The 71439-nt window shown below is 47.9% G+C and overlaps 1 protein-coding gene across 1 annotated transcript; it reads right to left on the reverse strand.

The window, feature by feature from the left end:
- Positions 1 to 20483: 20483 nt before the first annotated feature.
- Positions 20484 to 38024, reverse strand: LOC142025829 (poly(A) polymerase gamma-like). Its single transcript, XM_075018509.1, has 21 exons — positions 37988 to 38024; positions 37255 to 37486; positions 37112 to 37178; positions 36358 to 36439; positions 36158 to 36267; positions 34870 to 34923; positions 33688 to 33799; positions 32910 to 32999; positions 32140 to 32278; positions 31911 to 31983; positions 31705 to 31825; positions 31303 to 31387; positions 30841 to 30894; positions 28322 to 28441; positions 27873 to 27982; positions 25429 to 25550; positions 25167 to 25336; positions 24148 to 24254; positions 23833 to 24071; positions 22876 to 22947; positions 20484 to 20682 (listed from the first exon to the last, which is right to left on the reverse strand). The coding sequence occupies exons 1-21, from the start codon at positions 38022 to 38024 to the stop codon at positions 20644 to 20646; spliced, it is 2235 nt and encodes a 744-aa protein (XP_074874610.1). The 3' UTR covers positions 20484 to 20643.
- Positions 38025 to 71439: the final 33415 nt, after the last annotated feature.

Raw genomic sequence — 71439 nt, forward strand, 5'->3', positions numbered from 1 at the left:
GACCAACGCCTCCTCCAGCAGGCCAAGTGCCAGCAGCAGCAGCAGCTGGGAAAGAGAAGGCAGCCAGGCAATGAGAGCAGCTCCGAAAAGTCCACTCTCAAAGGAAGGCCGGTGAGTAGGAGCCGGGTGGATGCTGGGGGCTGCCTCTGCTGTGCGGCAGCACGTTGGTACCTGGGACTCGGGAGAGGACGCTGCCACACACGCACACAGCTGCTCAGGGCTTGCGAAGGGTGCTTGGTCGCTGAGGAGGTGGTGCCTGGCCGGTGTGCGACGTGTCCTTGTTTGAGGGTGGCTGTCAGAGACCAAGAAGCGGTTGCTTGCCTTCCTGTGTCTCTGAGACACGAGGCACTAGCCCTTTCTGACACAGAAGTGTGCCTGGGCACTCTCAGTGGCCACTTCTGAGCAGGGACTCGCACATTTAGCACGAACCTGCTGCACTAAGTGGCCGCACGGTCCATGGTGCTGGTTTCGCGCCTGGTTGAAAAACTCTTGGTTTCATCCAAAGACTTCTGCATCCGAAGATGCAGTGTCCCTGAACCTGACAGTGCCGGTGCTTGGCCATTCGTGGGTTGGTTTTCTCTTCCAGGAGGTCTTTGATTAGCTTAGCAGAGAGCCTGCTGTTGCCCGGTTCTCGTTAGCGGGGGTCCCGTTAAACGTTGCCCGGCTCCATCCCTTGCAACAGCCTCTTGGGAAGCATTTCTGGATAGCGTGGGGTGCTGTCTACGCCGGGGTGAAGGGTTAAGCTCCTTCTGCCGTGGCACTCAGGCTGTCAAGCTGCAAAAGAGCAAATGTCAGTTTCCGGCTGCTGCCTGGCTCTGTGCTTGACTTGCAGTTTCTTCCCCACTTTGCACGAGGCCGGCAGCCCGCGGTGGACCTTCAGGCTGCCTCCTGTCCCGAGGGCGTTTCCTTGGGCTGGCAGACAACAGCCAGGTGCCTCAAGAAGAAGGATCGTTTTCTTTTCTGCTCTCAGAACAGCCATTCCTGGCATTCGGCCCTGAAAAGGGGCAAACAGGGCACCCTGATAGAGGGCAGCAGTGCCCCAAGAGCAGCTGGGACCTGCGGCAGAAGGGCCTGGTCCAGTACCTTCGACAGCTTTCCCTCCGCTATTGGTTCACCGTGCTGAGGTCCAGGGGGGCTACAGTGCCCTTTGCTCTAAGCAAAATGGCACCTGCTTGATTCTGAGAGGTGCCCATAACACTTGGCTCCTGGCCGCAGGAGACCAGAAACCTCCGTGTGCCAGGTGGCCTACAGAGAAACCAGAGTTTTTCCAGCTTGACTGCTAGGGGCTCGTCTGGGCAGGGGTCCCGTGAGGAGGAAGAGAAAAGCAAAGGGAGGTGAAGGAACCCATTCACTCATTAACTGCTCCTCCTTTTAGTCTGCAGCGTGTGCCGGAGAAGAAGCGCCTAACAGCATACAGCCTACGGTGCTGCGGGCTACGCTGGCAGAAGACCAGGAGCTTAAAGAGGTGGCTGAGACCGTGGTCCAGGCGGTGCTGGAGCGGGTGAAGGCGCTGGGTCAGTCTGTCCGCGTCTTAAGGAGGGCTCCCCATGAGGTCCGTGGAAGGTTGTTTGCCAGCGCCAGAAGGCCAGAGCCTTTGGACACTTCTGCGGATCGCTGGGACAAGATCAGACTGGTGGCTCAAGAGATTGTGGCGAGCGTGTTGGAGAGCTTTGGGGAGCACTTGGTACCCAGCCCGTCTGATGCAGCCGAGCCTGGGCCAGCAGGCAGGCAGAAGCTCTCAGAGCTTTTTGTGGGAAGCACCAGCAGAGCAGGCAAATCCGGAGAAGAGAGATGGAGGGAGGCGGAACTAGCAGCTTCCGACAGAGCATCTTCACAGTCTTCTGTCGACAAAAGGACCAAAGAGGCTGTTGAACGTGTTAGCTCCACCTTGTCATCCTTTGTAGCGTCTCAGTTTGAACAGGACTTCCGCTGTCAGTTTTCCGAGATCCTGAAGATTCAAGGCGTGACAGAAGGACAAGGACCAGCCGGAGCATCGGAACGGCAGATGCCAGAAGCAAGCAAGAGAGCAAAGGTGCCCGTGTTGCAACCACTGCGAAACGCTGCTGATGTCTCACGAGTGAGCCGTGAGATTGCCAAGGAGAGCATCCAAAACGCCATCTCCAGAGTTCAGCAGCTGGATGCTGAATTGATCGGGTATGCCAAAACCATTGTCCTTGAAATTCTGGAAATGGTGAGGAAGAAGTTAGAGGAGGAAAGGAAGTCCAAGCAAAAATCAGAGAAGCTTCAACCAAGGGAAGTCTTGCCACCTCTCAGCCTCCCTGCAATAGTCACGCCTTCAGAGGAAGCGGGACAACTCAAAGAGGAGAGCTCACGTACTCTCCTCCCATCTCTCCGCCGAGGCGCCGCGCAAGGTGCTCGCCAGCCAACAGAAGGCCTTCAGGAGTCCAGGGATTCCACCTCCGGAGCCACAGCAAGGTCTTCAGTGCCCGCACGGGAAACTCTGCGTATACTCCGGCCAGGGAGCACCGCAGACACCCTTCCCTCCACGGGCCCCCAGTTTCCAAGAGAGCCCATGCCTCCAGCGGGTCCCAAGCCCCCTACCCAGGCAGGAGCCCGGCACAGACCAGTGCGTTTAAAGCTTCTCCTGGAGGAGCCCGTGCAGCCCGAGTCGTTGAAGAGGGCGGTAGCTGGGAGCCTTGTGGAGGGTGTCCTGAGGAGGTGTGCGGCTCCAGGGCCACAGAGCCCCCGGGCAGCTCCCCCAGGCAGAGAATAAAGAGTTTGCTCCCAAGGGCTTGCTTGTGCCTACCTTTATTGATGCCAGGCCATACTGTGTCTGGGCGTTTTCCCTGCAAAGTTTTCCCTCGTCTTCCTCCCTCCCACAGCCTCGGTCAGGCCAAGACCCGGTTCTACAGGGAATCTTAAGTAGGGACGAGAAAAGTAGTCAGTGTTTTTGCCTTGTTTAGAAAGCTTTGTGGCTGGGCTATTGGAGGGGCTGGTCCAGCTCTGTAAAGCTGTACTCCTGCCTTCTGTGAGTCCCATAGGTGGGCGCTGTTGAAGGCTGCGCCTTGTTCTGTGCGTTTATTCTCTCGTCCCCTCACGACCTCCTGATGGGCCTTTGGGTTCCCACCCAGGGCCGTTGGTGGTCCTGTCTGTGTCGCAGCAAGGGACTGGCCTTCAAAATGAGGCTTTGGACCATAAAAAGGAGGCTTTCAATGCTAGAATCAAAGCTCTGGACTCTAAAAATGAGGCTTTGGGCCCTAAAAGAGGGGTTCGGAGCATAAAAATGAGGGATTGGAAACTCAGGATGCGGCTTGGACCCTGAAAACGACTGGCCGGATCCTAAAAATGAGGCTTTGGAGTCTGAAAATGCGAGTTCGGCAACTTAAAACGTGGCTTGGGGCTCTGAAGAGGAGACTTTGCCAACTGCAACGGAGCCTGTGGACCCTCAAAATGAGGGTTTGGAGCCTCAAATGGGGCTCTGGAAGCCAAAACTAAGACTTTGGGAAGGGAAAGCGAGGCTTTCTGCCCTATAAGTGTAAATTTGGACCCTAAAAGAGTGGCTTTCTGCCTTAAAGCTGAGGGTTTAAACCCTCCAGATGAAACTGTGGGCCCTCAAAAAAGGGCATGGGTCATAAAAGGCCAGAAGGTTTGGACCAGAACAATGAGGACTTTGGCCCTCCAAATGAGGCTTTGGGCACTAAAAATGGTGGGGGAGATGCTACGCGTGACCCTTAGGGCTCTGCAAAGGAGGGGAACCTCTTGGTCTCGATAGGGCCCCAAGACATGAGGCTTTGGCCCCAAAGAGAGGGCTTGGGTCACTCCGGGGGAGGCCCTCAGCTGTAAAAGAGGCCTTTGGACCCTCCTGTGGAGGGTTTGGGCCCTAAGAATGGGGCTTTGGAAATGAAACTGAGGCTTTGAACCCTGCATTAGGTTTTGTGCCTTCAAGGGATGCTTCGGTACCAAAACCGAAGGCTTTGCGCCCTAGAAATGGGTCTTTGGAGGCTCCAAATGAGGGGTTGTACGTTAAAGAAGAGACGCCTTGCACCCTAAACGAGGAGCTTGGCCTCCAAAATGAGGCTTTGGGCCCTCCAATTGAGTATTTGGACCCTCAAAATGAGGCCTTGGGCTCTCCTAGTTGCAGACCGGATCCTAAAAATGAGCCTATGGTCCCTGAAAAGGAGGCTTTGGCAGGTAAAGAATGAGGCTTGGGGCTCTAACGGTGGGGTGTGTGCTGTAAAAGGAAGGTTTGGACCTTAAAGATGGGTGTTTGGGCCCTTGCAGTGAGGCTTCAGGACCCTAAAAATGAAGGGCTGGATTGTGGAAACGATTCTTTGGACCCTGAAAATGAGGCATTGGGCCCTAAAAATGAGGTTCGGAGCCTCAAAATTTGAGTTTAGAAACAAGGTTGTGGAGCCTGAAGTGAGGCTCTGGAGTTTATAAATGAAGCTTTGGACCGTCAAGATGAGGATTTGTTCAGAAAAATAAGGGTTGGGACGCTCTAAGGAGTATTTGGACAGTCAAAAGGAGGCTTCGGGAGAGAAAGATGTGTACTTGGGCCTTATAAAGGAAGCTGCGTACTCTAAAAAGTGGCTTTCTGTCCTAGAAATGAAGGTTTGAAAGGTAAAAATGAGGCATGTTAGCCTAAAAGAGCGATTAAAACCCTCAAAATGCGTCCCCGGGCCCAAAAAGCGAGGGTTTGGACCCCCAAAAGGAGGCTTTCAACCCTAGAATCCCAGGTTTGGAGGGTAAAAAATGAGGCTTTGGGCCCTAGAAGAGGGGTTTGGAGCATGAAAATGAGGGTTTGCAAACTCAGGATGCAGCGTGGGCCCTCAAACCAACTGGCCGGATCCTTTGGAGCTTGACAAGGTGGCTTTGGGCTCCAAAAAGGAGCCTTTGCCAACTGCAACGGAGCCTGCGGCCCATCCGACTGGGGCTCTGGAAGCCAAAACTAAGACTTTGGGACGGGAAAAGGAGGCTTTGGACCCTGAGAAGAGGCTTTCTGCCCTAAAACTGAGGGCTTAAACCCCCCAAGCGAAACTGTGGGCCCTAAAGAAATTGTTAGGGGTTTGTGTGGGGCGGTTTTTCTGGGGCCGCAGGGGTGGCTCCTGAGAGAAGCTGCTGGAAGGTTCCCGGGCTCCCAGTTGGACCCGCCCCTTGGAAGGCCGAGCCAATCAGCGCCGGCGGTAGCGCCTCTGGCAGAACATCCTGAAGAGGGGGAGCCTGCAGTGAGGAGGGGGATGGGAATGGGAGAGGAGCAGCTCTGCAGATCCCGAGGTCGGTGAGGAAGAAGAAGGAGGCGGAGGAGGTGGTGAGGCGGCAGGCTGTCCCCCTGCAGCCCATGGAGGTGAGCGGGGGAGCGGAGGCCCCCCCAAATGGCCGTGACTGCGTGGGAAAGCCCGCGCTGGAGCAGTGTGTGACTGAAGACCGGCCCGTGGAAAGGCCTCACGCCAGGGAAGTTCGTGAGGAACTGCAGCCCGCAGAAAGGACTCCCGTGGGAGCAGTTGGTGAAGGACTGTCTCCCGTGGGAGGGACCCCACGGTGGAGCAGGGGACGAGTGAGGAGTCCTCCCCCCCTGAGGAGGACGGAGCGGCAGAGACGAGGTGTGGTGAGCTGACCCCAACCCCCGTCGCCTGTTCCCCTGCGCCGCCGGGGGGAGGAGGTAGAGAGAGCCGGGAGTGGAGTTGAGGCGGGAAGGAGGGAGGGCTGGGGGGAAGGTGTTCGGAGGGGGGCTTTTACTTCTCCTTAGCCTTGTTTTGATTGGATCGGCAGTAAATCAAATGGCTTTTGTTTCTTCCCCAAGTTGAGCCTGTCTTTTGCCCGTGGCCGTAAGTGGGGCAGTCCTTGTCTCGACCCACGAGCCTTTCTTTGTATTTTCTCCTCCTCCCAGCGTGGCCACGGGGAGGGAGGAGTGAGCGTGCGGCTGCGTGGTGCTTTGCTGCCGGCTGGGCTGAAACCACGACGTGAGGCCGAAGGAGGAGGAAGAGGAGAAGGAGGAGGAGAGAGGAGGCAGCAGGAGGCAAGAGCAGAAGCGTGAAGCAAGTTGAGGAGGAGGCAGCAATAAAAGGCAAGAGGAGGCCCGGGAAGGACAAAGACGCCTTTTCCTTTTGCCTCCTTTTTGCCTCCTCCCTCATCACGTTGCTTCCTATTTCTCCTGTTGCCTCCACCGATTCCTACATCCTCCTCATCCTCCTCCATTACCTGTTTTATCCTGCTTCCTCTTCATGCATCTTATGGCATGCTGTTGCCTCCTCCTCTTTTGCTCCCTTTTGCCTCCTCCTAGGTTACCCCTGGTGTCCTCCCGCGTTCCCTGGTGCCTCATCTTTTTCTTACTCCTCTTGCCTCCTGTTGTTTCCGGTGGCACCCTGATGCCTCCTCCTCCTTCTCCTATTGATTCTTGTTGCTTCTTCCTTTACCTCCTGCATGCTGCTGTGTCCTCCTCTTGCCTCCACTATTTCTCCTCCCGCTGTGTCTTCCTGTTGCCTCCTCCTTCTCTCTTTGTTAGTGTTGCCTTCTGTTGCATCCTGTTGTCTCCTCCTTTCTCTCTTTGTCTTGCCTCCCGTTGCGTCCTCCTTCTTTTGTCTCTTGTGTCCTGCTACGTCCTCCTCTTGCCTCCTTTTTTTCCTTCTCCTGCGGCTGTCTGTTGCCTCGTCCTCCGCTTGCCTCCTGTTGCCTCATCTGGCATCCCGTGGTCTCCTCCTTTTTCGCTTTCTGTTGCCTCCTCCTCCTCCTTTTCCTGCTACCGCCTTTTGCCTCCTCCTGCTTTACCTCCTGTGTCCTGCTGTGTCCTCGTGTTGCCTCCTCGTCCTCCTCTTGCCGAGACAAAGGTGACCTTTGTCTCGTGGTACCTCTTCCTCCTAAGCCCCTCTTGCCTTCTCTTGTCTGGAACCTTCCTTGTGGGAGAACTAGCTGGCTGTTTCCAGTTCTGGAAGTAGGTTTTGCAGAGAACGAGAATAACGAGATGTTCAGTTCACCGAGCAAGCGCAGATCCCCAGTGCTGCGGAGCTTGTGAATAGGCTGCAAAGGGACAGTGAGGGCCAGGAACAGCTTTCAGTCCTGGCACCTTCCTTGTGGGCGAACCAGCTGGACGTTTTCTATATTGGAAGCGGGCTGTACAGGGAATGAGAGCGATGAGCTGTTTAGATCGCTAAGGAAGCGCAGATCCCCAGTGGTGTTAGGCCTCCGACCAGGCTGCAGAGAGAAGTTGAGGGCCAGCAACAGCGTTCTGTGCTGGCACCTTCCTTGTGGGAGAACTAGCTGGACGTTTTCAATTTTGGAAATAGGCTGTGCAGAGAATGAGAATAACGAGATGTTTGGGTGCTGGGGAGAGTGCTGCGGCTGAGCCTGCCCCGAGGGAGAAGGTGAGCGGGGGCCGGGCGATGGACCGATGGACCGGCAGGTCCCGGAGAAAGCCCCGAGGAGGGCGATGGCGCCTGCGGGGGGGCGGCGGTGTCCGTGTCGGAGGCACGGAGCGGTGGTGTGGGGGGGCCGCGCCGTGTCGGAGCCGACGGGGGCAGGCGGCAGCAGTTGCTCAGGGAAAGACTGAGAAACGAAGCGTGTGTGGGGTGAGCCGCCTTCTGGTTTTGGACTTTGTGTGTCTGGGAGTCATTGCTACGGAATTCTTGAAGCAGCTGTTGTTTTTCTAAGAGTAGAGTACATTGATAGATAGCAATGAGCGGTGTTGGAGATGTTTCTTGTTGGTAAGAGTTGTCTCTGTACTTCAGGTTTTTTCATGAAAAGGTAGTGGGATACTAGTTAAAGAAAAAATTGTCTGTAGGGGAGTGTGCGTATACATACACATATACACACACACAGACGTGGGTGCGTACTCACCCCCCACTACAAGCATGTTTTCCTTTCCTGTCCGTATCTGTGTGTATGTGTATACACGTCCCTACAATTTCTATTCTTTCAAAAATATCCTACTACCTAGTCTGTGCTTGTGTGCGTATATGTGTATATATACGTACGTGTGTATATATATATGTGTATATATATGTTTAAAATAGGGGTTGTTTTGAAACGACTTGGAACTCCCTTGGCTATTGAAACCCTTCTTGGTCTTAGTGCGGTGCTTCCCTTTGTTTTGTTTGTAGGGCCCTGGTCTAGGTTTGATTTTTCTAGTATGAGACAGAATATTCCTGTCTTTCCAGTAGGTGTTGCCACGAGAGGATCTCCAAACAGAAAGAGTTACAGGGAAGGATTCCACACAAGAAGACTGATTTCAAGAGGGTTATCAGTTAATAACTTTGGAATACAGCCGAGCAATGTTGGTTTCCTGAAATCCTGTTGAAAGACTCATTAATGAAAACTCAGTTTGTTTTGTCCAGCTCTCAGTACGGCTGTGGGTGTATGTAAATGTGAGTGTGTGTCTATGCATCTGCCAATATACTATGGCAGTTTCTGCAGAAGGCTGTAATAGAAGAGGCGAGGTACTGACTGTTTAGTAACTAGTTGGATAATCAGTGTAACTTTCTAAAGTATTGCTTACTTAGATAAAGGCAGCAGTACTAATATGCTGTTGCATTCGTTTAGTAGTTGACTGTCTTTCTGTGCTGACAGGGTTTAGTATTCTGTACAAGGAGGAGGTGTCAGAGTGCGGGTGACAGAAAATCGTAACAGTCTCATGTAAAAATCGAATATCTGAATTGTTAGCTCAGTAAGATTTTGTGGTTTGTTTTTTTAAAACCCGAAAAGCTAATCCTGGAATTTGATTTTGAATTTAATGTGACAGTTGATCCTTGTGAAAGTTATTTTTGGTTATTTACTCTTATATTAGTTCTTTGAGTAGCTGGCACCTTTGTGCTGTCTTGCGTTCTATCAAGGTCAGTATAAAATGAATCTTGACCTTGATAAGCACGTAGAGGATTAGGGATGAGTTCAATGCAGAGTATGCAGCCTGCCTAGTAGAGAGTGTGAGTTTGTAAGGACACCTCTGCTATAGAAACTAAGTCTCTTACTCTTTTATTTAATAGGAGCGGTGAGCTGTGTCCCTAGATGGGTATTTTCATCTTTGGAAAGCAGAGCAGCTGCTTCTGCAGAAGGTGCAGAAGCTGCTGCTTGATGCAGAAAAGCATCAAAGGTGCTTCTCTGTTTGTAGGTGTTAAATTTCAAAGATTGCCTAGCAGTTAAGGCTGTTTGCTATTCTTCGTCTGCTTCAAATGCTTGAAGAAAGAGCAGCAGTGTTTGTAAAACACTTCAAAGCTTTTATGCCAGATGAAATGTGCTGAAACTTAGAGCTTGAGGGAACTCCCCACTCCCCTCATTTTGGAGGGTGGGAAGTGCTCTGAACTTTCTGCCAGTTCTGGGTTAGCTGAGGTGAACCGTTGCGTAGAGAAGGAGGGCTACTTGATGAGCAGAATCCGTAAAGGAAGTTGCCCTTCCTGAGGTGTAATTGCAGGTCAAACCCAGACGTATCTGTGCTAGTGCATGAGGTAAGCTTTTATAGGTGAGAGCTGCTGTCTGTGTACAGCTGCTGAAGAAGTACCAGCAGCTTAGGAAGATGTAAAACAATTGACCACAACGTGCATTGTTCTTTGCGTAATACTTGGCTTCAGCCTTTCTCATCTCAGCTTGGTTCAGAGAAGGCATCCCATCTCCTTCAGTTTTTTTTCTCTGGGTGAGGTCGTTGCTTTTCTCTTCAAGGTCTGTTTTTGTGGTGAAGTTACTTTTTAGCTGAGTCCTTGTTTTTTTCACTGCAGCTTCCTTGACCCCAGCTTACAGAAGTGTTCTATGACAGTGTTCCTTGAGCAACCAAGAAACCAAACGCGAAAGCAAGTCTGAAATCTAACGTAGACCTCGTAGACCTCAGCGGCACAGACAGCTGCTGTGGCCAAGGGGAGAAAGACTCAAGCAGACGCAGGCAGGATGAAAGCTCTTTAGAAGGACCGGCTGGGAAGGCAAGGAGGGGCAGTGGTCCTTTATCGGGCAGGTCAGCAGGAATGCATGGAGCTCTGCCTTGGGATGGGTGATGAGCCAGCGAGGAGCTTCTGGGTCAGGATTAGCAGGCAGGCCAGCACTGTTGATGTTGTAGAGGGTGCCTGCTGCAGAGCACCTGGTCAGGAAGCACCAGGTGAGCCCTTCTTCAGGCAACAGGCAGAAACCTGGTGTTCACAGGCCCTGGTCCTCGTGAGGACACGAACCACCCGGATATCTGCTGGAAGGACAACACAGCAGGATACATGCGATCCAGGCGGTTTCTGGAGAGCATCACTGATAACTTTCCGAGAACGCAGAGAATGGGCTTGGAAAGCCAAAGCCCACCTGAAGTTCCATCCAAGAGTACTGAGGGAACTGGCGGAGGTGCTTGCCAAGCCACTCTCCATCATCCTTCAGCAATCCTGGTCAACAGGGGAGGACCCAGAGGACTGGAGGCTTGCCAGTCTGACGCCCATTTACAAGAAGGGTCGGAGGGAGGATCCGGGGAACTACAGGCCTGTCAGCCTGACCTCGCTACCGGGGAAGATTATGGAACGGTTTGTCTTGAGAGCACTCACATGGCAAGTCCAGGACAAGCAGGGGATCAGGCCCAGCCTGATCCAGCCTGATGGGTTTACGAAAGGCAGGTCCTGCTTGACCAACCCGATCTCCTTCCATGAGCAGGTGACCCACCTAGTGCATGAGGGAAAGGCTGTGGGTGTTATCTACCTCGACTTCAGCAAGGCCTTTGACACTGTCTCTCATGGCATACTCCTTGAGAAGCTGGCGTCTCATGGCTTGGACGAGTGTACTCTTTGCTGGGTGGAAAACTGGCTGGACGGACGAGCCCAGAGGGCTGTGGTGAACGGCGTGAAATCCAGTTGGCGGCGGGTCACAAGCGGTGTTCCCCAGGGCTCGGTGTTGGGCCCTGTTCTGTTTAATATCTTTACCAATGATCTGGACGAGGGGATCGAGTGCACCCTCAGCAAGTTTGCAGATGACACCAAGTTGGGAGGCAGGGTCGATCTGCCCGAGGGTAGGAAGGCTCTACAGAGGGATGTGGGCAGGCTGGATCGATGGGCTGAGCCCAATTGTATGAAGTTCAACAAGGCCAAGTGCCAGGTCCTGCACTTCGCTCACAGCAATCCCATGCAGCGCTACAGGCTTGGGGAAGAGTGGCTGGAAAACTGCGCGGCAGAGAAAGACCTGGGCGTGCTGGTCGACAGCCGGCTGAATATGAGCCAGCAGTGTGCCCAGGTGGCCAAGAAGGCCAACGGCATCCTGGCCTGTATCAGCAATAGTGTGGCCAGCAGGAGCAGGGAGGTGATGGTTCCCCTGTATTCGGCACTGGTGAGGCTGCACCTCGAGTCCCGTGTTCAGTTTTGGGCCCCTCACTACAGGAAAGACACTGAGTTGCTGGAGCGTGTCCAGAGAAGGGCAACGGAGCTGGTGAGGGGCCTGGAGCACAAGTCTTATGAGGAGCAGCTGAGGGAACTGGGGCTGTTTAGTCTGGAGAAAAGGAGGCTGAGGGGAGACCGTATCGCTCTCTACAGCTACCTGGAGGGGGGTTGTAGTGAGGTGGGTGCTGGTCTCTTCTGTCAGGTGGCTGGGGATAGGACGAGAGGAAATGGCCTCAAGCTGTGGCAAGGGAGATTTAGGCTGGCTATTAGGAAAAACTTCTTTACTGAGAGGGTTGTCAGACATTGGAATAGGCTGCCCTGGGAAGTGGTTGAGTCGCCATCACCGGAGGTATTCAAAAAGTGCGGAGACAAGGTACTCCAGAACATGGTTTAGTGGGCATGGATGATGGTTGGACTCAATGACCTTGAAGGTCTTTTCCAACCTAAACGATTCTATGCTTCTATGGTTCTAAGCTCTGCCCTGAGCAGCAGTGGTTGGCCATGTGTGTGGTTGGCCGTGTGTAGGGTTGGGAGAGAGTGTCAAGGGATTTCAGTGAGAAACAAAGGGAAGGTGGATGGCTTTAGCAAATCCTTAAACCATATCTGAGGCCAGAAATGGAAAGGAGTGGTTGTCTATGGGTTGAGGAGGAGAAGCAGGAGGTTTGTCCTGGGAAGACGGCAGGAAGGAAGACCCTTCTTGTGCAAGTCAGGGACGAAAGAGACATTTCCATGTTGTGTGCACGCCTCGGTAGGTGGTGAACGCCCGCTGCTGAGGGTGGCTGTGCTCAGTCATGCCCCATGAGCTGATCTTGCTCTCTTTTCCTCCTTCCGTGAGCACAGAGAGTCATCAGTAAAGCCTGGGACATCATGGGGTCAGAGTGTGGTCGGAAGGAGGGGTGGTGGTTAAAATCTTCAGGGAAAACAGGCACAGGCATAGGACAGTGTAGGACAGCCTGTGGTCAGGATGGCCAAGGGCTTTGGTGGGGCTGGGACCCCCAGCAGAACTGAGGTCCATGTCCTCTGAGCAACGGCAGCTGTCTCTTCCACTGAGGCCCATGAGGGGACACCAGTTCCTTAAAGCCCCGGCCTTTTGTTGCCTCCTCACCCTTGGTAGAGCCTGGGAGGTGTCCTACCACTGACCCGCACTCGGCATCGCAAACCCTCACATCTCACTGCCCGCAGGAAGAGCCCTGAGACACCCATGATGAAAGGCCCCTATTCCTAGGGGATGGGGGTCAGGCCTTGGCTGTCCTGCTTGATAAAACACACCAAGGGCTTTCACAGCCACTGCCACCTTCATTTTTCTACCTGGATCCAGTGCTTCTGAGCTCTCCTTCACCCGCCCACAGGGATGGTCACCTCGTCTGCTCATCCCCTCCACGGTCTCTCCACTGGTGGTCCTCAATGGGGCTCGCAAACACCCTCGGAAACTTGGAGGCTTGCTGCTGACTTTGGGGTTTCAGCAGCCTTGTTCCATCTTCTGCCGAGAGCTGCAGTTCGGGAACTCGGCACCAGAGGGCTCATTGACATGCAAAACTCCCTCACGAGCCACGTCTCTCTGCGTAATTTTCCTTCATTCCGCAATTCTTATGTGGTTCATCAGAGAGATTTCAGGAGTGTAGTCAAAGCAAAAAGGTTTCTACAGTAAGTAACAGTAAGAAAGGATTTCTTCTTTTTCCACTTTTCCTTATTTTTCTGCTTCCAGATTCAGTGATACCAGCAATCTGTGATTGCTATTGATCCTGAGCATCTACTAGTTGAGTATGAACATAGAGGGAAGTCAAGACCCTTTACAGAGGCCACTCTATGGGCAAGCTTTGTCCTACCCCCCCCCCCAACCCCCCCACTTCTCTCATCAGCCACCTGGGATTTACAGCAGCCTTGCATGGGGACAGAATTTTTAGGAGGGCCTCTTGGCGATAGGACGAGGGGGAATGGTTTTAAACTAGAAGAGGGTAGATTTAGAGTGGATATATAAGAAATTTTTTATGACGAGGGTGATGAAACACCAAAACAGGTTGCCCAGAGAGGTGGTCGATGCCCCATGCTTGGAAACATTCAAGGTCAGGTTGGATGGGGCTCTGAGCAACCTGATGTAGTTGAAGGTGTCCCTGCTCATTGCAGGGGGGTTGGACTCGATGACCTTGAAAGGTCCCTTCCGACCCAAACCATTCAAGGATTCTATGAAATCAGAGCTTTTTCCACTCACATCCACAGCTGCATGTCTTAACCCCTTGGCACCAATTCCCACCTGCTTTTCTTGGAGAAGGAGCTGCACCCAGACACAGGAGGATGCTTCTTAATTGCCAACAAGCAAAACCAAATGGGAATAGTTCAACAAAAAACAAAATACATGCCTCAGGTGTATATTAAGTCCATGTTACCTCCACTGAAGTCCACTTCCCACAGTGGATGACCATGCACCAGTGGAATACACGTTACTGGGTCAAGCACAGATGCCAAGACCCACCCAGACACCTCCTTGCTTGGACTCTCTTTGTCCACATTCACTCTTTATACACACAAAAAGTCACACGCTGAAGCAGCGAACTCCCTCAGTTCACAGAGAGAAGCAAAAGTGAATGAAATGCTCTCTTTTGGATAGCCCAAACTGCACTAAATCCCAGCCAACAGTGATTACAGGAGCACCTTCAAGCAGACTCTGCATCACCTAGACCCACTGTGGTGGGTTGACCCTGGCAGGTGCCCACCAAAGCCGCTCTATCACTCCACAACTCAGCTGGACAGGGGAGGGAAAATACAATGAAAGGCTCGTGGGTCGAGATAAGGACAGGGAGAGATCACTCACATAGTTACCATCACGGGCAAAACAGACTCGACTTGGGGAAATTTGATTTCTTACCAATCAAATCAGAGTAGGATAATGAGAAATAAGAACAAATCTTGAATCACCTTCGCCCCACCCTCCCTTCTTCCCGGGCACAGCTTCACTCCCAAATTCTCTAACTACACCCCTACAGCAGCGCAGGGGGATGGGGAATGGGGGTTGGTGTCAGTTCACCACACGTTGTCTCTGCCGTTCCGTCCTCCTCAGGGGCAGGACTTCTCACACTCTTCCCCTGCTCCAGCGCGGGGTCTCTCCCACAGGAGACAGTTCTCCATGAACTTCCTTGTCCTGGTTTCAGCTGGGATAGCGTTGTATTGGGTTTGTGTGGCAAGGTTTTGGTAGCAGGAGGGTTACAGGGGTGGCTTCTGGAGAAGCTGCTGGAAGCTTCCCCTGTGTCCGACACAGCCAATACCAGCCGGCTCTAAGAGGGACCCGCCGTTGGCCAAGGCCGAACCCATCAGCGATAGTGGTAGCACCTCGAGGATAACATATTTAAGAAGGAAAAAGAGTTGCAGGGCAGACAGAAATGGCAGCTGGAGAGCAGAGTGAGACCATGTAAGAGAAACAACCCTGCAGACCCCCAAGGTCAGTGCAGAAGGAGGGGGAGGAGATGCTCCAGGTGCCGGAGCAGAGATTCCCCTGCAGCCCGCGGGGAAGACCGTGGTGAGGCAGGCTGTCCCCCTGCAGCCCATGGAGGTCTACGGTGGAGCGGATCTCCACCTGCGGCCCATGGAGGACCCCATGCCGGAACAGGTGGATGCCCGAAGGAGGCTGTGACCCCGTGGGAAGCCCGCACTGGAGCAGGTTCCTGGCAGGACCTGTGGATCCGTGGAGACCGGAGCCCACGGAGCAGGTTTTCTGGCAGGACTTGTGACCCCGCGGGGGACCCACGCTGGAGCACTGCGCTCCTGAAGGACTGCACGCTGTGGAAGGGACCCATGCTGGAGGAGTTCGTGGAGGACTGCAGCCTGTGGGAAGGACCTGTTTTGGAGAAGTTAATGGAGAACTGTCTCCTGTGGGAGGGACACCACGCTGGAGCAGAAGAGTGTGATGAGTGCTGCCCCTGAAGAGGATGAAGCGGCAGAGATAACGTGTGATCAACTGACCGTAAACCCCATTCCCCATCCCCCTGCACCGCTGGGTGAGGTAGGTAGAGAATCTGGGAGTGAAGTTGTGCCCGGGAAGAAGGGAGGTGTGGAGGGAAGGTGTTTTGACATTTGGTTTTATTTCTCATTACCCTACTCTGGTTGATTGGTAATAAATTGAGTTAATTTTCCCCAAGTTGAGTCTGTTTTGCCCGTGACGGTGATTAGTGAACGATCTCTCCTGTCCTTATCTCAACCCAGGAGCCCTTTGTTATAATTTTCTCTCCCCTGTCCAGCTGAGGAGGGGGAGTGATAGAACGGCTTTGGTGGGCACCTGGCATCCAGCCAGGGTCAACCCACCAAAAGAGTTAATTGTCTTCCTAGTAGCTGGTACAGTGCTATGTTTTTGAGCTAGGTGTGAGAAGAATGTTGATAACACTGATGTTTTCAGTTGTTGCTAAGTAATATTTAGTCTCAAGTCAAGGATTTTTCAGCTTCTGATGCCCAGCCAGCGAGAAGGCTGGAGGGGCACAAGAAGTTGAGAGGGGACACAGCCAGGGCAGCTGACCCAAAGTGGTCAATGGGGTATTCCATAGCAGGTGACGTCACATCTAGTATAGAAGCTGGGGCAGTGGGGCTGGGGGGAATCACCGCTCGGGGACTAACTCGGCCTCGATCGGCAGGGAGTGAGCAATTGCACTGTGCATCATTTGTATATTCCAATCCTTTTATTATTACTGTTGTCATTTCATTAGTGTTATGATTATTTGTTCCTTCTTTTCTGTTCCATTAAAGCATTCTTATCTTATCTCAACCCACGAGTTTTACTTCTTTTCCCGATTTTCTCCCCCATCCCACTAGGTGGGGGGGGAAGTGAGGGAGCGGCTGCGTGGTGCTTAGTTGCTGGCTGGGGTTAAACCACAACAGTAGGATATTAAAGGGAAAAAACACCTGTAGGGCTGTACGTATATACACACACACTTATATATCTCTATATCTGTCTGTGCATGTGTAGATATATATGCACACCCCTACAGACAATTTTTTCACTAATACCCTACTACCTTTTAATGAAAAACCCTGAAGTACAGAAACAACTCTTACTAACAAGAAGCATCTACAACACCATTCCTTTCTATTGATCACTTTGCTCTATTTTTAGAAAAAAAGAACTCCTCTGTCAGTTAATATTGCAAACCTGAAGACACCAAGGGAGCTGCCCCTGTGGTAGCAGCTGCTAGAGACACGCTGCTAACGCTGAGGCCAGGGCTGATTGCAGTGCTCATACTACTTGCCATGCTGACAAGCAAAGAGGTGGTGCGGGGGCTGAGGTTGACGTAACTGAAAACGTTCTTGAGGGCTGGAGCAAAGTTGTGTTCTCAACACTGGTGTGCTAGAAAGGAGACTAAAAGAATGGGGATCACAGAGCAAAGAAATCACCGTGGAAGATGCTGGGGGAAAGAAAAAAAACCCCAAACCAACAAATGTTTACTAGTGCCCCTCGAAGAAGAATGGAAAAATAAAACTAAATATTTAGCTGAACGGAACCACAGAATAAATTATACTTAGCAGGGCAATTACAGTTTCTCCCAGACTATATGTATTACTATGAACAACCTATATTTGTGTGGTCAACAACCCTGCCTCATAAACATCCCTGTAACTAATTTGAAAGAACAAAACCCAGGGCTAAATAAATGTAGTGTTATTTTTGCTCCCTTGAACAGAGTGTTTGGCTCCTTAGCTATATACAGAGAGTTGACTCACCACACCTGATGAAGCAGGAATCTCCAGCTAGGGATGAAGATACTGGCTGTCTTCCAACCCAGAGCTTTCTAATGCAGTGTGCACAGCAGTGCTTTATGAACACAAGTTTGGGATCTTCATAAATTCCTCTTCGGGCTCAGTAAGACGGAGGGGAGCCAGAATTCTCTGTGGCTCCCTTTACAAGAGGGTCTCCATCTTTGCTCACAATACGCTCAAGCAGCAGAGACTGATCAACAGCTTTATTCCAGAAATCGAGGAAGATTCGCACTCCTAAAGCTGGAGAGAAGGGGTATGACACCTTCCCTCAACTGAGTGTTTTGTCCACTTGTATTTGAGGGGCTTTAAGCAACTCATTAAGCAATAGCTCATTCTTAGGCCCTGGAAGCACGCTCATTGTGCTTGTTCACTGCACTGAACAAGCTCTGATTACAAGAATACCTTTATGAAATTTGGGGACATGCAATAATACATTCATAGCAACACAGTTAAGAGTCAAAAACCCAACCACACACCTCTCTTACAGGCAAAGCTTCCACTTGGTTTATTTTATTTTTTAGTACATTATAAATGTATTGAACAAAACCTACGCTGGGTTGCTTTACAGACTGCACCAACAGCTGTTATCCTACAGAGCGGAAAAGGTACAGTCGTGGTAAAGACCTGCAAAAACACTCAAAATGAGTGGGGAAAATTAACCTATGCTATACCATCTAGACAAAACCAGAAGTGAATGTAATGACCACTTACAACTCTTGCCAGAAATACTCAGACTTTTGGTTTCGTATCTACTAACCCGAAGCAGGACCAACTTTCCGTTTCCTGACAGTCTAATGCGTGCCTCATTTGGGAGAGCAGAAAATACGTAACTTAAAATAGCTGTTACTTCTTTAGCTTAGTAATCAGAAATCTCTGTTGCATTGCTCACAATGACAGGTTTACGCCCTTCTGCTCAAGTAGTAGCAAAGACTGTGCATAATAAGATGCACATTCAATATCAAAGCAAGACAGGAAAGACAGCCTGACAAAAATCGGAACAAAGACACTAAAGCAGTGCTGAAAGCATACAGCCAAGCACTGCTACGTCAAGTGATTCACAAAACCTCAGCTTTTCTTCCTTGTGTGCATGCACTTGGCTACGGCGTTTATGACCACGTTCTGTTCTTGCCAAGGGAGCGCACAGGAAAAATGGAGCAGAACTACAACTGCCGGGACAAAATAAATTACAGCATTTTCTAGCTTTAGTTAATGCTGTAGCAAGTAGGTACTTTGTAGGTTATGGCTAGTCAACACGTCCTATTTTAAGGCCACATGTTCAGTTACTCCAAGTTTGCCAGAAACTTTTCTTTGGTGTAAGATTACATATAGTGGGCCTCCAGCTGATTTTCAGGAAAAACACAACAGAAACGACTCAGTCCTTGGTGAGCATGATCATGAGGAACACAGGCTGCTTCAATTAGATTCAAAGAATCTTCAAAACTTTCGTTTAGAAAGTCTTAACTTCTCCATATTTCAGAAACAGGGACATTAAATTTAGCACAGAGGCTATGCTGGTGTCACTCTTGGACTTCCTGCTCGTCCTTTGGAAACATGCACGTATCTGGGCACGTCTTGAACCTTGGAAAAGACTGAACTTACCCATGCTTGCCAGACTTGCTTAGTAGCCAAATTTTGCAGCTTTCTCTCCATTGCACGTACTGCAGAGAGTGAGCTGGATGGTCCCCGCAGCAGGTGGCTGATTGCCAGGCTGCCACACACTAAAACCAAAGCAGGGTAGGTTAGCTCTCCTCTGGTTTCAGGATTCCTGGGATTTTCACTCCATCAGCACAGAATAAAGTAGCACCCGGTTCAAATGCAGAGGAAGCAAAGACGGACTGGGGTGAGAAAGGAAGACGGGCAAGAGTCTGAGGTCAGCCGAACCGAGGAGAGATGAGGTGTGAGTAAGAAACAAGGTTGGGTGAAGACAGCAGGTCATTCAGACAGGGTCTTCCCAGCAAAGAGGAACTGCCCAAGGACAAGCAGTCCCAGTCTGATTTTCTTGATTTCTAGCCCTTTCCTGAAGGTCAGACAGCCGAGAGCTCAACAGGCTGCATCTTCTGCAACAAGGTAAGCATCAGCCCCCAGGCTACCGTTTTGCCAAGAGCCCCCCCAGAAACTACACAAGGTCCAGCAGCCTGGAGCCCCGAGCCCGCGGGCCACGCTCGGAGCTGGGCACCCCAGGGGTAGATGGTGGCTGAAGAAACCCTTAGGCGCAGGGAAGGGGAGGGAGTCCATGCTGACCAGCATGCTAGGAGGCAGCAGGCAGTGCTCAACAGCCCACCCCTCGCCTCCTTCTCGGAAAACACCCCACTGGACTCTGCTTAGTCCAACCTGGCCCCGCAGCACTCGACGAAAGGCAGAGCAACAGCAGAGCCGGCCAGGAAGCAGGGGGCTGTGGCTGGTCCCCCCAACCCCTCTATCACTTGCTCTCTCTAGTTTCTACAGGGACATCCATTGCAACAGCAGAAGTGGAGGCGCCTTCACACGAACCACTTCTTTGCTTAGACCTAACAAGTAAAACCACAGGAGATGAGAATTCCTGCAATGGAACGTCTTGCTCAAAGTTACTAACCGTACACCATTTCAATGCAGAGCTGCTCCTCTTTAAGGAGATTGATCATGCATCCCTCACCCCCTCCAGCTGGACCTCCAAGCCACACACACAGAGCACCCAGCTAAGAAAGCAGACAGAAAACAGCAAAGTTTGCAGGAAGTCTGGTATCAAGGAGCCTCCCTCACCTTCAAGTCCAAGATATTTTCTGGCTCTGGTCATCTTGTGTTCAGCACGATCACAATTAAATACATTCAGTATTGGGTTTAGGGTCTTAGGGGGATGTATTGTGGTAGAAGCAAGAGAAAACAATGCGTTTGTTACTGGGTTTTGTTTTAGCTTAGGCATTTACTTACTTGGGGTTTGTCGATAACCCTGAGGATCTTGCAAAGCTAGCACTGATTGCTTTGCTTTTCAGTAAAAACAAAAATGAGGAAGAAGGCCACATACAGCTTTTCTCTCCTTCAGGTATTCCAGAAAGAACTTGCCCTACTACCAGCTCCATCTGGCAAATGACTAAAAACCTCTGTCCCCAGATGATCAGTGATAAGACACTATGCCAGGAAGTGATGTGATGATGCAATTGGTAACAGCTAAGAAGTGCTTCTTCTAGCACTGACTCTTGCTGACCTACGCTGGACCAGATTCAGACAGGACTGCTAGAGTCAACAGCAGCTGCAAAGTTATAACCGCCTATGTTTCCCAGAGCATATAAAAGCCTGCTGGAAGGATTCACCCTAAAGGACAGGAACCACGCTTGGCAATATTGTCTCTAGCTTGGGTTGTTTCCTTCTGTGCATTGTAGGGAGAGGAGTCTTTATGCACGAGGAACTTGCCTTTCAATCACTTTGACAGAAGACTTGCTCCATAAACAAAGGAGAACATTTCAGTTGAATTGGTGCAGTGTGAACTTTATTTAAAACAGCTGTAATCTAATCTGCATAGTGCTGGGGCAGCATCCAACCTCTGCACTAGCCAGGGAAACTCCAGAACAGCAACATCACTCTGCACGGGGCCAAGCGTTGAGTCAGGGTAGATTAAAGCGTGTCATCTGACCTATGCTGGATCAAGTCCAGGAAACTAGTAACCTGACTTCTTCCTAAACTTCTTCTTAACAGCCTAAGAGTGAGGGGGGATAAAAACAACAACAACAACAACAAAGCACAATTAGAAGATAATTCTGCAAAGCAAGAGTTAAAAAAAAAAATCCATGTAAAGGCATATACTTTGATATCAATTAGCTAGGTTAGTTTGAGACCAGTTGCAGAAATGCATGTGCTGACTAGAGGTTAAGGGCACAACGGCCTTTAACAGTCTTGGAATATTCAAGTGGAAGAATTTGTTTAAAAGCATGGTAATATTACAGGCTTGTAGACCATTACAAAACACTTTTCATAGTTGCTTTGCTGTTTATCTTATCACCTACTCCAGCTTTAATTCCCTCAAATTCAGGATGGAGTTTTATTTACACAGGTGCTGACGTTGTATACCTACTGTAACTAGTACACAGACTTGACAGTATTGAAAGACCATGGTTTTAACACAGGTCACAAAACCAAGGTAACCATTTTATAAACTCAAGGTGTAGCTCTGCTAAAAGCCACTTAAGTAGCATGGGTTCTCTTTCTTCATTTCAACCTGTGAGTAAACCTAAGCCTTGCACTCTTAAGTTTTGGTTTTTTTCGAGGGGAGAAGGAGGAATAAGACCTCTCAAACCCACTAAGGCACATTTTCTAAGAGATGAATTGCACTTGAAGCAAGCTGGAAACCAGAGGTAATAAGGAAAAAAGGTAAGTATACGGTCATGGTCATGCTTCCTCCACAAGTTTGGAACACCAGCAGTAGGGGGAATGCTGGAGAATGAAGACCGTGCAAGATAGCTACATGCCCCTTCGGTCTTGTCACTAGGGTTTGAGGTGGATGCTTAAGATGATCAGAGCTCAGAATTGCTCTTTAAGCCAAGCAACTAATTTTAAAAGAAGTCAGGGGTATCTGTTGTCCGCACAGCAAACTGGGACTTCAGCTGTCAACGCAGTTTGCAAGCTGCACTATTCAGAGGGTGTGAATTCAAAACCTGGAAATACTAGAAGCAGGAAAGCAGTGTTCCTAGTCTCCTCAAATTTACTCTACCATGACATCATCATTTTGTAGAACATACTTGTTGTGGCACTGCCCTGCCCGCCTTACATTTGGTTTACTTGTTTGGGGTTTTTAAGCAGATCCCACGTGCATTAAAAAAAAAAAAAAAGAAAAAATTATTTTTGGAAGACAGTATTTTACAGTACATATGAAAATACTCTGGAAAAACATACAACTTCATTTACAAAAACACCAAGTTATAAAGAAATTACAATAAAGAGATAGCACAAGAGATTTCTTTCATAGGATCAGAATTTCTCCCCACCCCTCAAAAAACCCTCCTGCACTTAACTGGGTAAGCAGTGTTACCGGTTTACAGAACTGGAACTTCAGACTACTACAAGTTGTCATGTAACCACGCAGAACAGCTTTCAGGGATTATCTGAAAACACTCTCTGCATGCCAATTCCTTTCAAGACTCTACCTTGCAGGTGGGTAGCAGTGTCACAACAGCCTTGGCTATTGCAATGTTTAAGTACATCTTCAGCTGTGTGTTCTGAGTTTAGCTTTCCTACCCAGCGACAACAAAAAAGCCCTCAAGTCTCATGCTGGAGCAGTCTCAAGACAAAAATCAGATACAACGGCATGGGACACGTCTATCGTCTCCATACCTTGGTAGCATCCTCTGCTGCATTGTCTTCAATACTTCAATTATTTATGGGCCTCCACGGGAGGCAATACTTGTGTAGCACGTGGCCGTGTTAGGCAGGGGACAGCTGCTAGCTGAGGAAGCTGAGCCCCATTGTGATAGCTGCACAGGAGTGTATGTGCCAAACGGGAAAATAGCTTACGAGGAGAACAATAGATGCACATGCACTAGGAAAGCACAAATGAATACAAGCACGTTCATACACACTTGAAACCACAACGTGGTTGCAGTAACTACTTAACCTGTTGACATACATTCTGAATCCAAGTCACAGGGCAGCTTGGTTTTTGTGGCCTTTTCCAAAGCTGTTTCAGCTAGTGACGGTCAAGACTTTTGAAAAGACTAATAGGGATAACTCTGACAAGAATGTATTTGGGAAATGAAGACTGAAAAAAGTTAAGCTAAAAAGCATATTTTTGTTTACATCAATAAACGTGTAGAGTATTGATGTGAGGTAGTCTAGGCACTAGAAGAGTCCATTCAGCTTTTCAGTTAGCTACTGAGTAAAACCCCTTCCCAATTACATTGTCTGTAGATCTGCTGCTGACATCTTCTGGATTGCCACCGCCTTTGAATGCTGAATCCTGGCCAGTTAACTAGAAGAACAGAACACACAGACTCAAAATAATTGCTATACTGAAGTTACCTTCATATTTGAGTACAGCTTCCAGTCAACACATTAAACATATTAGCGACCATTCTTAAAACAACATTTAGACAACACTACCCTTACCACACAGGAATCTCAAGCCTCGCAAGAAGTCGTACTACCCAAACCTTGAAATCTGTACCTGAAGTATTCATTAGTAGGTAACAGTTCTGCAAGCTGATTCTTTACAAGTGTCAAAATTGAGTTTTTTCTAGTTGTTCTGTGCCTCAAATCAGAGGTCAAGCCACACAAACAGCTGTTTAAGGCGAGTTATGTAGAGCAGGAAAACAAATCAAGCATTAATCAAAAGCTTCCACAAAAACAAGATTTAACAAGCAACTCCACACGCTCATTTCAGCAGTGGACAACCTGTTGAGTAGGCTGCTGACTTCTAAAGCAGCAAAACTATCAAGAGGCATTCAAAAATCATCTGCCAGAACAAGATTAGCTCATACGTCTACATTTATAAGATTCATATCCTCTTCCTTTTGAGATTTGGGGTTTTTTTCTGAATTAAAAACTGCTTCCAGTTCATTGAGCAATCGGTCAGTGCAGTAATATACAAGTACAGTAGTATTTAGAGAGCCTGCCACCAGACCAAAACCAGTCACTAGTGCCAGATCTTGGGGAAAAAAAATTGTTTAATAGCTATACAGTACGTTCAAGACAATTTCTCACACCTACATCCTAGTAAAACTAGCATTATGCTTAAATTTAGATTCCTGAATCCACTGGGGATGCATATATGCATTTCTGCTCAGTTATGTCATTCATTGTACATCAAGAATTAATTCTACTTCAAACCCTCCCTGGCCTAGCCCCCCTTCCTTACCTTTTCTCCGTCTGCTAGTGTTTTGGGCCGTTCTTCTGATGGAGGTGAATGAGGTCCCTCAGTGGTCAGTGAATAAGGTCGTTTAGGTGCAGTGTTCTTAGGATCTGTAATTCGAGTCCCACTTAATTCATGCTGTCCTTGGACAAAACGTGCTCCTGGTTGAGAAACTGTGTTACGTCCTGGAATGGTGCCACCAACTGGAGGTCCCAATGTTCTCATTGCAACTGTAGCCTCCGCTTCTGTAAGAGACACCGCGCTTCTAGAGTTCAGCCATGAAATTAAAGACTGCATTCCACCCACTACGTCAATACATACTTGAATCAGTAACAGGAATGGAGAGTCCCTTAGAGACTGATGGCACAGCTACACGAGGTAGCTTCTCTCTCTTGTTAGCACCGTTAGGTTTCTGGTACACAGCATTTCTGTAAGAGTCAGATGCTAGAGTTATAAAATGCTCGTTTGTAAAATACTATACATTTCCTTTCCAGAAAGCCCATGCAAGACACATGTCTGTCTTCTTAGCTCATTGTCACAGCTCTACCAAACAACAGGCCATCTAGCACGAGATCTTCATTTTGCTGAACTTCAGACCGCAAATTTAAACTTCAGCGTTTTCTTTAGTCAGTCTCTATGTACTTGTACTGTCTTCCAGCTTAGTATATCCAGCACTCTGTACTGCTTTTCATGAATGTATCTGCTCTACCCATACAGGCATCCCATTTTATTTTATTTTTAATGCTACTCCTACAGTACCAAACGGTCTGAACACAGCAGGCATTACACATTTGGTACTCTTGGGCTATTACTCTCAAGATTACATATTCCTCCTGGGCTGAAGTAGCTCATGAACAAGCAGACCTCCCAGGAAGTGACACCCACTTTTACTGCCCGAGTTCTCATACTGCTGCACCAAGGCAGCAGCAGCTCTAGTGTTGCTGTGATCAAGATCAGCACTTCAGTAGAACATCATACTGCTTGGCATTAACCAGACTTTTTGTTAGAAAGAACAAAATTACCTACATAGAAAACACTCCGGCTTCAACTTACACACTAACCCAAGGGGATCTACATTCAAGACCAAATAATTCCTCCGGTATCCACTTCTCCTTTCCTCCTACATGTCTTCATGGATATTAAATTCATTTTTTCAAGGATTTCTTTAACCTGCCTCTCCCCATGTGCCCAAAGGAGATGACAGCTTTGTTCCTGAAGCCATTAGAGCCCTCCACATGCTTATGAACAACACAGATTCAAACAAGAAATCCTAGACCTCATTCACATCGCGAGTCAGTTAAAAAGCAGCTTCTTCACAGCTTTAAGGTTACGGTGCTAACCTTTCTCTCTCGGCTGTAGAGGTGTCCACTTTAGAAATCTTATGTAACAAAGAGGAATTATCTGGTGTTCTGGAGCCCGTGTCTCTGGAACTGTCCAAACAGCTTCCATCTGAAGAAGTCCTTTTGCGCTGAAGCCCACCAGCATTTTGACTAGTACCTGGCATGCTTTGCTGAAACAACACCATCAAAATAATGAAGTCTTCAAGTAATTATTAAAGCAAAAAAAAAAAAAATTGCCAGAAGAGCCCGATTTTTATTATACCTTCTTTCTTTTCTGTAAGGTTTCTGCAGGCAAAAAATGGTGGAGGTGCTTTCTCTTCACGTGAGCTGCCTCGATCTTCATACCTTCCTTTAGCACATTGAGGTAGTTAGCCTGGCTGTAAACTAACAGGAAATGTAGTGTTGTAGCTTAGTGGGAATGTTTGCATTGGGTATTTGTCAAAGTTACACATGGTTTCGTTAGAAACAGCAAGCCTTGAAGTCTGCCCAGCCCAAACAAAGAACAAGAAGTTGTCTCAAGATGAAAGTGACCCCAGATGCCCATTTCACATCCAGTACAGACCAGACACGTAACAGCTATTTTAAGTTCAAACATGCATTTATGTGCTCAGTTACAGCTGTGGTTTGCTAGTCATGCAGCTCACCTCTGAGCTGATTTTAACCTGAAGGAGATCATACTCCTTAACCCTTAGTTGTCTGGTTGAAGATAGATCTAGATGACTTTCTGAATCAACCCAATTGTGCTCAGCTGATGAGAGAACAGACACCTTACTCAAGATTCAGACTAATTTTTTTTATTTGATATTTACAGTGGCGATTGTGCGTTTTTTTCCTAACAGTTCTGTAACATCATACAACTTTTCAGTAATTTAGGTGTTAAAACTCTACCTGTCCAAGACAGACGGGATTTGAAGGACATCTGACTTATCAGAACCACTACAATTTAAACCAGTTCTTCTTACGTGCCAGCAAGCAACCTTTCATGCAACTAAAAAACGCTATACTAGCACAGCAGTTTTTACAGAATTAAGGCACATTTAGAGAAGTTTAACAAGCCTGTCGTGAGCATAGCTGGAAAGTCAGCTTACTAGCATACAGAGTGGGAATCAAAGGAAGGACATGCAACCAAAACAAAAAGGCTTACAACAAGTCTTTCTGCAGGAGATCTAGAAGTGAAATAAAAGCACAAATGTGAACATTCACACCAGCAGGAACAGTTGCTTCAGAGTAAATCCAATAATGTTGTTATGGAAAAGTGAGATAAAGTTCATTTAACAAAAGCCTTCCAAACTGTGAGCCTTATACTCTTGAGCCCATCAACTTTGCCCTCTCAAAATATTCTCTCAAAGTCAAGGCACATGATAAAAGCTTTCTTGCACGTAACTACTGGTCACTCCCACATTTGCCAAAGGATATCACACCTCTCAAGAAATACCTTTTCTGGTCAATCTCTCTGCGTTCAAACCCTGTATCTGAAACATACGATAGGCTGTGCTTCACTAAACTGAGAGCACACAGCTATGCTAATCAAGTCTGTGCACAGAAATACAGGATTCAACATTAGTTCTAGCCTCTCAGCAGTACACAAACCTTGTTGACATGATTTACATTTGCCACAACATTCAAACACAGTGCCACTGGATGTCACGTACAAGACAAGCATCAGTTCGGGTAACAGTGCAAGTCCGAGGAAGTCACCCCACCTGGCCTGAAACTCAGACAAGCGTTTTGATGCCTTTTTTCTGTGCTTTTCTCATATCCCAAAGCATGAGCTAAAAAGAAGGTCCGCTTTTGCTGCATTTACTCATGTTGTCTGAGCAACACAACACACAGCTCACGCTGGTACCATGGAGAAATGTTTGTTTGCACTGATGAAGAGTTTAAAGGAGTCCACTGTTTAGAACTTTTTGTCCAAACGCACCTGTCACTTCAGAAGAGTAACCCGATTTCCTTAGTTTGGCATTATGATAGCAAGGCATGAGCCTCACAGCACACGTGCGCTTCTGAAAGGCACAAGAGCAGTCAGCTTGGGAAGAAGTAAACAGACTGTGGAAAAGACCTATACTTTCAGACGACTGCTCACCCCCAAACCCCTTTATTCTAGCATTATCTAACAACGCTTGCGATATTACTTTATTTCTGCATCTATCAAAAGGAATAAAGTAAGATGAACACGGAGCTTGACGTGCAAGACTGCATGTCGTTACGATGTGACCACTCACTGCCTTTCAAAGTTCTGGGATGGTATCCTACACAAACTGTTATTTTGGAAACAATACTGTCAACAGGCATTCACAACTTAATTTTAGAGCCCGATACAGTTAATTCCCACTTCCAAAGTTCAGCAACTGACAACTGCTTTTGACAAGTGTAGCTACACCCAGTAAAGGGACATCTCTCTCCTGGCTTCACATCTGACTGTCCATTTCAGGAATCGCAGTTCCTTTCTGATCGTTTACTATGATCTGCAGAACTGTTATTTCACATAGGGGATATGGTATATAGGACTGTAGTACACACTTTTGTTTCAAGGTGGACTTACATTGCCAAAGTGTCAAAATAGTATGTTTCTAAGGCTAATCTTCTATGTGTCACGCTCTACAGAAATAGCTAATACCAGAAGGAAGCACAATTCACTTTGCGAAGCAACTTGCACTAGAATAAAAAAATGAAACCCTACGAGACTAGAGCAAAATAGAGGCTTACCTGTATCCTTGAATGACTGTGTAACGCACGTTAAATCAACGTTAACACTTGCTGCATTTTCCACTTTCCTAAACACGATTCCAAGAAACCACATTGACACATATCCACTCCTAAAAAGACACAGTCACAAATCTATCATTTATGCACAGATGCCAGTTATTTGGGTGCTAGTATCTACTCTCAAGAAGGGCTTAAGCAAAACAGTTTAGTTGTACGCAGCAGCTAAAGATGGGAGTCAGCCCATTCTCAAGTTCTCCGAGAACTCCTCCCTCAAGTTCTCCCTTCTTTAAAAAGATCCTACATGCTCAGAACCTTGCCCGTCAGACCTCGTACCTACAAAACAGTAGGTACGTAACTGAGCATCTCTCACAGGTAAGCTGAGGTGAAGGAATATAAACAAGGTACAATACATCGGCCAAACTCCAGTTCAGAAAAGTAATGGAACTCACTGTTTACAAAGTTCTCGGCTGCCAGGGAAAGACTGTGGCTTTACATGTGCAATAGATATAAATTCATTCCTCTCCAAGTTTCCAACCAGCACACGAATTTTAGATTCCACAAGGCCAATCCTGACAAGAACAAGAGACATTTACTCATTTTTGACTGTATCCAGCACAGTAGTTATACGCTTTCTTATAATACAATGCTAATACAAAAATGCTAACCAGTCAGTAAGTAGTAAGATTCATTCAGCTGAGCAGATACTAGATATTTATATCACACACACTGGAGCTGGAGATGTTTCCAGGCACATTGGAGCTTCAAAGTTTCCAAAGACAGAGGCAGTAAGTAAGTTCAACTTGTACTCTTAACAGGTCAGACACAACACTTCAACATATAACCTATGATGAAAATATCAACAAGAAGCAGATTCCCAGCACCTCTGGCTGCATTTTGAAGTGCAGCAAAACTTCTTTTTTACCCCAAAGATCAAGGAGAACAACCCTTTAGAAAAGGCTCAAGCACAACTCTTCCATTACACCTGAGTAAAGATGCTATTCTTCCTGCAGATTGACCTGTGAAAAGAGTTTACCCTCTTCCAGCCAAACTGAAAAATATAGTTCCTTTACTAAACAAACGATCCAGTCAACACAGTCTCATCAGAGACTTACCCAAGAAATGTATCATGACCACAAAGGCTATTCTTTTAAATGAAGTACTGGCATTTTACCCTTCTACCTGAAACACTGCTACCCTTGAAAGCAGCCAGAACTCTCTACGTTCTTCACAAGTATCGTATGTTGATGAACAACAGAGATGTGCCATCTATTCCCAAATCCATTCAAGAGTTGGTGAACTAAACTTGTTCTTATAGCAAACGGAAGCAAGTTTGTCTTCTGCTTTTCATTTTCCCAGATGCAAAACTAAGCCCCGTTTGCTGCCATTTCTGTCACTGCAAAAACGTCAGCTTTTACTGCAGCCAGGACTTTCCTCATCTTTATTGTGAGATACAATAAGCCTTCTTCACTTAAAACATTTCACATTAAAAACTATTTGGCTCTAAGCCCTCTGCCCATAACTCCTTGTTGTATACCTAACTGCGACTGACATCAAGCTGTAGCTGACACGATTTTTAAGTGAACAAATTAACAAGTTCAGGTAAGAGGTATTACCTACTAGAGCTATCTTTAAACAGGAAATAAGATGTCTTTCAGAGGTAGCGCAAGAATTAAATCATTTGCCTTAAAGCGCAAGCCAAACCCTGAAGTATAACCAAGGTGTCCTCAGAACAGGGGTCTGGTACACACAGCGATTTTCCTTGCTTACTTGAGCAAGGCAGGCAAAGCACTCATTTCTTCAGAATAAGAACACCACACACATTACAGTACCTTAATTCCTCACCGTTTCCCCTTATTTCAAGACTCACAATTAGTCAGCCCATTCACACAGGTTCAACAAGTTATTATTGGCATGTCTCCCTTGAGACAGTGACAAATACCATGTCAGAAGCAGTCATGTTCTCTAACCACAGTTGAAGTGGTTCTCACATTACCTTTCACAAAGTAGATCAGCACTCCTGCAATTTACCTATCCACTACCAAGCATGCTGAGATGATCATTTCCAGCACTAAACACAAGATGCCTGAGCACACTACTAGATTAAAACTTAGTAAACACTATTTATCAGCATTCAGGTACTCTGTGCAGACGGTCAGGTTTCACCCCGATTAAACAGCCTTGTTTCGCTTCACTGGAGAAAAGTAGGCTCTGGAACAGGCGGACTACATAACCAGAGCAACTTAGCATTGAGTGCAATCTAGTCCTAAATTAAATATTACATCCAGTAAAAAAGCTATGAAACCAAGTCTTCTAAGGCTCTACAACAGTTGTCCTCAAAGTGTCGGGGGGGGATGTACCCCAGGGGGTGCACAAGACAATCCACTGGGTCCAGGAAGAAAAGTTGAGAACTTCAGTAATGTGTACGTAACTTGTAAAGAAGTAGATCTAGACCGCAACTATGTGTTCAAAAATTACTATTTTTTTTTTGTTTTGCTCACAGGAGTGCACAAAAGTTTGGAGACCACTGGTCTATAAGTCAGTAAAAGATCAAGCTCTCCGGTGTCCACTACACATCTGATGACATCAAGTAATCCCCATTTACTTCAGTCTCTGCAACAAGGAACATCTTCCTAACTGAAGTAGCCTTGGGTAAGTAGTCTCCTTAGACTCCTGGCATCTGCTTCTCGAGATGACACAGAGCATACGCACACTAACCCTCTTTGCTCCTTCTCATCATGACTTAGGTCTTTAGGTTAACTTCTTAAACAGCAAGATAACTTATGCTAACTTCCCTTCACAAGAAAGCTTTTAGTTTTGCTGAGGAACTGTCTACTTAACTCCGTACTGTATTCCATGCCTAGCTGCACAGTCGAGTACTTTATTTTTGTGAACTGTATTAACCAAATGAAGGGCAACACTGAACTGAGCGTCAATGATGTATTGAACCCACACTCAAAGCAAGACTTACCACTCTAAGTGATGCTCTTTAGTAGAGGCACTAGCGGTCAGCACAATATAATGTCTAGAAGAAAAGAAAAAGTAACATCCTAGCTCAGGACTTGATATTCCTTCAAATGAATCCAAAACTGCCTTAAATGTATAGAAAATGACTTCCAGACAAGACACATTATATCCTGCAGGCAGCACAGTATTAACTGAAGAAAAACTGATTACATCCTTCAGAATTGCGTTCTGCTGCCTTCTGAGTATCAGAGCTGATTTTTTTTTAATAAAAACAGTGTCAGTGGCAAAACACAAACAGTTTTTCTATCTTCCCTATACTTATCCTTACCAAAATTCCTATGACTACCTCCAGCTTCTGAAGAACAAACATATCAATGCCATCTCGTATTTCGACTGCAAGCTAAAACTCACTATGCTAACCAGTACGGCAATCATTTCAAGTTCAGGTAACAGACTTCATACATACTTGTATTTCTGAAAGAAGTCCAGTGGTTCAAAGAGCTTTGACCAGTCTGATTTTCCTTGGAGAATCTCATTCGTAACTGCAAGACCTACAATTAAGGTTGAAAACCTTACTACCATTTTGTTTTTAAGACTAGCAGAGCGTGACAGAAACTTTATAAGAGAGAGGTTTTGAACAGTAATCGACAGATCAAAAAGCAGGAATTCCCTTGACACAATACACGCCTACTACAACAGTTCATTGTAAAACTGGTCCCTTGTTGCCTGCAACAGGTATACTTCCCAGAGAACTCTTCTGCCTAAAAGGGCACAACACCGCACGGAATATAACCAAGTCAGGTAATGTGGTTTCGTATTGCAAGAATTACACCTGTTAAGCAGTTAATAAGCATGGAAAGAGCTTTACCATGTCTGAACTCCTCCACCATTACCGCTCGCGTTGATGTAGATACGTTGTATGTAGAGTTCTGCTGCGGATAGGCTGGGGTGATGATAGGCATTACGTGGTATCGGTCTGATGGGTTCACCTGTGATGTTAAAACAATTGCGCTCGGCACCAGCAGCTTAGCTTAGAAGAAAGTTTAAAGGCTTCCAAATTCCATGTCTACATACCCTAGGGTCCCATACTGGTAAATTAAGACTGCTCTCTTCCTGTTGTTTCAGCAATACAGGTCTTGGCCACTCCCTAAACAAGAAAAGCCAGGAACTGACTGCCCATTTAAAACTCTGCCATGTAATTCAGGGTAGGACTGAACGGTGTTGGTCTAAATCTTATATAAAGAACCAGCTCAGAAAGTGTTACTGCTTTACGCAACTCAAAATAGTCATAAGTAGCTCTTACCATTCTGAAAAAACCAAGAAGAACTTGTTCACCAGAGTAGAAGCCAAAGCGTTTGGGTAGAGTTGACACGTTCTCGCTACTAGCACAGCACAGGAAACCCCACCAAGAAATCCCAGCACGTTGGAGTAAATGCCACGTCCTACAATGCAGACATTGTCGTTAGCCTGTAGTCTTCCCATGCCCAAGTATAGTCCTTCAAATTGACAGCACCACCTTCACAATCTATAGAATACCTAGCACCCTTCGGCCTCCAAGTCAGTTATTTTTGCAGTGCAACGAGGCCAAAACTGTTGGTCCTTACAGCGATGAGAAAAAGAATCGGTACCACACCACTTCCCAAAATACTGCTACTCTGAAATTTGCCTGCACTGCTACAGCTACTGCTTCACTCCAACTTCCCTTAAGAAGAAGGTTCTGCCATTCTTCTAGCACTTGCTCTAGTCACATGCGCAAACGGTATTTTCTTAGTCCTTATCTATCAAGCTTTTATACCTCACTGGGCTTTTTTATCCTTTCTAGTCAGGTTCCTGGTAAGCAATGCAGCACCTTGTCTTGTAGGCACTCCCCTCATCTCCCCACTCTACCCCCATTAAAAAAACCACAGAATCTACCTCACGGACAGTCCTTGAATCTAAACTAAAACACAGGTTTTGAACTAAAACCTGTTATTTAAACAGCTATCCAAAGATGAAGGACTTCTAACGCTATTGTTTTTTCAGCACGAGGTGCCTCTGAAAAGTTTAAAGATCACAAACAATCACATTACTCACGTTTTGCCCACAGTTTAATTGCGCGGAGCGTGAGCCGGAAGTTCTCTTTATTTGGCACTAGGTGCAGTATTTCATCAGTAACTCTGCAGCCTGTAAGAAAAAACAGTTGAAGTACAGCACTTCCTGGTAACAGGTACAAGTCAGTTCTGTGCTATACTGGATCAATAGCTTACAGTTTAGCCTGCAAGTCTATGAAAACAAGTTTGCGTTACTTGCTTTGTATTACCTTAAAAATCAGAGGTTACACATAACCTTACAGACACATAACATAACAAATTAGAGGTTACACATTCAGTAGCACCTCAGGTAACTGGTGCCCTCAACAGCTTTTTCATACTTTAGACTACAGCCAACATTTTTCAATAAGGCCCTTCTACAGGATTCCGAAAGCTAGGTTTCTTTTGACAGCCAGGAACAATTAAACCAGTCAGTGTTAAACAGTGAGCAACTTCGGCTTCAGGTATTTTAAATATCCTTTTTTTTTTTTTAATCAACTACCACACATTCTTCTCTATCAAGTGCTCTACCTATTCATCTGAAGCAGTTTCTGTGGCAAACTGGAACACCACACACACCCCAATCAAAGAAACATGCAACACAGGTCTATCTAAACACACAACTTGAAACAGCTAAATTTAAGCCCACTCGCCACCTCCTCAGACCTCAAGTATACAGGGGATCAGTTTCTGCACCCTGTACAGAAACTTGGGGTGTGTAACGTGCATTCCATACCAACTTTAGTAACATTTTCTTGTTAAAGATGTGCAAATATGCTTACCATTTAAGCTCCGTATACATCTTATATCCAGGCTTCTGAGACACGAGTTGTCTCTGAGATCAAGATTCTCAGCAACAGCTGGCACAGACAGTCTTGCAAACACGAGATCAATCTTAAGAGGAAAAAAGTGCCAACCGTTAGAATGCCCCGCAGTCTGCAAACAGCACACTGGTGGGGGACAGTTACTCAAGTCTAAAAAGAGTGGTTAACAGTTGTATTTAGAATTATGTGACTATAGATACATCTCCCAAGAGGTTTACTTCCCAGAAGACTCAACGCAATTTCTAGAAGTTCCCAATTTTATTTACAAAGCCTTCACTGCATCACCCCTTTCTTTTTAAGCTAGGGAAAGGAAGAGGGCATTTTAAGTTGGAAAAGATTACTCTAGACTTAGAGTTCCAATTAAAAGGGAACTTAAAATTATTCACAGAATTAAGACTTAAGTTCAGTCACCTCAACTATACTTCAGCAAAGGAGAGAGCATTTCCTTTATGCAGTAAGCCCTTTTGATTCTGAAGTATCTGGATTTTAGTACAGTCTGAGGCAAGAAGATTATCCTGTGAAAGTCTGTACCAGATAAAGGCCACAAAAAGGTCATTGAATAAATCTCTTTGTGATAGTGATACCAAGCAGTAACTCGCTTAGGTACTACAGCAGGCAGGTCTTGATTCATTGCCTAGGATGTATTCAAGATAGCTGGATTCCTGCAACTGACAAACCTAGGCGGGAGTCAAATGAGTACTTTCACTTTCCATTTTCCAGATTGTTTGTCCCACGACCACTTCATTTTGGATTTGCAGCAAAACATTTAGTCTGCTCACATGATTCGTACAGTGAACTACACTGTACACATCCCTCTGTAGATACCTAGCTTGGCAGAGCTAAGAAGACTTAGCAAGGACACCGCCTCTGCTCCCACTCTGCACGATCCTAGGGATAAATGCTATTCAAGCAGGCTACCCTGGTCTACAGCACAGGTCTAGAAAAAGATGTCCCTGATGCTCCCATGCCTGCTAGGCTCCCTAGGGGCTTCTTTTCCTATAAGCTCCCGTTCTACTGCAATGTCTTCTCCTGGGATACGTTGCGGTCCAAAATAGCACAGTCACAGCTCCCTGGAAAAGTTATCCTATTCCAAAGCAAGAAAAAATTTATTCACTTAAAAAAAAATAAACAAATGCTTACCTCAATGCCATCAAACTCAAACTTGACAACTGGTACATATGCATCTTCAACTGCCTGGAAAGGAGAGGATAACTGCGTAAGAAAACATGGTTTGCTACTTTAATGTTTCTCCTGAACTACGATCAAATGCAGAATTTACACTGCTAACTACTCAGTATAAAGACTGAGCTGCTTCCAAACCAAAAGAATTGTTCCTAAGCTGCAAGCAGTACAGCAAGCACTAAGATGGTATAATACTAGCTTTAACAAGTTATTTAGCCAAGAGATTCGGAGGCTGATCACATATTGTAATGAACAAACAGGGCACAATGAGCCATCAGTATCAGAGGTTGTAAGGTACTTAACCTTGGTGGTGAGGAAGAAAAGCAAGAGATTTCTGTAGCTATCTTACTACTGGTTAACATCCAGAGAAATCGAGGAAATTCTGTCCGCATTTGACAGCACGCACTAGCCTCCTGTATTTTTATTTTCTACCATGCCTGAGATGCTGTCAGCTACCTTATGGGACAGTTTTCAATTTTGTAGACCACTCGTCAGAACTGTGCCACAGCCCACTGAGTCTGTCTTCGGTCATCTAAACAAAGGCTCATTAGCTATGCGTATGAAGTCTTTCAAAATGTCTGCACAAGGAAGACCAGGCTGAGAGAAACACTTCTCAGGAGTTCGGTTCTATACGCAAGGTACACAACATGTGCACCGGCGGGTCATTTTACAAGGCAGTTTTGTATAGTCACAGCACAGCTCCTATTGACTTTATGCAAAGCTGCCTGTGCGTCTCTTCTACAACGTCTCAGGCTGAGTAGCCAGAGAAGAACAGGACCAGAGGAGAATGAATTAGAGGTCCTAAAGTACACCCAGAGGAACACCATGGCAAAGGTACTGACAGAAACCTTTCCACATCACATTCAACTTCCTCAGCTCTCAGGCTGCCCCTTCCTCTACCTGCACGCAGTTACCTTCTTGCCAAGCCCCTTGCTACAGCTAAGATGAAAGCAAGGCTCCTAGGGACAACCTTGCTTTTTGATACTATAGCCCACTCATTCCCAAACCATGGGTAGGGGAGAAGTGAACCACAGAGATTCTGATCGGACGTACAGTCATTGGGGAAGGGAACCAAAAGCTTGACTTCCAACACTTTCCTGCTGCGTAGACAGTATTTTACAAGGGACTCAGAAACAAGTCCTTTTTTAATTTTGGTTTGTAAGACAATCACTACCAATAGGAGTCTTTAACAGGAATATTCTTATTGTCGGAGTTGCACAATCTATCAAGGAGAGAGCTTGCTTACTCTCAGCTTTTTTATTTCCTCCTGACGTTGTAGTTTTTCAAAGAACGACTGAAAGAAATCCGATCTTTCTACATGTCTAGGAGCAACACAAGCCACATCTATGTCAGCACCTGCAAAGAGATGCCATTTCTTCTGTTACTCTTGGAAGACACTTTCAAACATTACAACTATGACCAGACAGCAAAAGAGCAAAAGTTTACCTTTAGTGTGTACTCCAAGCCTGTAAGAACCAAACGTAAATATTTTGCCACCAACATTTGCTACTACTGAAGGGGGAAGATTCTGTGGGTAGAAGAGAAAGAGTTTTCTGGAGAACAGAAAGATACACGTTGACCTACATGCAAGTTTAACTAGCATATAAGTTACTTAGAAAGACTACAACAGCCTCCATAAACAATGTCTTCTCCCTCCCATACTGAGCTGTTAGTCTAATAGACTGATACTGTTTTTCTGAAGGGAGTGCTTGCGACTCACAAACAGCAGCAACAAAAAAGGTGAGTAATGTAGCAGTCGCTTCATCAATTTAAACAAATTAAGACCTATTATCAGTCTTCCCTGCAGCAGAGCCGCATACATTAACACCATCTAAGAGCCATTCCAAAGGCAAGTCTAGAGTAGTAATTTCAAACTAGATTGAGTGCTGTAGGCTGTCTGGGGCAAGTTTACTGCCCAGTTACCGTCTATCTCCCCCCACAATGTCTTGTTTCAGCTTTGTTAACCGCTACAAGTCAACTGATCGAGCCACTTCACAAATTTATTCAGTGCCCCAAGGACTTGAAGGTCTTCATCTGAAGTATCTTTTATACATTATTTCAATGGCTCTTACTACAGATCTCCTTGATACTTAAGAAGGAAGTTAAATGTTGAACTTTAGCATAAATCCTAGTAGTATCGCCTTTGGAAGAAACAAAAAGGCTTCAGCTGTTTTGATAAGAACCTATCAAAAAACCTTACCTTGCTCTCACCGAGTTCTGAAATCCATTCTTTGACCAAGTTATTCAGTCTACCAAGAACGACCAGCCTGTAAAGAAAACTCATGTTAAGTTTGCCCTAAAAAAAACCCCAGGACATTAACAAATTTTACAGTCTTGTTATACCTGTGATTCAGTTCTTCCTCCTCTTCAAATACCCCCAATGCTTTCATCGCTTCAAGCAGCTTCTGAGTATGAATGGAATCTATATCCGTAGGAGGAGCCAAGCTAATTGCAGAAGTAATTCCATAGTGCCTCGGAGGCTGGTTCTGCAGCCTAGGAGTACTGGGGGAGAAAATAAAATACCAAAGACCCCACAAAAGAAAAAAACAAAACCCAACAAAACAACAACCACCACCTTACTGCAAAACACCCTTCCACTTACAGGTTTCCAAATCAGCTTCTGCCCTTTTGCCCAGCATTAACATAAATGAGGGAAAAAAGATCCTGCTTATGGTTTTTAGATAACTTGACCTAACTTAGAAGCCACAACTACTTCTTTAAAAAACACTTGTGGATATAAGAAAAGATCCAAGTTGCTACCATCTGAAGACAGCTTATTTGCATTGCGCTAGACAGTTAGAACTGATCGCCAGGAAATGAAAAGGTTTGAAATCCACGAAGGGTGACACTACGTACAGCACAAGTTTTGGACACATTTCAGTTTCACAGCACTTTTGAGTTAAGGTTATTCCCATCAGCTTCCTGATCACATTAAACAAGACAAGTTAACACTGGCTTCTTTTAGTTCAATGTATTTGCTGTGCTTCTGCTGATTCTGAAAGGACATTATAGTTGATTGCAGAGCAAGGACAAAGTGGTCTGTTAAACAGAGTTGTTGCAGTAAATTCAGCATTACCTTGGTTTTGTCCATGGAAGAGGATGAAGGAAAACATCAACCAATCTGCAGCTAATGTTGCTAGCAGAGCCTTGTGCTCTTAACACAGCGTTCCATTTTTATAGCTCAGATGCTTAGCTCTACATACATCTGGTTTAATCTAAATCCAAGAGATGTACGTCAGCATGCAGAGCAGCACAAGTTAAGCTCTGTTTGTAGAAGGTGCTCAAATCTGCTTTAGCTAGCTCACTGCCCAGTTAGGCTGAGCATTACCAGCTGAAACCAGGAGAGAGAAAGGAGTGGCACAGGAGGTAAGAACTGTACTTAATGGATCAAGGGTCTCTACAGAAACACTAGTAGCAAAAGGGGGACACACATTGAAAAGGTCTACAACTCATCATGCTTGTCAAAGAGTCCATAACCAGACCCTAAGGCTACAGGGATTACTGATGGCATTATTCAAACCGGCTATTTTCCTACTTCACAAATGGACAGCTCCAAATATTAGCTGGGTTAGTCAAGAGACGCTTAGAACTATTGAAGGTATCTGACCCACTTTGGCTAGAATGGGATGAGGCTCAAAGGACAGCCTCAACACTTGATTTTAAAAAGATAGCTTATTACAACTCCTTATTTCTAGTTGTTGCCTTTACTCTGCCACTGAGGGAAGATGGATTTCTCTCTCGCAGAGTAGCTTTGTCCAACTACAGACATAGCTTTTAGTCACCTAGTGGGCTCCCCCACCCCCCTTCTCTATGAGCTCATTTTTCAAACTTTTTTCTAGGCGTTTTCCAAAAAAGCTCGAGGGGGTGGGGGGTGGTATTAGGACTGTAGCCCTATTAACTAGTCTCCCCAGTCAGAACGGCTGTTTACTTTCAAGTGTAACTAGGCCCTGACCTAATTTGCCTTGCCTTGTTTATAGGCATTGTCAACTTCCACTTCATAAGTAAAAATACTCCTAATGCGTATTTTCCTCCTTATGATACCATTTTCATAACAAATACAGAAGGAAAGCCTATGTTTAATTGCTGTGCATTACATCTAAATTAAAACGCCTACAGCAGCAACTTCCTACATGCTTTACGTATTACTTGCAGTGTACAACCTGCACTTCAGAAAGTTTGCACAGCACAAGAATGGCTTTTAGACTTTGCTAGCATCCAAGATCTTTCCAGTGTACAGAAGGCCACCATCTAGCTGCCTTTCATTGCTCCATTCTTCCTACAGAGGCTATAATTAGAGACTGACATAAAGGCCAATATCAATGAGATATATCTGATATTATGAAGAGTAAATTCTTTTAGTCAATAGTAGCTATTTTACAGTTGCTTGCATGTATTACTGAAAATTTGATCTCACACCTTAAAAGTTGAGGAAAATGGCATTGGAAAGTTTTACTGAGAGAGTGACTTATGCCCAATAGAATTCGTTCCCCTTTTAGAATTAAATAAATAAATAATTAAATGCATAAAATCTTCCTTCTCTCTCTCTCAACTGTACCAGGCTGCCAGGCATATACAAAGAAGAGGTCTTATGAGACAAAGTAGCATACGTGGCATACTACCTATTCCTCCACCAGCCTTCTGTTTAAATGAGAAGTCTGTGGCAGTTTAATATTTTGCCAACTCTTGCTATGATTTGTCCACCATAGGGAACACCTCCAACGTACTTCTGTTGCGAGAGATCCCAATTTTATACAAGAAGTTCAACTGATTTGTTCCAAGTGGTGTCGCTCCTTTATAGCTTCACAAAGCCGCGAGCCATTTCTCCTGCATGCTCCGAGAGACAACGGATAAGTTTATACTATTACAGTTCAGGGAGTTGCCTTCAGCCTTCAGGGCGGTGTATGAGCCTTCACTGTGAACGCGTCTCTCCCACTCATGAGGTTGGCTTGCCTCCAGCCAGGTAGAAATGTATCACGCCAGCCTTTTCCACCCTCACCACTTGGGAGGACGAATGACTGGAAATCAGCTCCTGAACCCCCAAAATCGATAGCACAAACCAAACCAAACCAAAACAAAAAAACCCAAACAACAAACCAACCAAACCCAACCAACCAAGAAAACCCCCAAACCCCATGACCTTCACTGAAGTAAAACCACCTACACCTTCCATTCCTACCAGACAAACTCATGCTAAAAATAGCCTGCAGACACCTGCTGGCAAGCTAAAGCAGCTTGCTCCTGACGACAGCATTCAGAGAAAGCCACTTTTTTTCCTGCCTTGAAGCTGGGTCGGTAGCCCGAGAGCAGCACCCAGCCGCAGGCCGTTACAAGCTTATGGTGACAACGCAATGCCGAGACACGCACAGAGAACCTTACGCACAACTACGTTAAAACCAGGGGCTCTGACAAATTTTTCTAACCTAAATGATTCTATGACTGTAGGGTTCAATTATATGGAACTTAGTTACTGGGCCTGAAAGTAGCTCATGGTCGCAAGAGCATTCCAGACACCTTTAGAAGGCCTTGAACAGAATAAACCAGAAGACAGAAGAAGAAAGATCCCAATTAGAAAAACACAGGTGCACATTCCACGATAAAGGGAACTTGGCACAAACAACCTCAATTCAGGGGCTTATCTTGGCCAATTGGACTGAGACAAGTTTCGCATGCTCTAGTTAATATAGCCAATTATGTCCTGTGTTTATGCGTGTGTAGAGAGCGAGTATAACTAACTGTATCTGACGTTTATACGCGTGGACAGTATCGATATAACCAATCACATTTTATGTTTGCGCACGTGGACACCAAATGCTTGCATGCAGCAGCCAATCAAAGCTTCTAAACAACTTAGAGAATTGTATAAGAATGATCAGCTAGGCTCAATAAACTGGCGACTTTAATCATCGTATTGGTGTTCTATCGTCCGGGCCCCGCATGGAATAACCCTAAACCCTACATATGACTCTATAAAGGAGGTGCTTGTCTCGTGGGGTTGGTATTTGAATGAGCCGTTGGTCCTGCTGTTGGTACCCAAGCTGATGACAGGTTTGCAGGAGATGGGGGATATCCTGGAGGGGGAACAGTGTACCCAGCAGACGGAGGCTGACCAGGTGGAAACTAAGGAGGAAACGGTCTTGGTGGTAGCCCCGGTGGAAGAGGAAGCGCATGGGGTGCTGGAGGATACACGGAAGGTGGAGGCACAGGCACAAAGACTGGTGTTGATGCTGGCAGTGTTGGGGCCCGAGTCCTTTGGGTACGTTCACTGTTCGGGCGGCCTCAATTTGAGCTTCTAAAGAAACCCCCACACATGTGTCACGGCTTGTTACTCTCTCTCCCCTCATTTTAAAGAGGAAAGCCAATGAAGCGGGAGCGTGGTGGCAAGCACTTCTTGTTCTCAACCGAAGCCTTTTTCTCCCTGCTCTCTGTTCATTTGAGACTACACTCATTTCTTGACCCTCCTACTAGCCTTCCACATCCTCACCCCCAACACTTCCCTCAGTCTGCTCTCCTCAGACTCAGCTTTGCGACTGTGGATGGAGGCTGCCCAGGCTTAAAAGAGACTCCCGTCTCGCACGTGCCAATACTTCACACTTCTGATCTGCAAAGTACTGCACGGATAGTAACTCATCTTCTCCCAAACTTCTTTTATCTTCTTCCACGTACGCTTCCTACGCTGTTGCCTCACCATGCTGTATTTGGCCTGCTCTTGTCCCCGACTTGTTATTCTCCTGCTTACTCAATTGGAGATTTTAGACAATCTGTGGGATGGATCCTGGGGTTTGTTTTGATTTATCTTAAGATTTTATAAACGCAGGGCACCCTTACAATCTATCTATCTATAACACATATATGCCAAAAGGAAGGAGTGACCTGACCTGACCCTGCAATCACAGATAAAACAGACTCCTCTCTCGCCAACTGAGAGAAAGCAGCTTGGCTATTTGGGCTGACTACATTGAAGACATTCAAAATGGTCATAACAGAACAGTGTTGACTTTTCCAAGAATTTGCTCAATCAGCATCAACTAAGTTGTTAGAAAAAAAGAACGTTGGAGGCTGACTCCTACTGGGAAATCAATTTCTACAGCCCTGTTCAGCCAGTAACCACAAGGGTGGCTTTCCACCTGATCCTTTAATTGTATTTAATTTTGATAGGTAATTCTGGTTTCCTCAAAAAGACTTCCTTTGTCAGAGTCCTCTTCTCAATCAGGTACTGGAGGTTTATTTTAAATAATTTCACTGCAAGCACAGGTCCCCTTTGTTAAAGCCAGTTCAAATTAGGCCATTGAAAAATTAACGACCACTTGTATTCTCCACAACTATCTGTGCATACTTACTTCATTATGAATCAGCCGTTGCAGAAGTTAAGTGCTACGGCCTCGTTTAACAGCTTACAAGTAGTAATACGTTGAATTTCTGTAGCATACTTACAGTTCCCAGCCTGCTCTGCCACCCGCTGAGCCAATTGTACTGCCTCTCCCCGGATGACCTTTTGGAGTGGAGAGAGGAAAAAGCAAAAAATCCCATTCAGTTTATCTGAAGATAATTTTTTGAAAGGAATTCTGAAGTTACAGTTCCTTACCAGTGGTGGGTATTGACTGTCCTTGGGGGCCCAGACGACTTGCTAACGCTGCTTGTCTTCGCACAGGAACCCGACAGCCCTTGTGAATAAACGCAGACAGTTGGAAAAGAAGCCCTACTACAATACAAGAATCACTGCATACGTTGAAATAAAGCTTACCTTCTCTTCCAACAAACTGCTGATTGACAGAGAGGAAGATGTAGATGGTTCAGCGGCACTCACCAGAACAGCGGGAGGTGTAACAGTCATGAGGGGTGGTGGAGGCGGTGGCGGCTGCTGCTGCTGCTGTTGCTGCTGCCGAATCTGCTGATGGAGCCTTTTTGTGTAGCCAGTTCCACTTTTGAAGTTGTTCACAGCCTAGAGGCAGAAAAGCATTTACAAGAAGGTACGATGAAACTTCAGCAGATATACAAACAAAAGCCTTCACAGGGGAAAATTACTCGTGTATTCCTGTAAATGCCATCAATCCTAAAAGAAACCAACATACAGATGTATGAACACGTCACATTGAACACTGATACTAATGACTGGTAGCTCAGAGGACCTGAATTTAAAGTACTTCAGCGTTAACGCCAAATGTGAAAGCGAGGCAATCGTGTTCAGTAAGAGCGGGACCTGAACTTGCCAGATCGTCTCTAAAGAGTCGTAAGCTTCTGTGACAGCAACAAATAGTGTATTTGAAAAGTCAATTTAGCCTTATTCAATTACGCCTTGCTTAAGGAGATGTAAATTAATATTTTCTTCCCGTTCCGCTTTTTACAAATAGCCTTTTCTGACAAGCACTTTATGTAAAACTCGTTACCTGGCGTAGGCACTTGTTGGGAATTAAAGCATCAGGTGAAATATCTGTCTCCTGACACGTTGGGCATATATGGTCCTCAGATTCCACTAATGCTGTTCTAATACCTGTGTAGAATTAGAATAATCAAAATAGTATTTAGCCAAACTAAGGAAGTTTTGGGGGTTCTCACCAATCATAAAGACATGTATATGATTAATGGGTGAATATGGTCTTGAACTGAGAGCATGAAGCTATAAATGTTCAATAGTGTAAAAAATTTCTAGTATGCAGCAAATAACTATACAGTTTTGTATTTCACCATTGGAACATCTGAAGATGTAGCGTAGGCTGTGTCTTGATGTTGCAGCTGGTCTTTTCCCCCACTATCTAGTACAGCGACAAGTCCCCAACCTCAAGGTTAATGAACAAAACGCATTTCAAAAAAAAACATTAGCAGGTTCAAAAAACCACTAGGAGGTTCGAGTTCTGAAGGTTTTAACCAACTCTCCCGTGGAGAAGAATGTGGATTAAATGCCCAACTATCCGTTTGTTGCAGACCACTGTAAGTCACCAGAGTTGGCTATATAATCTTGTATGAGACAAAGGGCTGTGGACAAACTAAAAGCATTCAGGATCTAATACTGTAATCCCCTGCACAATTAGCCACTCTCCTCATACTCGTCCTTCCGCTTGTAAAGAAGACTTAACTAGGTACCTAAAAAGGGGAAAAGGCTTCCTGGCTTTTTTCACCCTTGATACCAGAAGAGCCCTTTCCTGTTCAGGGTATACTTCAGCATAAAATAGAACTGGTAACCAAGTAATTTTGTTCCCTCCTCTTTCTGCTTTCAGAAAATCAGGTGTGATGTTTAGAATTAACAAACATGGGAGTAACACTTACATTTGTCACAATAACTGTTGCCACAGCAGGGAATAACAGCTGCATCAGTCATTATGTCCTTACAGATGAGACATGACAACTCGTCTGGAAGAGGAGCATCTGAGGTGGAGGAAGAGGAGGAGGAGGAGGAGGAGGAGGAAGAAGAGGATGGCTCCTCTGGTAAGAAGGGAGGCTTCTCCATCCTTCCTCTAGCATAAGCTTCCCTGGAGGAGGGGTGGGGAAGGAAAAAGAAACGAGTTAAAGATGGGTAGAGGACAACTTTTCCAAGCTTTGCATTTTCTCAAAGCAAGAGAAGAGATGGAATTCTTCTCGCTCCACATTAGCCTCCTAAAAGGCAGGCGCCTAGTTTAAACTACTTTTCTATAGCCACAACACTAGAAGAGGGAGGGAGGAACAATCTTTCTTCTGCAGGACTCTCCCATTCATTGGATCAACTAAGAAAGAAGCTCAGACTAGAAAAATAATCTTTTCACAGCTAGAAAGCAGGTGAAATGAATCCCACCTCTCCTTTGCCAGAGGATGCATGTAAATTGCAGGCTCAGGATAACGTTAGTCTCCGAGCAATTACATTTTATAAAAGCAAGAAGTCTATGTTACAGCTTCTACAAAAGGAGATCCATGACGGAAAACCAGAAGTGCTACCATGGTCATTTTAAAACAGCCACTCCTGTCAGCACACGGCAGTATTTTCTCACTGTATAGCAACAGGAAAACGTCAGTCTGTTTCACACATGGGATTTCAGACAAGTCAGAGGGGGAGGAAATCTCACTCCAACAGCCATCTGTTAAACTTGGCAAGAAGCCTTTGAAACAGAAAACAGAAGCAAAATGAGCTTTCAAAGAGAGCAAATCCACTGTAAACGCTACTGAAATGTTTTGCAGAAACACAGGTTCTTGGCATACCACAACTTGAACCAAATTCCAGGGACACGAACAGTAGGACCACCCTCTTCTAACATTAGAAAGCACCACAGATTTTCAGGTTAAGATACAATGACAGTGCTTCCTCCCCTGTAACAACAGATGCTGGCCAACTCGGTTGCATTGCCACTCAGATATTTATGTGTGGTTTCTCTCGTTCACCTTTTGGTCAGTCCACTTAATTCCACACTTATGCTTTCATAGTTGGTATTGCATAGTTTCCAGTCTTTGTCAGCATAGCACCCTTTGTATCGGGTACCTCCAGCACAGAACTCCTTGGAATTCCTGTGCTCTTTTTCATTCTGGCAACAGACTCAAAATTGGTGTCCTCTTCAGAAAAGAAATGCAGACGTACCTCAAGACCCACACTTAAAATGACTTTCTAGTGATTATTTTAAGCAGCAAAAGCCTTTAACCCTCTCCTTTTACCTAGCGTAAGGGATGCTCAACTGAAATACTTATTCTCCTAAACAAATATAGCCAGGATGTTCCAAAGGCTTGAGCAGGGTTTTTCAACTCAAGCGACATTCTTTGGCTTAACTTCAGGTTCCTTAAGGGTGACATATCCCTTAGCTCACCATCCACTCAGAGAAGAGACACAAACCAGCTGCTCCTCCTCCACAGCACGGTTCAGAGACACTAATTCGGTGCTCTGAATCACTCACTGCAGATACCTACGTTCACTGTCTATACACGTGAAGGTTGAACTCGGACCTCACGCATATACCTTCAGTGACTACGGTTAAATGGCATCAATACTCAACCAGGGACTTAGTGCAATTAAAACACGCAAATATTCAATAGATGGGGCAGAGAGAAATGTCTTGCGTTTGTACAAAATAATAAAAACTGTGAACTGCCATTAAAAAGAGTGGAAAACAGAAACATTCCCACTAATACTGAAAGATATAAAAACATGCATGAAAGTTCACCCAGAAAGACCTATGGATGTACTGAATGTCTACGACCTAGGAAAAAGAAAAGTTCACACTTATAATTCCAGCTTCCCCTGGAATTTTGAAGGCCTCCGCAACATTGCCATACAACCTCTGCATTTCACCCCAACAGAAACAATTCTTAATATGAGTATTCATGTATTTGTTACGTAACTGCCAAGGTAAAACAATTAAAAACTAAGTAACACCACAAGTCCCCCACAATCGTACCCCATTTGTCGGGCGGTTCTTTGTAAAGTGGCCACGTTTTCCGCAACGAAAGCAAGTAGATGATGGCGGAGGCGGACCCAAGGGTTTCTTCAGGTAACTAAATGGTCTGGGGGAAAAAACCAAAAAGGTAGGCATGTGTCTCTCTTGTTAAAACAAACATCTCTGCAATTTTTCCACAATCTGCAAAGATCAGATTGGACACAATCAACACTTACTTGACTGGATCGTATTCACAGCAGGACCCTATCTTCAAAGCTTCTATTTCACCTTCTTCGGAAGCACTGGCTTCAGCCACACTGCCAGTCTGTTTAACAGGCAATTATTTGACACGCACATTAGAAACACATTTAAGCCCACACAGCCAAAGACAACACCGCTCACCCGATCCTGCAAAGAGCAGCACAACGCTAGCTGAGGTCGCATGAAAACAGTGGCTTACATAAAATACAGCTGTCCTGAAGATGTTCTGGGGAGTCCTTACGTCACTACAGGGTGTATATGTGCCTGCTAACCTACTTGCAAAGAGCATTCTAGGGCACTCAAAACCTTAGGCTCTCTTTGGGCCTCACATAAAGACTTGTGTAACCAATCCAATTTTCTTCCAAGCAGGCTCAGGCCATGTCCACCAAAAATTACCCTGTCCAGTATTTTTAAGCTGCTTTTTAAGCTCCAGACTAGCTGAACGAGAAGGCATCCACTGTACATTTAATTGAGACAGATGTACGCAAGGATCATTATTTACATTTTGCAGCATTAAAAGGAGACACACTTAAAGAGTTGGGGAAGCTGCTTCTGCTTGCGGAAATTCAGCTTCTGACACAGAAGCATCATTCAACCTTCAGGCGCACAATCTCTCTTAAATCCTTCACAGAGCTGATGGGGATAGGCACACCTTGCATCCCTGAATACCTGGGTCTGGGAAAAGGCCTTGTCAGAGCATGCCTTCACAGCCTTAAAAAGGATGAGACATCCAGCAACCATCCTTACCACGTGTATTCTAAGATACAAAGAAATACTGGCAACACTCTTTATCATGGGGACGAGGAATACAGCTGGAAAACTACTGTAAAAAGAAGCATGGAACAGCAACACACGATTCTGGCTGCTATGTGTGTTACTTCATGAAAAATGACATGAAATAAAAACTGATGGCTGGTGGGAGTTGTGCATTGTAACATGTAGCTGGGGTAGGTTCAGAATACTTTAACCAGGGAATCCGAAAGCTATTTGAAACGTTGGCATAAATAATTCAGAACGTAATTCAAGAGCAGAGCACAAAAAAAAATCTCCTAAGGGAAGACGCATAACGGCCTCTTCCATACGCACGGTATCTCTTTCTGTGGAGGTGAAGCAGGCTGAAAACCACAGAAGACGGCCAGGAAGAGCAGAAAATTTGCTGCAGTAAATACACCAATTGCAAAGCATGTTCTAGCTTGACCTCACACCTATTTTAAAACAAATACTTAAGTGTGTCCAGCGTGTACAGCGTCGGTTTCTCTTTATTGGCTCATATTCCACACTGGAGTAGCAGAGGAGAGAAAAACACCTGCTTGAATATACAAAAATAAATTTTTTGCACGACAGATCACAGCTATTGCCATCTTCCATACCTGCCTCAACTCTGACCTCTAAACCCCAGTGCCCTTCTTACACCAGGAACTCAGCCATCTTTTCCAGATGCAGGAGCACGTCCCCACAATCCCCAGGAGACCTGCATCTCTATCAAAAGGCACTTGGAGCTAAAAGATGAATTGGCTGGCACAGGTCTCACCCTGCCCAGCAGCCCAGCAGCTTGGAGATTTGGGTTCACAAATACAACACACTTTAAAGCCAAAACACTCTCTCTAGCTGCTACTTTGCTTATTCTTCTTTGAAAGACATACTTGGCAATTTGAACATCTTTTCCACATCAATTCAACCAGATTTGTTTACATTCAAACTTTAAATCAAAAATATATAAAAATCCAAACTAAAAAAATTGCACCGTGCTCATAGTTTTTACCTAACTTTTTAAGCATCTTTTGCTCAAAATACTTCTATTTTGATTACAATCCAGTATTATTTCTCGGGAGTTACAGAGCACTTTTTTCACTTGAGTGCACTTTAGTTAGCTTATCTCCTAAAAGTACTTCATTCCTGATGACTAACAAAACTCACAGTGCAAAATGAGATGCAGCATCTCCCTGTGCAATGCTAGGCGCCTTGGGCAGTGGTCCTCAGAAACAGGACAAACAGAGAGTGCCTAAGCTTATCAGGGATGAAGCAAAGAGGAAAAGGCATCTAATTAGACCTACTCGAACATCCAAGCACGATCTTCAGACACAAACTTTCTTCCGCAACCAAATGTCTAAGACTGACTTTCCTTTCTGTTAAAATCAATCAATCAATCAATGAGACAGAGACTGTACTTGGCTTCAATAAGGGCTAACAGCAGAGTTGCCAGAGACCTGATGACGAACACAGGAGACTGGGGTGTGATTCATCTGACTAAACGTGGATGTCTCTAATGTAGACGCTCATGGCCGAGCCAAACTTGGTCCCATTTTTAGGCAACACAGAGTTAAGTCCGTATAACCAGTGAGTTCAAGGGACCGTTTATCTTATCCTAAATAAAGACGTATATATTTGGTCAGAAAGACCGCCCATTAGATTCACTGATTTTATTCACTATATCTCCTTTAAAATAAAACAGGACCTCATGCCAGTTGTGCAGGCAGAGACAACTACAACTGCATTACAGATACACAGTTGAGGTCAGACAAATCACAGTCCACCTCTGCTCCATCCAGGTTGGCTCAAGACTGGGAATTTACATCGCCCTCACCTCCAAAACAGCTCCCGTAACCCCCAGAAGAAGGGAAATGGCAAATTCGCCTGGTAAAGCTCTTCCTATGAGCAACGACACCAGTCACTGGACCAGAGACAGAGAGCCAGTCCCCACCCACAGCCCACAGCTCCTGAAGGTCACCTAAGGAGATCAGCAGGTTCCAACTTTACCTCTTCTCAAGCCCAAATGCCGAGGGATTTATGCCAGAGAGAGCAGCTCCAACGGAATCTTCTGGCTGCGCTGGGTCCGTTGACCCAACTGGAAGGGACCATTCAAAAACTGCCACAGGGACCCCAACATTCCAAAGCATGTGGGGGGGGGGGGGCGGGGCTATGCAAATGACGGAGCCCCCAACAGCTGCTTCCACCCCACTGCCACCCACCAGACCTCACAGCACCGACTGCTACAACACACCAAACCTTCGCGGGGTGATGCCCCTCCACGCTCAACTCGAGGACGCAAGCTTTGAGGGTGGCATGGGCTTGAACCCGGACATGGCATCCTTGCTCCTGGAGGGCAAGATGGGCATGTTCACCTCCCTCCGAAAGAGGGAAAAATAACATCAGAAACTCTCAACCGGACACAACAAGAGCTTGAACTCATTGAAACCCGACACAGAAGATGTCTCTATGAACTACTTTTTAAACCTACTTTTTAACAACCAAAACACTTTAGTACGCTTTAGTGGTACGCTTCAGACAACCATGATTAATTGCAAGAAATCACACGAGATCATCTGAACGCCACTTTGAAGGCTGTTTAATGTTTAAGCAAGTTGGGAAGAGATTTTGTCAGCCAGGAGTCCATCAGTTAGCACTTGCATCTTCAAGGGAACCAAGTTTTGTAACACAAGACGGGTATTTTTATCCCTAAACCCATTTACTCTCAGCAGGGGAAGGTAATTCACTGTATACTAGCACTCAGCCGTTCACACACACTTCCCCACTTTTACAAAAAAAAAACCCCAACATGTTGCACTAAGCAGTATTTCAGATGGAAGGCAAATGTAGGTAATCCCTCCCGAAATAGAGGCAGCTCAAAGCAATTGCCCTCCTGTCCCACAGGGAGCATCCCAACAGAAGACTGAGCTCCCCAACAGGTCTTGCGTGACTGCAATCCCTCCCCAGGAAGCCCAAAGAGAAATAGGATGCTCTTGAAAGATCCCAGCCCTCAGCACTTGAATGGTTTCAGAGCAAAAATCTGGACGAGAACAGCAGCCCCATTTGAGGCTCAGCAAAGCACAGCCTGGGAAAACCAAAGCCAGGAGATGAACTCGCAGCTTTTACAGAAGGCCTCTGCACAGCAGAAGCATCCTCACTTCCAACACCCTGGATTTTTCCCCTCCATCTCCAGCACTGCCTCCCATCTCCCCGTGCTCTCCTCTCGCCCAGGCACCTTTCCCACCCATTCCGTGACCTCCCAACGCCTCTGTCTTTCTCTGTGTTTGTGTGGCAGATGGTACCTCGGAAACATCGTCCCAGACGCGTCACCTGCATCTCCTGCTCTTCTTCCTCTGCTGTCACATGACTGCTCCAGCTGCCTGAGGCACTTTTGGACCTCCAAAGCCCTTTCAGCCTGCCTCCCTTCTGCTGTTAAATCCTGCTCCTGCAAGAGAAGTGACAGCCACTTGCTCTCCCCTCTCTGGCATCTTACCTGCTTCTTCCTGAGCTGGTGGGAACTGTCGCCATCAGCCCCGGCTGCACTCCACTCCAAGTCTTCTCCTGGCACGGGCGCAGCTCTGGGTGTGCTTGGTGCGTACCGTGCTTCCTGAAGGAGAACAGCAACAATCAAAGCGACTCCTGGGCAGTGTCCTGCTGGGAGAGCCGATCTGAAGGCAAGTTTGCTGCAGGTCCTGAGGCCGGCTGGTCCAGGGCTGCTCCCTGTCCCCCAGCTCGGCCACAGGTCCCACGTCTGGCTCCTTCCATTCCAACAGGATTTTGGAAAGCCCGCTCCCAGCTGTGAGCGCCAGCCCACGGGCACGGGGCACAAACAGCCCCCTCCCCCGAGGGCCCCAGCCCCCAACTGGCCTCTGTCCCCAAACCGCTAAAACTTCCAAACAGGCTCTCCCTCCAACTACCTGCCGTTTTAAGAAAACAAACTGTATGCTCCCAGACTCAGTAGGCTGACTAAGACTCTCAGAGGGTGATTTGGGATTCAATTCCAGAACAAAACAATATCCATTACAGAATCTCAGCCACCACCTCCATCATCGTCATCGCTGACCCACAAAAGCTGCCTTGTAAAAAATCTTACAGCTGATTAAAATTACCCTCTCCTCCCCAAATCTTTGTCCTTCTCATACCCTCAGCCTACTGCAGTAATAATCACATCACTATTCTGTAATTACCACCAATCTGAAACCCCTCCGACACATCATTCCCTGATGTGACTGACAGTACTGTTGAAAAGGGAGAACCATCACTAACCACGCACCCACCTGTTAGTCGTCCTGTCTCTGTGACCGACCACATCTACATGGCTATCTCTGCCTGACAGGAGGTGACCGGCCTGAGAAAAAAGAGAAAAAAAACCAAAAACCTTACATTGTCTTGGCTCTAGCGTAAGCAAGGAATTTATGATAGTGATACAAACAAGTTTAAGAGAAAGCAGGATAGCGGAAGAAGCAGAAAATATGATATGTCTCACCCACCTCTAATTTCAGAGGAAGTTCCAGGGGAGGGTTTTTTTCTCTGTCTGTGGCGTCTTCTTACCACTGCACAGCCCAAGTGAGAAAACACACACCTGTGTTTTATGTAGAACTGTAAACTACAAGAGTAGAACTAGCCAGTCTACGTAACTGGACTTCTTTCCAGGACACATCGGTCACTCCTTTTACATTTCAGTGGAGAGCTTTGCGTTAAAAATCCCTAAATTCTGATACGAAAATAGCAAAACGTCACCTGTAAATCTTTGAAAGGAACAAAACATTGAAGGAAAACTGTTCATATAAACTGTAAATGACACTTTTTTTCCCTAGCTGACCAGGCCTGTCAACTATTGGCAGGAACACGAGCACCCTCACACCCATCCGTAATCCAAAGATCCTTACATGTCTCCCTGAAAGGGGACTGAAACTGCTTCTTCTACATTTACACTGATGAAAGTTATACCTTACGGTCGAGGCCGACAACATAACTGACAGTACAGCACGGAACCAACAGAATGAACATTGAACAAAGGCAAACAAAACAAAGCCATAAAAAACGGGGATGCTTTGGTGCTCAAAAAGCCCCTCCTCGTGCAAAATCAGAAGCAAGAGAGAGCCTAACCCTATCAAGTATTTTACTATTCTCTATAGAAATAGCCACCAGAAAATACAGCCGTTTTCATAACAAAGCTGCCAGCTAAATTAGATGCCCTCATTTAAGGGCAACCACTTCTGGCAGCTCTTGGAGGGGTGGGACCAGAAGAAATCCGGGCAGTTTCACGGATTAATTTTACTTCTCCATTCTTCAAAACTGTTCCCCATCTGCAGGAATGACCGGGACACCACTTCAGGGAGCAAGGCAAGAAATACTTCACTCCAACATACAGTTTTAAACCACGCCCTCGCCCACTCTCCCCAGCTCTTCTAAGAAGCCCGAATTCACCATCTGACCTAGGGCAGAGACACACACAAGAGCCACCAGCACAACCAAGTCAGACGTGCTTGGAATTCAGGCATCCTCTTTTCATGGCGCTTGCTACCCGCCCAACAGCAGCAACCCTCCAACCAAAATTTCGAACCACGTACACAGCTTTCCAACAAACAAATGTGGGGAGAGGATGTTTCTAACGTGAATGGAGTAATTCCTGTTATTTGACACAGTCACCTTTTTATTCAACAGAAAACACTAGGGTATTAAAAGAGAATCAACCACGTCCTAGCTGTGAAACAGGAAAAAAACCCCAAACACCTGATATCCCATCCAATTAGTTTCTCACTTCAACAAGTACAGTACAAAGGAGAGTATGAAAATAGAACTCAACCCGTACAGCCTCAGGATGTCGCTCAACTAACAGGCACTGAGACAATCAGACACATAGCGCAAATGAGTTAAGCTGTGCTGAGCGCACTTCCAGGAACACCAATCCGATATCTCAAAGCATCTTAAGGAGCAGACTCTGAGAATTCGGTCCCTTAGAAAAAGAAAAAACACACACTTGCCCTGTGCAGTTACTTCTCGTTTTTAACTTTAGGAAATACATGCACAAATGAAACTACAGTATTTCAAAATTAGCCAGGAAGCAAACTGTTAGGGAATGGCACTAAACAAACAGCAGGCACTCTGGACAAAGCAGGAAAAACAAACGGGGGGGAATCAATTGGGCTAATTGAGCTGGCATGATTGAAGCAAGAGCCCCCTGACACACAAAGGTCTTTATATACCACAAAAACTTGAGGGCAGCAGCTGCTCTATCATGAAGAGGCAGCCCAGAGCTCATCCTGTGCAACCAGAAACATCCTGTTCTCTTCTGAATCTCTCTCCTCGTTCTAGTTTGGGTCAGAAAAGGGGACCCTAAGGTCTGACAGCCCCCAGACACAATCACCCTCACGGTTGCCCTTTCCCCCAAATGGAACCCCTTTCAGTTTATCACAACTCCTACCGCACCTGCTTCACTGGCAAAGGCACCTGCTGGCCAAATCACCGGACTGAGGCAAGCTGGGCAACGTTGCCGCGTGCCGCGATGGCTGAAGGCAGAAGCGAAGCCGTGGGGGATACCACGCTAGGCAGAGAGCCAGCGGAAGGCAGTGAGCAAAAAGGCTCTGCCTTCAATGCTGGAACTGAGGAAGTAGCTGCAGCAAGTTAAAAAGTGGCATTCAAAGACAAATCCCAGCACACCTGACATTCCAGCCTGCATTCAGGAACACAGTAGCATTCTCCCCTTGGTTTACAAGAACCACACCGTTAAGGACCAGTAGCATAGGTTCTTCAGCACTTGGAACAAGAATTCCACATGCAACACGTGCCAACAGAAATGCCTTGGCATAGACAGCAGCAGCTCGCGAGGGCCCATTTGCACCAAGGGGTAAGCAACCCAGGACAGCAACAATTAAACTGCTTACTGGGTAGGCAGGCAGAAGTCCTCCAGGTCCCACAAGATACTGGTTAGACAACAAGGGCGGTACACCTCGGGGCATCTTTGGAGGAGCTTGGCCTGGACAATCAAAACACAGACACATTAACAAGCCATTACAAAAGAAAAGCCTTCAGCATCCACACAAGATAGCTCACACCACTTCAAACTGCCTCCTAAGGGGCTGAAGTACCTCAGATTAAGAGTCTGGGAAGAACTTTAGGGGACCACCCACCCTGCAAGCCCTCACACTTGGCCCTGCTGTCAAGTTCCATTACACATACTGCATCCACACCAGAAAAGGAAAATAGCACACAAATCTGCAAACTGTTTTTTGGTTTGGTTTGGTTTGGTTTTGGTTTTGGGGTTTTTTTTTGTTTATGAGAAGAGTGAGCTTTTGGATGTTTGAAGCAAATAAATACACACTGAAAATGAAGAGTCTCATTCATGGATTTAAAATTACAAAGCAACCATTCACTCACAGCACAGACTGGATTTGCTTTGAGATGAAGTCAAACAGAGTAAGACGCAGTACAAAAAGAAGTAGAAGCAAAAGGCACACTTCTCAAAGTTCAGAAATATTTGGATAACGTACAATTTAGTTGATCATTAAGGCACTCATGTTGGCTACCGTTAGATTTCAGACTTGCTTTCGCGTTTGGTTTCTTGGTTGCTCAAGGAACACTGTCATAGAACACTTCTGTAAGCTGGGGTCAAGGAAGCTGCAGTGAAAAAAACAAGGACTCAGCTAAAAAGTAACTTCACCACAAAAACAGACCTTGAAGAGAAAAGCAACGACCTGACCCAGAGAAAAAAAACTGAAGGAGATGGGATGCCTTCTCTGAACCAAGCTGAGATGAGAAAGGCTGAAGCCAAGTATTACGCAAAGAACAATGCACGTTGTGGTCAATTGTTTTACATCTTCCTAAGCTGCTGGTACTTCTTCAGCAGCTGTACACAGACAGCAGCTCTCACCTATAAAAGCTTACCTCATGCACTAGCACAGATACGTCTGGGTTTGACCTGCAATTACACCTCAGGAAGGGCAACTTCCTTTACGGATTCTGCTCATCAAGTAGCCCTCCTTCTCTACGCAACGGTTCACCTCAGCTAACCCAGAACTGGCAGAAAGTTCAGAGCACTTCCCACCCTCCAAAATGAGGGGAGTGGGGAGTTCCCTCAAGCTCTAAGTTTCAGCACATTTCATCTGGCATAAAAGCTTTGAAGTGTTTTACAAACACTGCTGCTCTTTCTTCAAGCATTTGAAGCAGACGAAGAATAGCAAACAGCCTTAACTGCTAGGCAATCTTTGAAATTTAACGCCTACAAACAGAGAAGCACCTTTGATGCTTTTCTGCATCAAGCAGCAGCTTCTGCACCTTCTGCAGAAGCAGCTGCTCTGCTTTCCAAAGATGAAAATACCCATCTAGGGACACAGCTCACCGCTCCTATTAAATAAAAGAGTAAGAGACTTAGTTTCTACAGCAGAGGTGTCCTTACAAACTCACACTCTCTACTAGGCAGGCTGCATACTCTGCATTGAACTCATCCCTAATCCTCTACGTGCTTATCAAGGTCAAGATTCATTTTATACTGACCTTGATAGAACGCAAGACAGCACAAAGGTGCCAGCTACTCAAAGAACTAATATAAGAGTAAATAACCAAAAATAACTTTCACAAGGATCAACTGTCACATTAAATTCAAAATCAAATTCCAGGATTAGCTTTTCGGGTTTTAAAAAAACAAACCACAAAATCTTACTGAGCTAACAATTCAGATATTCGATTTTTACATGAGACTGTTACGATTTTCTGTCACCCGCACTCTGACACCTCCTCCTTGTACAGAATACTAAACCCTGTCAGCACAGAAAGACAGTCAACTACTAAACGAATGCAACAGCATATTAGTACTGCTGCCTTTATCTAAGTAAGCAATACTTTAGAAAGTTACACTGATTATCCAACTAGTTACTAAAAAGTCAGTACCTCGCCTCTTCTATTACAGCCTTCTGCAGAAACTGCCATAGTATATTGGCAGATGCATAGACACACACTCACATTTACATACACCCACAGCCGTACTGAGAGCTGGACAAAACAAACTGAGTTTTCATTAATGAGTCTTTCAACAGGATTTCAGGAAACCAACATTGCTCGGCTGTATTCCAAAGTTATTAACTGATAACCCTCTTGAAATCAGTCTTCTTGTGTGGAATCCTTCCCTGTAACTCTTTCTGTTTGGAGATCCTCTCGTGGCAACACCTACTGGAAAGACAGGAATATTCTGTCTCATACTAGAAAAATCAAACCTAGACCAGGGCCCTACAAACAAAACAAAGGGAAGCACCGCACTAAGACCAAGAAGGGTTTCAATAGCCAAGGGAGTTCCAAGTCGTTTCAAAACAACCCCTATTTTAAACATATATATACACATATATATATACACACGTACGTATATATACGCATATACGCACACAAGCACAGACTAGGTAGTAGGATATTTTTGAAAGAATAGAAATTGTAGGGACGTGTATACGCATACACACAGATACGGACAGGAAAGGAAAACATGCTTGTAGTGGGGGGTGAGTACGCACCCACGTCTGTGTGTGTGTGTATATGTGTATGTATACGCACACTCCCCTACAGACAATTTTTTCTTTAACTAGTATCCCACTACCTTTTCATGAAAAAACCTGAAGTACAGAGACAACTCTTACCAACAAGAAACATCTCCAACACCGCTCATTGCTATCTATCAATGTACTCTAGTCTTAGAAAAACAACAGCTGCTTCAAGAATTCCGTAGCAATGACTCCCAGACACACAAAGTCCAAAACCAGAAGGCGGCTCACCCCACACACGCTTCGTTTCTCAGTCTTTCCCTGAGCAACTGCTGCCGCCTGCCCCCGTCGGCTCCGACACGGCGCGGCCCCCCCACACCACCGCTCCGTGCCTCCGACACGGACACCGCCGCCCCCCCGCAGGCGCCATCGCCCTCCTCGGGGCTTTCTCCGGGACCTGCCGGTCCATCGGTCCATCGCCCGGCCCCCGCTCACCTTCTCCCTCGGGGCAGGCTCAGCCGCAGCACTCTCCCCAGCACCCAAACATCTCGTTATTCTCATTCTCTGCACAGCCTATTTCCAAAATTGAAAACGTCCAGCTAGTTCTCCCACAAGGAAGGTGCCAGCACAGAACGCTGTTGCTGGCCCTCAACTTCTCTCTGCAGCCTGGTCGGAGGCCTAACACCACTGGGGATCTGCGCTTCCTTAGCGATCTAAACAGCTCATCGCTCTCATTCCCTGTACAGCCCGCTTCCAATATAGAAAACGTCCAGCTGGTTCGCCCACAAGGAAGGTGCCAGGACTGAAAGCTGTTCCTGGCCCTCACTGTCCCTTTGCAGCCTATTCACAAGCTCCGCAGCACTGGGGATCTGCGCTTGCTCGGTGAACTGAACATCTCGTTATTCTCGTTCTCTGCAAAACCTACTTCCAGAACTGGAAACAGCCAGCTAGTTCTCCCACAAGGAAGGTTCCAGACAAGAGAAGGCAAGAGGGGCTTAGGAGGAAGAGGTACCACGAGACAAAGGTCACCTTTGTCTCGGCAAGAGGAGGACGAGGAGGCAACACGAGGACACAGCAGGACACAGGAGGTAAAGCAGGAGGAGGCAAAAGGCGGTAGCAGGAAAAGGAGGAGGAGGAGGCAACAGAAAGCGAAAAAGGAGGAGACCACGGGATGCCAGATGAGGCAACAGGAGGCAAGCGGAGGACGAGGCAACAGACAGCCGCAGGAGAAGGAAAAAAAGGAGGCAAGAGGAGGACGTAGCAGGACACAAGAGACAAAAGAAGGAGGACGCAACGGGAGGCAAGACAAAGAGAGAAAGGAGGAGACAACAGGATGCAACAGAAGGCAACACTAACAAAGAGAGAAGGAGGAGGCAACAGGAAGACACAGCGGGAGGAGAAATAGTGGAGGCAAGAGGAGGACACAGCAGCATGCAGGAGGTAAAGGAAGAAGCAACAAGAATCAATAGGAGAAGGAGGAGGAGGCATCAGGGTGCCACCGGAAACAACAGGAGGCAAGAGGAGTAAGAAAAAGATGAGGCACCAGGGAACGCGGGAGGACACCAGGGGTAACCTAGGAGGAGGCAAAAGGGAGCAAAAGAGGAGGAGGCAACAGCATGCCATAAGATGCATGAAGAGGAAGCAGGATAAAACAGGTAATGGAGGAGGATGAGGAGGATGTAGGAATCGGTGGAGGCAACAGGAGAAATAGGAAGCAACGTGATGAGGGAGGAGGCAAAAAGGAGGCAAAAGGAAAAGGCGTCTTTGTCCTTCCCGGGCCTCCTCTTGCCTTTTATTGCTGCCTCCTCCTCAACTTGCTTCACGCTTCTGCTCTTGCCTCCTGCTGCCTCCTCTCTCCTCCTCCTTCTCCTCTTCCTCCTCCTTCGGCCTCACGTCGTGGTTTCAGCCCAGCCGGCAGCAAAGCACCACGCAGCCGCACGCTCACTCCTCCCTCCCCGTGGCCACGCTGGGAGGAGGAGAAAATACAAAGAAAGGCTCGTGGGTCGAGACAAGGACTGCCCCACTTACGGCCACGGGCAAAAGACAGGCTCAACTTGGGGAAGAAACAAAAGCCATTTGATTTACTGCCGATCCAATCAAAACAAGGCTAAGGAGAAGTAAAAGCCCCCCTCCGAACACCTTCCCCCCAGCCCTCCCTCCTTCCCGCCTCAACTCCACTCCCGGCTCTCTCTACCTCCTCCCCCCGGCGGCGCAGGGGAACAGGCGACGGGGGTTGGGGTCAGCTCACCACACCTCGTCTCTGCCGCTCCGTCCTCCTCAGGGGGGGAGGACTCCTCACTCGTCCCCTGCTCCACCGTGGGGTCCCTCCCATGGGAGACAGTCCTTCACCAACTGCTCCCACGGGAGTCCTTTCTGCGGGCTGCAGTTCCTCACGAACTTCCCTGGCGTGAGGCCTTTCCACGGGCCGGTCTTCAGTCACACACTGCTCCAGCGCGGGCTTTCCCACGCAGTCACGGCCATTTGGGGGGGCCTCCGCTCCCCCGCTCACCTCCATGGGCTGCAGGGGGACAGCCTGCCGCCTCACCACCTCCTCCGCCTCCTTCTTCTTCCTCACCGACCTCGGGATCTGCAGAGCTGCTCCTCTCCCATTCCCATCCCCCTCCTCACTGCAGGCTCCCCCTCTTCAGGATGTTCTGCCAGAGGCGCTACCGCCGGCGCTGATTGGCTCGGCCTTCCAAGGGGCGGGTCCAACTGGGAGCCCGGGAACCTTCCAGCAGCTTCTCTCAGGAGCCACCCCTGCGGCCCCAGAAAAACCGCCCCACACAAACCCCTAACAATTTCTTTAGGGCCCACAGTTTCGCTTGGGGGGTTTAAGCCCTCAGTTTTAGGGCAGAAAGCCTCTTCTCAGGGTCCAAAGCCTCCTTTTCCCGTCCCAAAGTCTTAGTTTTGGCTTCCAGAGCCCCAGTCGGATGGGCCGCAGGCTCCGTTGCAGTTGGCAAAGGCTCCTTTTTGGAGCCCAAAGCCACCTTGTCAAGCTCCAAAGGATCCGGCCAGTTGGTTTGAGGGCCCACGCTGCATCCTGAGTTTGCAAACCCTCATTTTCATGCTCCAAACCCCTCTTCTAGGGCCCAAAGCCTCATTTTTTACCCTCCAAACCTGGGATTCTAGGGTTGAAAGCCTCCTTTTGGGGGTCCAAACCCTCGCTTTTTGGGCCCGGGGACGCATTTTGAGGGTTTTAATCGCTCTTTTAGGCTAACATGCCTCATTTTTACCTTTCAAACCTTCATTTTTAGGACAGAAAGCCACTTTTTAGAGTACGCAGCTTCCTTTATAAGGCCCAAGTACACATCTTTCTGTCCCGAAGCCTCCTTTTGACTGTCCAAATACTCCTTATAGCGTCCCAACCCTTATTTTTCTGAACAAATCCTCATCTTGACGGTCCAAAGCTTCATTTATAAACTCCAGAGCCTCACTTCAGGCTCCACAACCTTGTTTCTAAACTCAAATTTTGAGGCTCCGAACCTCATTTTTAGGGCCCAATGCCTCATTTTCAGGGTCCAAAGAATCGTTTCCACAATCCAGCCCTTCATTTTTAGGGTCCTGAAGCCTCACTGCAAGGGCCCAAACACCCATCTTTAAGGTCCAAACCTTCCTTTTACAGCACACACCCCACCGTTAGAGCCCCAAGCCTCATTCTTTACCTGCCAAAGCCTCCTTTTCAGGGACCATAGGCTCATTTTTAGGATCCGGTCTGCAACTAGGAGAGCCCAAGGCCTCATTTTGAGGGTCCAAATACTCAATTGGAGGGCCCAAAGCCTCATTTTGGAGGCCAAGCTCCTCGTTTAGGGTGCAAGGCGTCTCTTCTTTAACGTACAACCCCTCATTTGGAGCCTCCAAAGACCCATTTCTAGGGCGCAAAGCCTTCGGTTTTGGTACCGAAGCATCCCTTGAAGGCACAAAACCTAATGCAGGGTTCAAAGCCTCAGTTTCATTTCCAAAGCCCCATTCTTAGGGCCCAAACCCTCCACAGGAGGGTCCAAAGGCCTCTTTTACAGCTGAGGGCCTCCCCCGGAGTGACCCAAGCCCTCTCTTTGGGGCCAAAGCCTCATGTCTTGGGGCCCTATCGAGACCAAGAGGTTCCCCTCCTTTGCAGAGCCCTAAGGGTCACGCGTAGCATCTCCCCCACCATTTTTAGTGCCCAAAGCCTCATTTGGAGGGCCAAAGTCCTCATTGTTCTGGTCCAAACCTTCTGGCCTTTTATGACCCATGCCCTTTTTTGAGGGCCCACAGTTTCATCTGGAGGGTTTAAACCCTCAGCTTTAAGGCAGAAAGCCACTCTTTTAGGGTCCAAATTTACACTTATAGGGCAGAAAGCCTCGCTTTCCCTTCCCAAAGTCTTAGTTTTGGCTTCCAGAGCCCCATTTGAGGCTCCAAACCCTCATTTTGAGGGTCCACAGGCTCCGTTGCAGTTGGCAAAGTCTCCTCTTCAGAGCCCCAAGCCACGTTTTAAGTTGCCGAACTCGCATTTTCAGACTCCAAAGCCTCATTTTTAGGATCCGGCCAGTCGTTTTCAGGGTCCAAGCCGCATCCTGAGTTTCCAATCCCTCATTTTTATGCTCCGAACCCCTCTTTTAGGGCCCAAAGCCTCATTTTTAGAGTCCAGAGCTTTGATTCTAGCATTGAAAGCCTCCTTTTTATGGTCCAAAGCCTCATTTTGAAGGCCAGTCCCTTGCTGCGACACAGACAGGACCACCAACGGCCCTGGGTGGGAACCCAAAGGCCCATCAGGAGGTCGTGAGGGGACGAGAGAATAAACGCACAGAACAAGGCGCAGCCTTCAACAGCGCCCACCTATGGGACTCACAGAAGGCAGGAGTACAGCTTTACAGAGCTGGACCAGCCCCTCCAATAGCCCAGCCACAAAGCTTTCTAAACAAGGCAAAAACACTGACTACTTTTCTCGTCCCTACTTAAGATTCCCTGTAGAACCGGGTCTTGGCCTGACCGAGGCTGTGGGAGGGAGGAAGACGAGGGAAAACTTTGCAGGGAAAACACCCAGACACAGTATGGCCTGGCATCAATAAAGGTAGGCACAAGCAAGCCCTTGGGAGCAAACTCTTTATTCTCTGCCTGGGGGAGCTGCCCGGGGGCTCTGTGGCCCTGGAGCCGCACACCTCCTCAGGACACCCTCCACAAGGCTCCCAGCTACCGCCCTCTTCAACGACTCGGGCTGCACGGGCTCCTCCAGGAGAAGCTTTAAACGCACTGGTCTGTGCCGGGCTCCTGCCTGGGTAGGGGGCTTGGGACCCGCTGGAGGCATGGGCTCTCTTGGAAACTGGGGGCCCATGGAGGGAAGGGTGTCTGCGGTGCTCCCTGGCCGGAGTATACGCAGAGTTTCCCGTGCGGGCACTGAAGACCTTGCTGTGGCTCCGGAGGTGGAATCCCTGGACTCCTGAAGGCCTTCTGTTGGCCGGCGAGCACCTTGCGCGGCGCCTCGGCGGAGAGATGGGAGGAGAGTACGTGAGCTCTCCTCTTTGAGTTGTCCCGCTTCCTCTGAAGGCGTGACTATTGCAGGGAGGCTGAGAGGTGGCAAGACTTCCCTTGGTTGAAGCTTCTCTGATTTTTGCTTGGACTTCCTTTCCTCCTCTAACTTCTTCCTCACCATTTCCAGAATTTCAAGGACAATGGTTTTGGCATACCCGATCAATTCAGCATCCAGCTGCTGAACTCTGGAGATGGCGTTTTGGATGCTCTCCTTGGCAATCTCACGGCTCACTCGTGAGACATCAGCAGCGTTTTGCAGTGGTTGCAACACGGGCACCTTTGCTCTCTTGCTTGCTTCTGGCATCTGCCGTTCCGATGCTCCGGCTGGTCCTTGTCCTTCTGTCACGCCTTGAATCTTCAGGATCTCGGAAAACTGACAGCGGAAGTCCTGTTCAAACTGAGACGCTACAAAGGATGACAAGGTGGAGCTAACACGTTCAACAGCCTCTTTGGTCCTTTTGTCGACAGAAGACTGTGAAGATGCTCTGTCGGAAGCTGCTAGTTCCGCCTCCCTCCATCTCTCTTCTCCGGATTTGCCTGCTCTGCTGGTGCTTCCCACAACAAGCTCTGAGAGCTTCTGCCTGCCTGCTGGCCCAGGCTCGGCTGCATCAGACGGGCTGGGTACCAAGTGCTCCCCAAAGCTCTCCAACACGCTCGCCACAATCTCTTGAGCCACCAGTCTGATCTTGTCCCGGCGATCCGCAGAAGTGTCCAAAGGCTCTGGCCTTCTGGCGCTGGCAAACAACCTTCCACGGACCTCATGGGGAGCCCTCCTTAAGACGCGGACGGACTGACCCAGCGCCTTCACCCGCTCCAGCACCGCCTGGACCACGGTCTCAGCCACCTCTTTAAGCTCCTGGTCTTCTGCCAGCGTAGCCCGCAGCACCGTAGGCTGTATGCTGTTAGGCGCTTCTTCTCCGGCACACGCTGCAGACTAAAAGGAGGAGCAGTTAATGAGTGAATGGGTTCCTTCACCTCCCTTTGCTTTCCTCTTCCTCCTCACGGGACCCCTGCCCAGACGAGCCCCTAGCAGTCAAGCTGGAAAAACTCTGGTTTCTCTGTAGGCCACCTGGCACACGGAGGTTTCTGGTCTCCTGCGGCCAGGAGCCAAGTGTTATGGGCACCTCTCAGAATCAAGCAGGTGCCATTTTGCTTAGAGCAAAGGGCACTGTAGCCCCCCTGGACCTCAGCACGGTGAACCAATAGCGGAGGGAAAGCTGTCGAAGGTACTGGACCAGGCCCTTCTGCCGCGGGTCCCAGCTGCTCTTGGGGCACTGCTGCCCTCTATCAGGGTGCCCTGTTTGCCCCTTTTCAGGGCCGAATGCCAGGAATGGCTGTTCTGAGAGCAGAAAAGAAAACGATCCTTCTTCTTGAGGCACCTGGCTGTTGTCTGCCAGCCCAAGGAAACGTCCTCGGGACAGGAGGCAGCCTGAAGGTCCACCGCGGGCTGCCGGCCTCGTGCAAAGTGGGGAAGAAATTGCGAGTCAAGCACAGAGCCAGGCAGCAGCCGGAAACTGACATTTGCTCTTTTGCAGCTTGACAGCCTGAGTGCCACGGCAGAAGGAGCTTAACCCTTCACCCCGGCGTAGACAGCACCCCACACTATCCAGAAATGCTTCCCAAGAGGCTGTTGCAAGGGATGGAGCCGGGCAACGTTTAACGGGACCCCCGCTAACGAGAACCGGGCAACAGCAGGCTCTCCGCTAAGCTAATCAAAGACCTCCTGGAAGAGAAAACCAACCCACAAATGGCCAAGCACCGGCACTGTCAGGTTCAGGGACACTGCATCTTCGGATGCAGAAGTCTTTGGATGAAACCAAGAGTTTTTCAACCAGGCGCGAAACCAGCACCATGGACCGTGCGGCCACTTAGTGCAGCAGGTTCGTGCTAAATGTGCGAGTCCCTGCTCAGAAGTGGCCACTGAGAGTGCCCAGGCACACTTCTGTGTCAGAAAGGGCTAGTGCCTCGTGTCTCAGAGACACAGGAAGGCAAGCAACCGCTTCTTGGTCTCTGACAGCCACCCTCAAACAAGGACACGTCGCACACCGGCCAGGCACCACCTCCTCAGCGACCAAGCACCCTTCGCAAGCCCTGAGCAGCTGTGTGCGTGTGTGGCAGCGTCCTCTCCCGAGTCCCAGGTACCAACGTGCTGCCGCACAGCAGAGGCAGCCCCCAGCATCCACCTGGCTCCTACTCACCGGCCTTCCTTTGAGAGCGGACTTTTCGGAGCTGCTCTCATTGCCTGGCTGCCTTCTCTTTCCCAGCTGCTGCTGCTGCTGGCACTTGGCCTGCTGGAGGAGGCGTTGGTCTTTTTCAAGAGCCTCCAGTCTTTCCATCGGCTTCTTGGTCACAGTCAGATGCCTGTCAAGAGAAAGGAAGGCAGCTGAGAAGGAGCAGCTCTGTCCCTCTTGCCCAGGCCATTTTCTGCTCGGCCGCTCCCATCACCCTGCTCCTGGTTACTTTGCTCCAGTAGTCCCCCTGCCTGTCCAAGGCTCCAAACACAGACTGCGCCAACGTGACTGCAGCCCGCACCGGCTCCTTCCACCACTGGCCTTTGTTTGTTTACTGGAACAGGAGGCTCCAGCACTTCTCTCAGGGACCAGGGGCCCCCTTCACGTTACTTGGCCTTTTCTTACCTCTGCCTCCTCTTCCTCTCTCCACCTGGCAAACTCTGTCTTTGCTCCTGCGGCAGCCACTCTTGCGGGTGAGAAACGTCAGTCCCTCCCGGCAGTTTGGAGGCATCCTCTGATTGGGCCAGGTCTTGCTGAAGCTTTTTCTGAAAGGTGACATCGGGTTGTGGCTTGCTGTTGCCTGGACAAGCGCTCACGCCCCTGCATGCTGAGGCACCCCGCGGACCCAGGACAGCGATCTGCTTCAGCCACGCGACAAGGGCAGAAAAGAAATGCTTCCCCCGGGACTCCGCGTGCTTGCACGTGACTTTCCTGCCCGTGCCCACCCCTGCACCCTGCGCTAGCTCAGCTCGCAGCCCGGTACTCCTCTCCCTGCCACAAGACCCGGCCCAGCAGCACAGCCCTCACCTCTTCGGCACTGACCGCCTCCCCTCCCCAACATGCTGCAAGTAAAGCCCCAGCCCTCGGCACCGTGCCGCTGACCGGTGTCCACGAACACTCCGCTTTGCCTACCTCCTCTCGCAGGAACGTTTTCTCTGCCTCCAGCTTGAGCGTGGTCAGATACTGCCTGTACTCATTGAACTCCTTCAGAGTGCAAACCACCTATGGAGAGACGAGGGGAGAAATCCCCCGAGAACTCTCAAGCCGGCTCCGTAGGCTACCTTCCCCAAAACGGCCCAAACCCAGCGGCGGGAGGGGAGCTGCTCCTCTGCACACCCTCCCCTCCCCTCCGCTTCGCTCCCCTCCCCTCCCCAGTGGCGGGGCCCCTGACTCCCCCCCAGCCAGGGCCGAGCGGTGCTCCTCGCCTCAGCACCAGGCCTCGCACCGGCTGCCTCCTCGACGCTCAGGCAGCGCGGGGCAGCCGGAGAAGAGCAGGAGTGGGAATTGCCAGAGGGACGCTGGCGCTACTTCTGCTCCCAGGGCAAGCAGCCCCACAGCCCTGTGCCCTCCGCCAGCAACAGGCGGCTGCAGCAAGCGCTCTGGGAACCCCGCTTGATGAGGACTGTTTTTATCAGCCCCATGCCCAAACCTACTCTGCCGTCACTGGTGACGTAACCCTCCCTCTTCAGCCTCTGCAGGTTGTCCTTGCGTTTGTGGTAGGCCCGCAGATGCGGGTCATGCAGGCTGTTGTAGTCGGTGCTCAGCAGGCGGCAGTATGGATCTCCCAGATTGAAACAGCCAGAGGGCTGGTGAAGCTGTGAGAGAGATTTTGCAGACTATGAAGGAGGAAGGAGAGAGCAGCAAAGGGGTGCCAAGCGGTACTTGTGAAAAGGTAAAGGTCCTCTGAGGACCAACACTCTTCTCCATCCTTCTGAAGCCACAGAGGACACCACAGCCGGGCTGCGGGGTCAGGCTGGGCTGGGCTAGGCTGGGCTGGGGGAGAGAAGACAAAGCCCACCAGCAAAGTAGGCATCTTAGGCCAGCAGGAAGAACTGCAGACCTTGCCAGTCCTCCTCTTTGTCTCTGCACCAGGGAGCCAGGAGCTTCCCTCTACTCCCCAGCGCTGCCAGACTGAGGGGCTGCGGCGCCCGCTGTAGAACAGGCGGCCACAAGGACTTCTCTGAATGACGGGGACCCCGTAAAAGAGGAGAGCTCTTCTACCCCTTTCTACTTCCTTTACCTTTTCCCCCAGCTTTGTCCTGCAGAAGACAGGCTTGGAGCCCGCATGCACAGGGATCTTGACCCCAAGTGGGAGGTCCAGCAGCCCAGTACCTCCTTCTGCCAGTGGCTGTCTCCTGTTCCCGAGCTAGAAAGAGGGAGACACTCATGGGCACTCAGGCACTATCTCCATAAGCCTCCTGCACGGCAGTTGCGAGAAAGGCTCTCGGAAGACTCCAACCAAGGGGAGCGCCCAGAGCGGCCCAGGCAAAAGCTGCTCTCTCCTTCCTCGCCCCTGTCCCCACAACTCCCGACCCTCCCTCAACCCACGTCCGCGTCCTTTCGCAGCAAGCCCTCCCACCTGCTTAGCCGTAAGCCAGGCTGGGCAGAGAGGCAGGACTCCCTGCAAACTCTCCCCAGCCCGACCACCTTGGGATCCCTCCCAGCTCCCCGGCCATGTCCCAGGCTCCCGCGCTGAGCCCTCTCCATCGGCCCATTGCTCACCTTTCCCCCCTTCCCCACTACGCTCAGCAGTGCGTCCACGTTTCGGACGCCAGCAGTGACACGGTGCTCCATGGCTCCTTCCAAGAGCTCTCCTGGAGCTGCGACCCTGCGCTGGCACCTCTCGCTCCAGAGGCACCCAGCTGTGGCCACCACAGCCGGTCTTCCAGCAAGCGCCTATATAGAGCAGTTGCACATTGTTGCATCATTGCATTGCTGCATCATCACGTTGCTGCACCACCGCATTGTTGCATCATCGTCTTGCCACGCCGCCGCCCAGCCGCCCCAGGGCCCACCTGCAGGCCCGTCTGGACACGCATGAGGGCCACCCGCTCTCGCTGACCCTGCTTTGAGCAGGGGGCCTCCACTCGGTGCTGACCTGCTGCCCCTTCTTCCTCCTTCTACCTCTTTTTCCCAGCTTTGGCCTTCAGATGGCAGGGCTGGAGCTGGGCCGCCCGCGGGCGGCTGCTGCTGCTGCTGCTGCACTGGATTTGGTAGACCAGTTTTAGACCACTTCCCTGTCACGGGCAAAGCAGCCTCAACTTGGGGAATTGCACTGAATTACATTTTTGGCCCACTGCCCTCAACATCTCCTTCCTGATTTGCGTCTTGAGAAACACAGAGGACAAACGAAGGATGCAGGAAGCCCCTCTCCTCCCCTTCAGCCCAGACACCTCTCTGTCCCCTCCTCAGTCTCCCCTGCCCTCGTTTCTGCTGCGCGTCACCCTCTGTGACACCCTCCCAGTGCCTCCCGGGAGGTGACGGGCGGCGCAGGACGTTCTGCATCGGTGCAGGGAGCACCTCAGTGCCGCCTGCTGCTTCTGACCCATCAGCTTCCTCCCACACCAGTGACCTCACCGCACCCCAGCAATGTCACCTGCCACCGCACCACCCTCTTGCTTGCCTCTCTCCTCTGCCTCTGGTTCTCACAGTCCCTGCCCTCCTCCTGCTTCCCCAAGGGGCTGAGGAGCTCAGAGCTGGGGGAAAGTGGGCACAGCGCTGCTACAGAAACCTGCCGCTGGTGATTCGCGGGTTGAGTCCCCCATGGAAAGGAGGCACTGTCACCTCTGTCAGGAAGAAAATCCCCTCCTGATCACTGCAACACGCTCGCTCACAGCCCACGCTGCACTTATTGGAGAGGGACCAAAAAGATCCATTCATTGCCTCTGACACTCAAACGGTTTTAGCACGGACCTGACTAGTGTTTTCCCGACCCTCTTGCAGAAGGGGATAAGGAGCCACCAACAACCGCAGCCTCTGCATCTCCAGACCCCGCTGGGGAACACACTCGGCACTTGCTTTCTGCAGAGACGCCGCTTCCTCAGCAGCGGGGGGACGGGTGTGAGCCTGGCAATATATAAAACAGTAAAAGCAGGGGCAAGCCAGTGTTACTGGTCAGCGTGTCCTGCTGGGCAATCTGAAGTTCTAGTCAAAATGACACCTCCTCTCGGAATCCACAAAGACCCTGTCCATGGTTTTTTTGTCCTGGCAAGGCAGCATAAAAAAAAGAAAAAAAACTAATTTAAAGAAGCCAAGAATATTAGGCAGAACAGCGTATCTTCCAGGATTTTGTAACTTGGAACCTGCAGACCGACGCAGATGCCACTGCAAATGCAGACACCATTGCAACTACCAGCTCAGAGGCAGATACCGTTACAGATTAAGATACCATGGCAGAGGCAAAGGCCGCTGCAGATGCAGGCACCACTGCAGAGGCAGGTACCACTGCAGATGAAGATACTGTTGCAGTTAACGTTGCACACATACCGTTATGCCAAACTTTTTATAGTCCAAGATTCTGTAACTTGCATCCAAGCTCTGTGCCCCCCAGAACCATCATCTCCATCTTCTCCACCATCTCCTCCTGCCCTCAGCCACAGAAGGAAGTCTGTCTCGATAGCTTCAGTAATTTGACCAGAAGAAAGCAAGAAAACGTGTTCCTGTACTAAGGAGGAAGGGCAGGAACTCGGCAGTCATTTTCCTTTTGTTACAATCATTAGGGATGTCCGTCCTTGCTATAAGAGAGATTCCCTTTGCAAGAACCAGGTGGCATCTCTCAGGGGAAGTTAGCTTCTAGTTCTAACTCTTGACTATTTTCTGACTTTCCTCACCTTTTGGAGCTGGGCCAGGGCCCTCTCCACATCAGACATCGCTTTTTGGAGTTAAGCAACAGTAACCCTGAGTTTCTCATGTCTACTCATTTCTGCCTTGCTCTCGTAATCCTCGGGAAGGATGCAGAAAGACTCTCAGAACTGTGACCTCTTTGTCCGGCCGGCCCAAATACATTGATTACAATACAGATTCCTCCTACATGGTCTATTTGTGCTAACCAGCCACTTAATTCACAGGCATATGAAAGCAGCTCTTCTCAGGAAAAAAAAAACCAACAACAACCATAACCAAACCCAAAACCCACTACAGATGACCAGAAGCGTCAGCTTTCAAACTGGCATTGTTTGAAAACAGAAACACTCTGCCCAGCCACAAACGCAAAGGTGTGCTTTTAGTACATAACATCAAGAAACAAGACGTTCAGTTGCGTTTCACGGTTATTGGGCCCGTTACATTGCCATGTTCACAGACACACAGAGGAAAAAAACCCCTTATAAACCTCTCTAAAGTGGGTCAGAGGAATAGCCACTCTCACAAAGATTGCTCCAGACAGAGTCAACAAGGTCAACCATGAAACGCTGAGCAAATGCCCCAGCTGCAGCTTTCTCGGAGGGGTCCTCCTGTTTCTGCAGCGTTTGCATCGGCTGGCGTTCGCAAGGTGCCTTTCGAGACAATGCTGCGTGTCAAAATTCAGCCTCTTGTTGGTACGTCTTTGACCTGGACTTGGAAGAGTGACCACAATGTACAACTCATCAATCCACACAAAATCAAGGACACCAGTATTTGCATTCTCCAGCCCCTCCAGTCCCTGTGTATGAAAAACAAACACCCCCGCCCCCATGTTCCTGTGAAGAAGCGATGGGCCAAACTAATCCTCTCCTGCTGCCCTAGCATGCACTAGTCTAATTAGACATTGTTTTATTGGGCTTGCAGAGAAAGAGAGCCTTGGGACAAGCTGAAGGCTGTCCAGGATTTTCTGCACTTTTCAGCGTTTACGGTTTATATCCAGTTTGGTGTAAGTAAAGACTGAAAAAAGAAATGGAGAAGGCTGATGAATGGTGAGTAAGCATTACTGTAAAGGTGGATAATTATTATTAGGATGGTGACAGTTTTTTATCAGAAATAAAATTCTATTATTATAAATAAACACCGTTATGAAGAGGAAGCCTTGCCTTTTCTGTCGACTGCTAATTGGGTATTGCTCTTATCGTTCCCTGACTCCTTGGAAATCACGAACGCATGCGCACCACAAGGCATGTCTCGTTATTTTGGGAACGTGTTATTTCCCACTGAGTACCAAGACGACAGCTCTTAATTGTACGTCCCGAGAGCAGCCTCCACCGACTGTCCCCTGCTGCGCACCAACACGAACAGCACTGTGCTCTCCCCTGCCCATCTCCACGCTCCAGAGGAGCTGTTCACACACCCCTGCCCGGGCCATGCTGCCTCAAAATTCCTCCTGTGCTGCTCAAGGCTGTGAAAACTGTCACGCTACAGCTGTACCCAGATCACTGTTCCTCATTCTGAGCGAGACCGCCTGGTCCTGTGTATTCCCACCTGTCTACAGCAGCTGTTGCCTTCTGTCTTGTAAGCGTTTTGGAAAAGTACCCCCTTTTTCCTGAATACCCTCTTTGACCTCACTACAGGACAGGTCCCCAGTCCACCACCACGGCTGGTAAAGGCCGTAGCGATACAGAATTGCGCAGGGATGACAAATACCCAGTGGTCCAGCTCGCTTCAATTGTTTAAGACAAGGCTTTTGGCTAGAACACAGTCGAGAAAATTTAAAACCTAACACTCCCATCTGGACCGGCAGCTCTTTCTTCATCAGTTCTTTGCATTGCTCTCATTCCTCGGGAGTACACAGCAAGCAAAGATCAGTCACAAACATGCACGAGACCGGACATCCACATACTTGCTGCCTACCCAGTAACATTAGCAAGGCCCTGCCTAAACACAAAGATTAAATTAATGTACAGATTTCCTACGCAGGAAGCAACTAAGGATCAACCAAATACAACCATCTGTTGTTACCTATTTGCACAAGAGGCACACGCTGCTTCCGCTTCTATCTTTCAGGCTGTTACCCATGAGAAAACGGAAGCACGTTTTATTGCAAGAGGAAACCTTCAATTGGAAAGCCAGTTCATGGCCTGGTTTGCCTCTCTATGCACGTATCTAGTGAACAGCCGAGGAAACGTTACACGAGCAATTAGCAAAGCAAACCCAGGACACCTCAAGAGGTCCCGCAACTACACCAGTCTGTCTTTCCTTTTCACCCCAGTTCCCAAAGCACCAAGGCAGGAGCAGGCAGGGCACTCATGCGCTCGGCTCACACCAGGGAGGAGAGAGCAGGAGCAGCCCTCTGTCACCCAGGCT

This window comes from Buteo buteo, chromosome 30 (genome assembly GCF_964188355.1).
Source record: "Buteo buteo chromosome 30, bButBut1.hap1.1, whole genome shotgun sequence".
Taxonomy (NCBI): domain Eukaryota; kingdom Metazoa; phylum Chordata; class Aves; order Accipitriformes; family Accipitridae; genus Buteo; species Buteo buteo.

Excerpts from the sequence above, each read along its gene's own strand:
- LOC142025829 (XM_075018509.1), bottom strand. The coding sequence starts at position 38,024 with ATGTTTTCCTTCATCCTCTTCCATGGACAAAACCAAG. Across the intron at positions 37,179-37,254 it reads GAGGAAGAACTGAATCACAG|GCTGGTCGTTCTTGGTAGAC; the intron begins GTATAACAAGAC and ends TTTTCTTTACAG. Across the intron at positions 31,984-32,139 it reads TTCTTGGTTTTTTCAGAATG|GGAGTGGCCAAGACCTGTAT; the intron begins GTAAGAGCTACT and ends TTTCTTGTTTAG.